The sequence below is a fragment of the Argentina silus genome (genome assembly GCF_951799395.1).
Source record: "Argentina silus genome assembly, chromosome: Y".
NCBI lineage: Eukaryota > Metazoa > Chordata > Actinopteri > Argentiniformes > Argentinidae > Argentina > Argentina silus.
This window is the reverse complement of record NC_139654.1, coordinates 20,872,113-20,944,201: the sequence shown is the minus strand read 5'-3', so window position 1 is coordinate 20,944,201 and position 72,089 is coordinate 20,872,113. Positions and strand designations below refer to the sequence as shown.

At 44.2% G+C, this 72,089-nt stretch overlaps 1 protein-coding gene and 1 pseudogene across 7 annotated transcripts; both read left to right on the top strand.

Annotated features, from left to right (window-relative positions):
• Window positions 1–7,207: 7,207 nt before the first annotated feature.
• LOC310823652 (phosphatidylinositol 3,4,5-trisphosphate 3-phosphatase and dual-specificity protein phosphatase PTEN-like) lies at window positions 7,208–8,124 on the top strand (annotated as a pseudogene). Its single transcript has one exon. The product of its transcript is annotated as a phosphatidylinositol 3,4,5-trisphosphate 3-phosphatase and dual-specificity protein phosphatase PTEN-like (transcript).
• A 4,528-nt stretch (window positions 8,125–12,652) lies between these two features.
• On the top strand, window positions 12,653–63,281 carry LOC310824268 (CSC1-like protein 2). 6 transcript variants are annotated; one of them, XM_083697120.1, is made up of 23 exons: window positions 12,653–12,711; window positions 30,170–30,390; window positions 30,808–30,887; window positions 35,883–35,973; window positions 36,067–36,104; window positions 36,277–36,419; window positions 37,204–37,255; window positions 38,969–39,077; window positions 39,271–39,341; window positions 46,176–46,256; window positions 46,380–46,503; window positions 46,637–46,770; window positions 46,892–47,029; window positions 47,285–47,438; window positions 47,571–47,677; window positions 49,936–50,022; window positions 50,166–50,231; window positions 56,613–56,775; window positions 56,934–57,039; window positions 57,258–57,425; window positions 59,046–59,161; window positions 61,197–61,268; window positions 61,429–63,281. In XM_083697120.1, exons 2-23 carry the CDS (start codon window positions 30,193–30,195, stop codon window positions 61,606–61,608), a joined length of 2,478 nt encoding a protein of 825 aa, XP_083553246.1. In that variant the 5' UTR covers window positions 12,653–12,711; window positions 30,170–30,192; the 3' UTR covers window positions 61,609–63,281. The 6 variants fall into 6 exon arrangements, with proteins under 6 accessions (XP_083553246.1, XP_083553245.1, XP_083553244.1 ...); XM_083697119.1 differs by lacking the exon at window positions 12,653–12,711 and adding an exon at window positions 17,507–17,586 and having other exon boundaries at window positions 61,432–63,281; XM_083697118.1 differs by lacking the exon at window positions 12,653–12,711 and adding an exon at window positions 17,507–17,586.
• The last annotated feature ends 8,808 nt before the right edge of the window (window positions 63,282–72,089 follow it).

Genomic DNA, 72,089 nt, shown 5'->3' with positions numbered 1-72,089 from the left:
AGGGGGCAGGTGGTTGCCCGCTTGGATGTGACCAGCTTTCGAACATCATCAGGGGAGAGGAGGAGAAATCTGATAAACCAGAGACTGGGTGTTGCGCAGTGGGTTTGGGAGGAGAGGTAGCATTGTTAGTGAGAGGTAGAGGGAAGGAGCTTCCTTCTTTTCAAAATAGGTGACAGTCATCTGCAGACAGAGAGGAGGGAGGAGGGGGAGGAGGAGGGTTGAGGAGTGAGGAAAATGTGGAGAACAGTTTCCTTGGGTCAGAGACAGAGGATTTAATTTTGGAATTGTAGTATAAGGCTTTAGCAGCTGATGCAGATGAGGTGTAGTTGAGGAGGAGAGAGAGATAAGGGTCTAGATCATCAGGAAGGCCAGATTTTCTCCATTTCCTCTCACCTGCCCGGAGCCCTATTCTACAAGCTTGCAGGGTTTCAGACAGCCAGGGAGTGTGTGGAGTGGATGGTGCCGGCCTTGAGATCTGTGGACAGAGAGAGTCGAAGGATGAGGAAAGAAAGGACAGGACGGTGGAGGAAGCTGCATCAGTGGATAGAAGAGAGAAGGATTCAACAGAGGGTAGGGCGGATAAGGCAGAGGAAGAAGGAGTGGTGAGTGAGAGGGTGCGCAGGCTGCAATCAACTCATGACAGGTTAGCAAGCCAGACATAACCGGCGCAGAATCGCTATTGGTTTGGCACCAAACCAATAGCCGCACAGAAAAGACCCTTTGTACGAACAAAACACTGAATGGACCAAAGAAACTAACATGGGAAAAAAACAGTGGCAGTCGCTGGACTAAAACCTGTGGCCAGAGATTGGTATTAGTTGCACAGTTCACAATAATCAGCACAATAATCAACACATCAGTCTTTTAGTTAGGCTACCTGTGAGCGGCAGTTCTCTGGGCGAAATTGCCTTGTTGATGCCAGAGATCAGAGGAGAATGGCCAGACTGGTTCGAGATAATAGAAAAGCAACAGTAACTCAAATAACCACTCGTTACAACCAAGGTATGCAGAAGACCATCTCTGAATGCACAACACATCGAACCTTGAAGCAGATGAGCTACAAAAGGGGGTCCAACCCAGTACTAGCAAGGTGTACCTAATAAAGTGGCCAGTGAGTGTCCATTACAATAACCAAGGAATTGACGACAGGCAAGGTGCAATATCTTTTGGATGTCATGCCAGGCATGCTCATTTAACTGTAAATCGGTGTTCCGGGCTGTTATAGGGGGGTATTGATCACCATTCACAATGGAAGATCAGACGATCACTGTCTTTGTATCAGCCACATTTAAATACATTTAAATCACATGGCTGGTGCCACCAAATCCGTCTACACAACCATCATCAATTACACGTTTCTGAGCAGTAAAACTTTGTTCACATCCCTCCTACTTGCTAGTAAATTAGCACTGTGGACAACACAGACTCCCGCCTATCATAGAAACACCTACTCTAAACAAAGACTTTTGAAAATGAACACTGACCTTGCTGTGTACAAATACTTGAACACTTACTACAAAGCATACAGTATGGGCAGAATGACTCAGTGTGTCATGAAGGCTGGTAGAGGTAGAAATCAGAGAACAAGCTCATTGTAATGTTGTGAATGGAATAAGGAATGGTATCAAACACGCAATTAGCCCATCCTCCGATTTCTGCCTCCGCCAGCCTACCCTGATGAAGGCAGACAAATAAAACAAATGTTTACTATAGACTGAACAGTCTAGTCCCGGAGTGATGTCACCTGTGAGTAAACTTGGGATCATACAAACACCAACGACTCCAAGTTTGGTTATACATCACAGTTGTTAGATCTTGCTGTGTAGAAGAAAGAGTCTGGACCACGTATATCAGGGAGAGTCTTGGCTTTTATTTCGTATGACAGGAACAAGTACAGTCGACATGTACGTACATCCTCACTTGCTCTGCAGCTAGACTTCTCTAATTCTGTTCTTGGGAGCTGTCCCTTATATCAGTAAATTGTATCACAGGAATGTACACACCCAGGGGTTACATCTGACTCCTTCTAAGGCAATGACAGATCTCCATTCGTCAAAGACTTGGATGTACAACACACATCTCAGTCTTGTGATGTACAACACACGTCTCAGTCTTGTCAGTTGACCCTGGGGTGCAGCTTCTGCTTTGTCTGCTGATAGACACTTCCCCATGAAACAGAACAAAATGTACAATAACAACCTCCTCAGTACCTTTCCACCCTACTAAACCTTCCCTGAACGTATAATCTATTTAACTCTGCATTGTGTTCTTTTAATACAAATATAACATGACATCATAAAAAATAGTTCTGTACCATTATTCTGGGGCAATACCATTTCATAATAATAATAATTAGAATATAAGAACAATTACAAACCCTTCTGGGGCAATACTGTAGTATATTTTGCTCTGACCAGAAGAAGGCCTGGTGGGTCAGGCCCTTGGAATGTTGCAGCATGCAGTTGACCTCTGTAGATTGGGGGGATGGTAAAGGAGGGATAGTGGTGGGGGTAGTCTTAATTAGTTAAGGCTGTGAACGGCACCATAAGGTATAGCCTTATTTGGTGAAAACCGTAAACATCACCATCGTATAGGTTGAAAATGTTTAGGGCAACGTGGACCTGGGAATTCCATGCCCAAATCTGGAAGACAAAGCAGGCTGTTTTGTATAAAAGACTGAACGGCTGGACTAGATAGGGGGGGACATTATTGACTGGACAGGAGCCCCCACATCTGGCCGTGGTATGTAATGATGAAGTTATGATTAATTAAAGACTAAGACTAGATTAAACTGACTCATCCGGACCTCTGCAGCTTCCTTTCTTCATCTAAGTATATTTACTACAAATTGGCGTCACGAACAGGATTTGGCCAACCGATAGCCGTGCAGAAGAACAGGCCACAAGCTGGGTGTGTGCCTCAAAAAGATAAGTATCAAGTTGACTGTGGGCTATCGACCAAAATTTAAAAAGAACCAGGTAGATGAATAGAAGGTGGTTGCATGTCTGCTAAATTTAAACAAAGTATAGAGTGTCTGTGAATGTTATGTTGACCTAACTGTTGGAGATTCGACTCTTCAATGTAACCCTAAAAAACTCGGTAATTAGTTTGAATCATTTGGAGTTACGTCACTTAACATTCCGAAACTGGTCTGATCAGCTGGTTGTCGTGATCACTTAAATTTAGGAAGACACTAACAGACGTAGTGACTCGATGGGTGCTGTGTGGGACGCCGTGCAGTATTCCGTCTGAGGTTGACTACATCTGAGTTTTATAGTAGTGACTCGATGGGTACTGTATGGGACGCTGTCAGTATTCCGTCTGAGGTTGGCTACTATTGAGTTTTTTTGTTATAGTAGTGACTTGATGAGTCTGAGGTATAGGCTACATTGGATATAGTAGTGACTTGATGAGTACTATATGGGACGCTGTTAGTATTTCGTCTGAGGTACCGGCTACTATTGAGTTTTTAAATATCTGCAGATAAATAGAGTTAAATTTCAGGCTACATTTGAGTTTTGTGGTAACAGGTTTGAGTTGCATCTTGGAGCGGAGGCGCACAGCTTTTCTCACTGCTGTCTCCCCTGCTCCCTTTCTGCTCACTTGTTCTAAAAATAGAATGGCTTAAATTTGAGAGAGAGAAATTTGAATTGAACAATATGATTGGGTGTGCACAGTGCAAGCTGTAAATATCTCATCTAAAAGACCTTCCCTCTCTGTTCTTTCTTTCTCTCTCTCTCTCTTTCTCATTGGGGATTTCTATTCCGTGAGTGCGGGGATCTGGTTGTTGCGATTCGACCTCTTGTCTCAGCGGGCGGGGAACCTCGAGTGCGCAAACGCTCGACAGCCTCTGTTCGTCTGACTGATTTGAGGTTGAGCGGCTTCAAGCCAGAAAACGAAGCATAAACCATATAGTGCCTCTCTGAGATTCCCTCTTTCTCTCTGTTCTTTCTCTATAGAATATGCATATTGTGAAAAGTGTAAATTTATTGTTCATTAAAAATAAGTGTAAATTTATTGGTCGGTTGGGTGCGGTCTTAATGCTGTAGAGTATAGCCGATACTATACGCCCTATATGGACATGCTTACGTGGATTTTGGTGCCAGGCGGTGCATGTCAATGAAATTTACGATGTGTTTTTATGGGCCTGTTGCCAACATTTCAAGTGCACGTTGAGATGTTGGAAACTGTTTAAACATTGGGAAAAAGTAACGTTCCATTTTATGAAGTTTATTTTTCTTATCTCTGATCTTATTTTAGTTTAGTATCTTCAGTATGTTTTGTTTTGAATGTTTAATTATTTTAAGAGAACTAATCAAATTAATGTTTTGTTTCGAGCAAAACAGGAGAGGGACAGAGGTTCTGAGAGAGAGAGCGCCAGATAGCAGTAAAAAGACCAATTTGTGAGAGACATCAGAACAGCTCGTCTCATATAGCCTACGTCAAAGTAAGACTGCTATTATTTGGTTGATGTTTGAAGTTCGCTATATGGACTTGTTGATTGACCATTTGATTGTCTGATTAATTGATCGATTGATTCTTGGTTAATTGGTTAGGTGATTAGTTGGTTAATTTGGTGATCTGTTAAAAGGTTAATTGATTGGTTGATTGATTACTGATTTGATTAATTTGATTATTAATTGATTGATTGATTAAATGTTGATTTGATTGATTTCATTATTAATTGATTGGTTGATTAATTACTGATTTGATTAATTGGTTGATTGATTGATGATTTGATTGGATGATTGATTTGATTGAGTAGTCGATTTGTTAATTGGGTAATAGGGTAATTGGTCAATCAGTTGTTTGATTATATGGTTAAATTGGTTAATTGGCTGCTCCATTGGAGATAACTGACAATTGTGATCAAGGATTGGTTAATTGAATTGAATTAGTGATTGATTATTTGTGATTGATTTGTAATGAATCAATAAATAAATTCATTGATTGTGAAAATAATATAATTAACCATTGAGTGATTGTTTGGCTAGTTGCTTAATTAAGATAAGGCGATCCTCTCGTTCTCTCTCTCTCTCTCTCATTGATCAGTCACTTCCACTAACAGATAATGGTAGTGAATTATAGTGCACAGAATAATCATGCTGACATTGATGGAACATGTATAATACAGGCAATCTAATCTGTTTCTAATTTTTGCGTGCTTCGACTTGAACAATACTATGTGTGCATCACCTGTGAAATGATATAAAGCTTTTGCATGACTGCGATATAATCATATCACAATTTAAACTGAATATTCTAATTGTAGCGTGGATGGTGGTTTGTTTAGTATTTACAGGAGGATTGATTTGGCTAGCATTAACAGGACAAACATCCTTGTGAGGGACGTCTGAGTCTGAAAGGTGTATGATTGTGGGGTGTGGAACTGACTTGCTGACAGGCATAGCAGCAAAGGCATCTCGGTGTCTTTGCTGAACCTTTTTTATTTTAATTTGTTATTTTTGGCACGGAGGTGGTTAGAGCAGTTGTCTCGGGCGCACCTTCACAAACCTGAGTTACTTGGGTCAGTGGAGTCCCCTCAAGGGAGTGCTTAAATATCCCGCCGCCAAAATGCCGAAGACTAGGGTTGAGATTAGAAAGTAAGCTTCTGGATAGGAAGATAGCCAGAGCAAGAACGTTTCACACTGGTATGGTGACTGAATGAGTTGATTAAAGACATATTTTATTTTAGATAAATGATTAATATAGAATCAACAAAATAAATAACCAACCATTCAGCCAAGAAGTTGAACTGTAAACAAAGGAAGTGCCTATTGGAAAAGTGTCTTCAGCTAAGTCAACGGTTGAAGGAACAACAATTATGGGTGCGGCTTCAGCTAAGACGTCTACTCCAGTGCAAATGGTTGAAAAGAGCAACCCATTGGTAAAAGGAATAAGAGATAAAGCAGTGGATAAGAGCCTGGAAGAGGAAACCAGGAGATTAGTGAAGGAGACGAATACTCCTTTCTCACACAAAACCCCAACTGTGGCTCCACCACCATATGAGGGAAGGGCTACGCCCACCAGAAGCTATCCACAACTACCAATCCTCAACACAGAAGGAAGATACCTCATGGAAGATGAAGATAAACAAATACTCAAGACAGGAGAAGCTAGAACCACGATTGTTATCTACATGGACCACGTAGCCCATCAGGTGGAGTTACACTGCAAAGAAGAACAAACTTTGAAAGAGCAAGACCAAGAGACGCTCAGAAAACTTAATCAGGTGCAGTTGAGCAAGAGAAAACAGAATAAGAAAAGAACACAGGCTGTGGTTCTGCAAAACCTGCCTCAACCACAGACACAACCTCAATCGACAGCAGTAATACAGGTTGCTCCTCAGCCTCCATACCCACAACCTCAGAAATGGAGAAAGGGGGGTCAAGGATATACTAGACAAGGAGGTTACAATCCAGGACCCCAGCAAGTTGCAAAACCATGTTACTATTGCGGAAAAAATGGACATATGGTCCGGGAATGTTACAAAAGAGCCCGCGAATGCGGCAGAGAAGCCTACAAGGGACGTTATCCAACTCCAATGAATACATCCCAGGGACAAATGCAATGGCCACAGCAACAACAATCACAGGGACCGGTGAACCCGAACAGGGGCCCGGAATGGGGGTTTTAGGGGTGCCCAGAGAATCTGAAAGGGGGTGTCAACTGGTAGTGTCTAAGCAGACAAAGAAGGATCCAAAAAACAAAGTTACAACTACAGAGAAGTCTGCAACCGAGAAAGGAAGAGACTGAATGTACCAACACCAGCAACATTTCATTCCTTCATCTCTCCCCTAGCTCTCATGCACACAGACACAACCGTACATCACATCACCTTGTGCCTCTTAAACCTGCTATCTTATTTCAACTGTAGATTGAGTTCTCAGCTGTAACAGGCAAACCAGCCAAAGAAAAAACACATAGTTAGATAGAAACTAAACTTTTACACAGATTTTACTACTAAGTATATTTTGAAGACATAGAGACGCTATACACTCCAATAAAGTTAAGACGACACCTATCATGACCTCCATCACCCAGTCGTCTGACCCTGAGATCCCAGACAACCACAAAGAGAGCTAGCTAGCATTAGCTAGTGGTGACACCAACGGGATTGCGAGGGAGAAACATATTGGCAGCGTTTCGTACAAAGACAACAATACTCTCTCTTAAGCTCAATACCTTAAGGACTCCTGTCACAGATATGGCTGCAATAATAAAGGAAATTGTCAGCCGAAACAAAAGGAGATACCAGGAAGATGGGTTTGACTTGGACTTGACCTATATTTATCCAAATATAATTGCTATGGGCTTTCCTGCAGAAAGACTTGAGAGTGTCTACAGAAACAATATAGACGATGTAGTACGGTTTCTGGACTCAAAACACAAAAATCATTATAAGATATATAATCTTTGCGCCAAGCGACATTACGACACCGCAAAGTTTAACTGCAGAGTTGCACAGTACCCCTTTGAAGACCACAACCAGCCTCAGCTGGAGCTAATCAAGCCATTCTGTGAAGACCTGGACCAGTGGCTAAGCGAGGATGACCATCATGTGGCGGCCATCCACTGCAAGGCAGGGAAGAGCCTCACCGGTGTCATGATCTGCACTTATCTCCTCCACCGAGGGAAGTTCCTGGAGGCATAGGAAGCACTCGACTTCTACGGGGAAGTGCGGACAAGAGACAAGAAGGGAGTCACAATCCCAAGCCAGCGACGCTATGTCTACTACTACAGCTACTTTCTGAAGAACCAGCTAGAATACAAGCCCATCGCTCTGCTCTTCCACAAAATGGTGTTTGAGACGCTCCCCATGTTTAGTGGAGGCACCTGCAGGGACAGTACTGTTAAAAACAGGAGTGACCCGATTCCTCAGGGCTTCAAGAAGGGAATTGGCATTGGGATCCGCAGTTTGTGGTTTATCAACTAAAAATCAAGATCCATACGTCCAACACAGTGCACACAAGGCGAGGGGACAAGCATATGTACTTTGAGTTCCCCCAGCCACTGCCTGTCTGTGGAGACATCAATGTGGAGTTCTTCCACAAGCAGAACAAGATGATGAAAAAGGACACAAAGCCTCTCAGAAGAAGTTGCAATATTGCCAGGAATGTGTAGTTTATTTTTGGACAATCCATAGCACACTGGACACTGTTGTGGCGACGAAGTTCCAACTTGGAAAAGGCGACGATTGCTAGCAGCACTGAAATAGTTTACGATAGTTAGCTACAATAGCTCTGACGAATCATTTGGGGAGTAACAAGTGTTGCCATTCAGAACTTTGACTTTAAGTTTAGTGATAGTTAATGTTTCAAAGTTAAATCTAACCTTTTTTAAGTAAGCTATATGTTGCTCATCTTGAGACATAGAAAGACGATACTTTGCGAAACTTAGCTAAACATATTTTGATTCACTTTTAGCTGAATCCGCTCAGGAGCACGACTGAGATGGGGTAAGGAAACAGCCCATCACCAACCTACCAGGATGACAGAACCAAGACTTGAGAATTCCCATCACCTGAAAACTTCAGATACCACATTAGGTGGGAACGGAACAATTTTTGAGCATCCCCCAACCAACTGGAGCAGACAGACCAGGTGCAGTTCTTTTGGTGACACACGAAGTGGAGTTAAAGGAGACAATTACTCCCAAAGACTTGACCATGTTGCAAGAGGAAGCAAGTGCACTAGATAAGAACTTTTGGCTTGCCAGAGGAGCGAGTTAGGATGCTACAGGCCTCTGGAGGAACAATGAGGGTTTGATAGTAGCACCTCCTAACTAGCTAGGACTGTTGATACATGACGCTCATGGGCTTGCCCATGTAGCGAGGGGGGAAGTGAGAAGGAGAATTACAAAAGAATACGGATTTTGGGCACCATACCTACTAGAACAAATTGACCATGTCATAGGTAGATGCACAATCTGTTTGAAAAACAATATTAGAAGAGGAGTATTAACTCCTCCAGGACATATCCCAACACCAAATGGGCCAATGAAAGAACTAGTCCTCGACTACATGGATATGATTCGCCCTGTAGGAGGCAAAAAGATATTGTTGTTGTCGATAGATTTGTTCAGTACTAGAATTCCTCACAGATACAGTTACTGAGGAAATAGAGGAATTGGAGACAACAACAAAGGAACCGGAAGTGGAAATGTCAATGGAGCTAACAACTTATAAAACACGATCAGAAAAATAGCAAAGAAGAAGAGTTGACGAGTCCTAAGCCAGAGCCAGAATCTGTAACCGCGTATACAACTAACAGACAAGTGCAAACAACTTTAGAGTTTGAACCTACAGTGATAGAACAAGAATATACCACAGAGCCAGAGCCTGTCGACAAAGCTGAGATAGTGACCCCATTAGTTCAAGAAGAAATTGTTTCCACCATGAATGAACCTACAATGTTTATGGTTGGACATGAAATTGGACCAACTCAGACAATGGAGATTAAAACTCAGAAGATGATGGAAACTACCACAATGGAGTCAGATGTAACACAAGAACTCACTATTGAGAAAAACCTCACAATTGATGAACAGATAACCAGGGAGGATATGGAAAAGAGGAGAAAGAAAGGGAGGTGAAACAAGTGAAAGAGAGGATGGAGGTGATGAAATGGGCAGAGGAGGAGAGAGAGAGAAACAGGAGTGAGAAGGAGAAAGAAAAGGATTTTGAATGGATGAGAAAGGAGTTGGAGGCGATGAAGAGAGTCGAAGAGATGGAGAGGAATTAAATAAGAATAAAATAAGGATAGCACAGAATTCCATTCAAGATCCACTGATGATACAAGCAAGAAGGAACCTCTGGTATCAATGGATGAAATACACTGGGGAGACTCTGTGGGGGGACATGCAGCGTTCGGCCTGTAGAGGGAGCTACAGGACCGTGGCCGGGGTTGTGTCGGCGAGACTTTTGTTGCACACCTGCTGCGAATTAAGTCTCGCCGGCGAATGTTTAAGATGGGTGTGCTTCTGCCATTTCAGTAAGGGAGCTAAGCTGGAGAAGCAGGCGGCGAGAGCAGAGGAGAGCTGAGAGCCAGTGGAAAGAATCGGCAACTGGAAAGTTGCCGAGTGGTTGGGAGGGCTGAAAAGCCAGAGAGACTTGTGAGAACTTTTGATGAATAAACGGGAAAGTTGTTCCCTTACCCCAAACGCTGCGTCTGCCTCTGTGTACAACCGGACATTGTTACAGACTCATAGCAAAAAAGACTGTTATATGTGCTCCAAAGCAAAAGAAAGCTCGTTAATAATCATGAATACCAAATTCAATTGGAAAAACTGTGGGGAGCTAAAAGCAGACTGGCTGAAGAGAATGAAGGGCTCTGATATTGCAGGAACAACATTGGGGATAAAGCCATTTCAAGCAATTGCCTTTGCCCCACTCTGCGAAGCAGAGTGCTTGCAGTTCCTTGGATCCAGAGAATACTATGACAACACTATAATGAAGGACAGAAGAGTATTGGACTCGGAGGCACTTGTGAAGACGTTGGGAGCCAAATGTGGTACTCTAGATGTACGAATAGATAGGAAATTAAAGACAATATCCCCTGGAACAGAGTTAACACTTGTGGGAAAATTTGAATGCTTTGAAAAAGTGGGAACTGTCGAAGTGGGCGTACTAGACAAAGAACTTTGTGAAAGTATATGGGATCTTTCGAACCTATCTATACTAGGAATGAGCACAAATGATGGAGAATGTGTGCCTTCAAAAATAGGAAAGACAGCGAAAATATCAGCAATCCTAAAGAAGGGGAGAAAAGCTGGAATTCCTCCTAGCGTTTGCCCATACCACTATGCCACTCAAGCTGTAGCAGATCAATATTGGCTCTGTGATGGAGAACATCTACTGAACACCCTGCAGATAGGATGGAATGGGAGATGTGCTCGGGTGCAGGCGATCCAGCCTATCATTGTCATCCCAACAAAGGACTTGGAAGTCCAAGAACAATCTAAATCTACGAGATCTCGGAGGGAATACAAGGAGGACAGACACTTAGACAGTTTGGGAATTCCTAGAGGTATACCCAGTGAATACAAGGCTATAAATTCCGTAGCAATGGGATTCACATCTTTTTTTCTTCCTTCAGCTGGAATAAATGTCAATACTGACTGGATAAACTATATCTATTATAACCAGCAAAGATTCATAAACTACACGCATGCAATGAATACTCAGGCACTTCAAATGGCAGTTATGAAGGGAAGAAGAGAAGACCGTAAAGATTCAGGAATGCCTGATGACTATGATAGTCCTGACTTATATCCAAAACCTGGGTATCTGGATGACGATGACAGCGATGAGGAAGATGGAAGGGATTCTGAAGATTACGTTGAACGATCCGAAGGCAAATCCTCATTTTGGATGAGGTGAAGTTCGAAGTTAGAGGCTTCGTGTTCAGCAAATCTCTGTCTTTCTCTATCTTTCTATTCTCTGTCTGTTACACAAACGAGGCAGTGGTAAAGACTGTCCTCATATGGGGGGTTATGTGCTAGTAACCTCTGACCCCCAGGTAAAGGTAAATCAAGCAACGAAGACCTGAAGAGAAGTATTTTCGTCATTCATTTATTACTCTGAAGTATTTTTATCATTCTTTGTTATTCTTTGAAGTATTGTTATCACTCTTTATTATTCTTTGTTGAACGTATATGGGACCATGTATGTATCATAGAATAGTCTATACTTATGTATGTTTATGTCCATAGCAATTTATTTTAATCATATAAGCAAGGCTTGACTTAATGTACGCATAGGCTTTTAATAGGACATTGAATAGACTGTCTATTGTTTAGAAACTGTTATTTGATAATTTCCACGGCTTAAGTTCACAATAATTTTTGTGGTTTACTTGTTATTTTTATATCCCTTTGAACCATGTTACACACAACTACATGCAGTATGGTTAGAGTAAGCGTTATACAATTTCTCTGTGTTGGGACTTTAATAAGTCCCAAAGGGGGGAATATGTAGTATATTTTGCTCTGACCAGAAGAAGGCCTGGTGGGTCAGGCCCTTGGAATGTTGCAGCATGCAGTTGACCTCTGTAGATTGGGGGGATGGTAAAGGAGGGATAGTGGTGGGGGTAGTCTTAATTAGTTAAGGCTGTGAACGGCACCATAAGGTATAGCCTTATTTGGTGAAAACCGTAAACATCACCATCGTATAGGTTGAAAATGTTTAGGGCAACGTGGACCTGGGAATTCCATGCCCAAATCTGGAAGACAAAGCAGGCTGTTTTGTATAAAAGACTGAACGGCTGGACTAGATAGGGGGGGACATAATTGACTGGACAGGAGCCCCCACATCTGGCCGTGGTATGTAATGATGAAGTTATGATTAATTAAAGACGATTAAACTGACTCATCCGGACCTCTGCAGCTTCCTTTCTTCATCTAAGTATATTTACTACAATACTACTACAAAATATTATATGGTTGTGATTGATATATATTTGTTCAGATGATAAGCATTTTTTTGTGGTTTCATGACCCCTATTTACCATGTTTAAATGCAAAATAAAGTTTAATTTGGGTGGTCTTATTTTGAATAAATCCTCATTTACATAGACCGGAAGTAGACGGGCGGAGTTCCACTATTGGAGCTCAGAGAACACAGATCAGATCTCTTAGTCGTGTTTTTGGCACAGCGCACACAGCAAGAGAGTCAGTGTGGATAAAAACATAATCCAAGGCTTTTGTTATCAGGTAAGCTTTCGGATCGTGTCCTGCATGAGATATACTCGCTTTTCTGGAAGAACATACATTCTCTTACTGAGTTGTATCTCACTAGTTAGTAACCATCGCTGCTGTACAGTCGTGAATCACCATCATCGCGGCTAGAAAGCTAGCTGCGATTGTAGCCAAAACCGTCTCTGTCGTAGCTAGCTTATTTATAACATACCCAGCTAGCAAGTTCATAGTAAAACATCAGCGTACTAAATTGACAGTTAGCTAGCTTGCCGTTAGAATCGCTACATAGCCAACGTAATCTGACTATCCTATAAACAAGCATCTCCTAATGTCTAGCTAGCTCCTGTCCATTGTGGTGTAGCTAGCTAGCTGTAAGGCTATATTTTTGGCAAATCATGTTCCAACGTTTGTCAGCTCAGTCAAGCCAATGTCAGGGAGCTACAGTTTGAATGCGTAGTCATGCCATCGATGACCCGAATTATCTTGTAGCTAATGAAATGTATTAGGAATACAGGCCAGTGTGCTGAAGATAATCCGTAACTTGATTAGTGTTGATGGCTAATAACAAACAGATGATCTACTAGACAAGAGTTTGCTAGTCTCAGAAATATGCTGTCATTACTCTGTCATCTCTGGCCTAATGACAAGAGTATGAGCACTGAATTGATTCCTATGCAACTCAGAGCCTATAAAAACAAATATTAATTCCAAAATTACATGAACTATTATCCTTACATTAAGATGGACACAATTCAACTTATTGAGTGATTTGTTGATGACATTTTTGCATTTTAGCTCATTTTAAGAGTGCCATAGCAAAGGGTCTGAATACTTATGTACATGAGGTATTTCTCTATTTCAATTTTAATACATTTACTGAAATTTCCAAAAATCTGTTTTTGCTTTGTCATTCTGGGGTATTGTGTGTGGATTGATGGAATTTTTTTTTTATAAATTTAATCCATTTTAAATTGAGTCTATAACACAACAAAATGTGGAAAAAGTGAAGGGGTCTGAATACTTTCCGAAGGCACTGTACATGTTCATGTTAGAGCTATTTATTCATGAAACTCACCTGTTTCTCTCCAGCACATTAATTAGAGATACAGCCTTTCTTTAAACAGAACTGCTATTTTCGATGTATGTTCTGCTTTCATAGTGTCATAACAGTTGATAAAGAATATTGTATCACAGGAATGTGCTCAATGTTTCCCTCGCCCCAATGCTTTTTTACATCAATTCTATACACCATTGTGTTCTAGTAGACAGCTGTGGAAATTGTGGGCCCATTTAGAGATTTCCACCAGGAGGTTATTAATCTGCCCTTTTTATTTTTTTTGCTTAGTCAAAAAAGTAAACAGAGGGTTGGTTACACAGAAGTGTTAACACAATGGAGAGCCCCTTTATGGTGGGATTTCCACTTTACAATATTAAGTTACTTGATCACTGTTTTACAGTTTCTTAGGGGTTTATGGTGCTGCATCCACTTATGTTTACTTAGGCATAACATGCATGGTGTGAAAGTTAAATGTCCATGTTGTGTAGCTGAAGCTAGTTTAGAAAGTATTAGCAATCAGACACAGAAGCAGAGAAACAGGGGAACAGGTACTTTAGTAGCCATCTGTACATCTCAACAACCACAATGCATTGCGCATAGCAGATATAGATATTTAGATATACACTCACCGGCCACTTTATTAGGTACACCTTGCTAGTACCGGTTGGACCCTCTTTTGCCTTCAGAACTGCCTTAATTCTTTGTGGCATAGATTCAACAAGGTGCTGGAAACATTCCTCAGAGATTTTGGTCCGTATTGACATGATAGCATCACGCAGTTGCTGCAGATTTGTCGGCTGCACATCCATGATGCGAATCTCCCGTTCCACCACATCCCAAAGGTGCTCTATTGGATTGAGATCTGGTGACTGTGGAGGCCATTGGAGTACAGTGAACTCATTGTCATGTTCAAGAAACCAGTTTGAGATGATGTGAGCTTTGTGACATGGCGCGTTATCCTGCTGGAAGTAGCCATCAGAAGATGGGTACACTGTGGTCATAAAGGGATGGACATGGTCAGCAACAATACTCAGGTAGGCTGCAGTGTTTAAACGATGGTACCAAGGGGCCTAAAATGTGCCAAGAAAATATCCCCCACACCATTACACCACCACCACCAGCCTGAACCGTTTATACAAGGCAGGATGGATCCATGCCTTCATGTTGTTTATGCCAAATTCTGACCCTACCATCTGAATGTTGCATCAGAAATCGAGAGTCATCAGACCAGGCAACTATTTTCCAATCTTCTATTGTCCAATTTTGTATATCTACACTCACCGGCCACTTTATTAGGTACACCTGTTCAACTGCTCGGTAACACAAATATCTAATCAGCCCATCACATGGCAGCAACTCAATGCATTTAGGCATGTAGACATGGTCAAGACGACCTGCTGAAGTTCAAACCGAGCATCAGAATGGGGAAGAAAGGTGATTTAAGTGACTTTGAACGTGGCATGGTTGTTGGTGCCAGACGGGCTGGTCTGAGTATTTCAGAAACTGCTGATCTACTGGGATTTTCATGCACAACCATCTCTAGGGTATACAGAGAATGGTCCAAAAAAGAGAAAATATCCATTGAGCGGCAGTTCTCTGGGCGAAAATGCCTTGTTGATGCCAGAGGTCAGAGGAGAATGGCCAGACTGGTTCGAGATGATAAGGCAACAGTAACTCAATGGTTGGTGGTGGTGTAATGGTGGGGGATATTTTCTTGGCACACTTTGGGCCCCTTAGTACCAATTGAGCATCGTTTAAACGCCACAGCCTACCCGAGTATTGTTGCTGACCATGTCCATCCCTTTATGACCACAGTGTACCCATCTTCTGATGGCAACTTCCAGCAGGATAATGTGCCATGTCACAAAGCTCACATCATCTCAAACTGGTTTCTTGAACATGACAATGAGTTCACTGTACTCCAATGGCCTCCACAGTCACCGGATCTCAATCCAATAGAGCACCTTTGGGATGTGGTGGAACGGGAGATTCGCGTCATGGATGTGCAGCCGACAAATCTGCACCAACTGCGTGATGCCATCATGTCAATATGGACCAAAATCTTTGAGGAATGTTTCCAGCACCTTGTTGAATTTATACCACAAAGAATTAAGGCAGTTCTGAAGGCAAAGGGGGTCCAACCCGGTACTAGCAAGGTGTACCTAATAAAGTGGCCGGTGAGTGTATAGATGTATACATTCCTTATGTTAGAGAGCGCCCCCTAGGATGTAATTACAGCAGGTAAACCACACTAATGCATTATACAATCATCCAATGTAATAATGAATGCAATAGAATGAATGAATAAAGGTATGGACACAACAGTCCACATTTTCTTCTTTTTATTTTCATGGGCCGGGTAGCACAGTGTCCACTGTTGCTTGTTCTACTCCTATCTTTTGTGAAAATGTACTTATTTAACAGAGATTATGCTTAGGCTACCTGAATAGACATCACTGGTTGCTATTTGCCAGACAAAGTCCTGGAAAGCAGCATGTTATTTTGCTCTCTCAGGACAGTGAAGCACTCTGACGTGTTGACAGAACTCTGGGCGTTTTGGTCTCGTTTTAACCCAACCTAGTCTGATTTCAACCAGCTCCTCATCTCATCAGAACTCTGGCTGGTTTTGTTCGGGATTGTGTTTAGGTTTTATATTGCCATGTTTGGTAGTAGAGGATGGATCACTGACTCCTTTGAGACCAGTATCCTCTGATTGCCGGTAGATTGAGCGGCACCGTGACATCATCATAATCCTATGCTACTCGAGGTTTAGGCCTAGGCTTTGTGCAGTATCAGTGTTAATAACTGACTTTTGTCTTTCTTATCTAAGGAATTTCATTTAAAGCCAACTCATGGCAACTAAATGTGGTCATACAGGACACCTGTATTGTTGTACTCATAAAAAAATAAAAAGCTCCCTATTTGCTCCCGTAAAGATGCATTTTCATGCAATGCGGTTATATAACCAGTGGGGAGCGATTGTCGTTGGGTGCGTAGTTGGAGTGTATCTACAGCGTAGGATTAGAAAGAACAGATGAAGAAGAAACCTTGACAAACACTCAAGCAAACGGTAAGACAGAACTGTGGTGGGTACTGAGGTGGTGAGTATTGAGGGGATACCTTGAGAGTTGCAGAGTGACGAGACGGACCATGACATGCACAGATGTAAGGCCTAGGAATTGGATTCGCTTAGGCAGCCGAGCCGGACATGGGTCCATGTCACAGCAAGTGGCCGAACCGGACACTCTTATTGTGGGAGATTCTGCTATCAGAGACATACGCGGTAAGACGATTAAAACTTATATCACTCAGAAAGTAACCAAAATACTATCTGATAAACCAAAAGCTACTCAAGTCATTATGCATGTAGGATTCAATGATATTTGCACAGAGCAATCGGACCTGCTAAAGCAGGATTTCACTGAACTTTTAAACACAGACAAATCAAAAGTTGAATCATTCATCAGTGGACCCCTACCAACAGTTGATAGGGGAATTAATAAGTTCAGCTACTTGGACTGAATACATGGCATTCCAGAACCTGTAGTGTAAAAGGACTGAACTTCATTGACAACTTCAATCTGTTCTGGGGGTGCAAATATGTTTTCAAAACAGATGGCCTCTACCCAAATAGGCCTGGTGTAAAACTGTTAATGGACATTTTTCTTTTTGCCCTTCACCACCCATCTGCCCCACGCCCTGATGCACACCAGTTCGGCACACTGCTGACCAAACCCTCACAGGTCAGACCACAGCCCTTGGATCTACCACATTTCTCCAGGCCATCGTCTCCCCTCCATGTCACCAGATGGAGGGGAGAAATGGAGCAACTGGTAAATGGCGGCACTAAACTCACCCCCCAATCTCAGTCTCTTCTCCAATTTGTCCTAGCTAGCCCACAACCTTCACCACCCCCAAGGCCTTAGCCTCTGCCACGACACAAGCCCCCCCCCCCCCCCCCCCCACAACATTACCCCCCCCTTTTCACCACCCCCAAGGCCTCAGCCTCCATCATACAGCGTAGAAATAACGCTACCATCCTACGAAGCAGAGAGACACAAGACTGTGCCAAAGACTGTGTTTCAGCAGCAGTGCTGATATCAAGACCAGCAAAGATAACTGAGATCCCCAGGGCTCCAGCTGTAACATTATGGTACCCAGAAATGTTCTCATAATCAGCTGGACCCAAGTGAAAAATATGCTGCCTTGCTATTCCAAGTAAGAAAGCCTACGTCAGTGCTTGGCACCTTCTCCATTCCTGTTGTAACGAGTAGTAGAGTCAACAGAGTGAATTCCACTCACACTGCAAAGTTGTCAAATTTCATAACTATTCCATACACTACTAACTATGATACTATGCAGATGCAGATACTATATATATACCCATTCATGTTAGAATTACCACTAGGCTGAAGCAGATTTCTAATAATAGAAAAAGTAATAATTCTAACCTGTTAGCAGTCCCCCCCACACCAGCCATCAAAAACCATTAAGGCAGCATTGTTTAACGTAAGGTCTCTATCAAATAAATCTCAATTACCTTATTACACAGCACAACCTGGACCTATTACTCCTCACAGAGACTTGGCTTGATATGGACAACAGGGCAGCAGTACTGTTGGAATCAGCCCCACCAAACATCAACTTTATTGATGCACCCAGAGAAATTAAGAAAGGGGGAGGAGTTGCTATAATCTTTTCTGACCACTTTCAGTGCAAACAGGTGAACTTAGGAAATTTCTCTTCCTTTTGAAGATCTAGATCAGTAAATGACATCCTTGCTATAGGTCTTCTGAATTTAATAGCCACTTTTGGATTATGCCAACATGTATCTGGGACTACTCATTCTGGGCCACACACTAGATCTATTTATCACAAGAGGTTTTAAAGCTTCATTTATTACGGCCATTGATGTTGCCATGTCGGACCACTTTTGCATTTTTCTTGAACTGAATCTCTCCCTGGTCATTCTCAGTAAGTCTCAACTTACTAAGAAACGGTATATCGGTGAAAATACTGGCACTCAATTTCTATGAATTGTCATCTACTCCCAGTCTCACATCTGCCCCAGTAAATGAGCTTCTACATGATTTTGTCACAAAAACTATATTAAATGACATCACTCCTGTCAAAATCAAATTAATCTCTGGTAAAGAAAGAGCTCCTTGGAGATATACTGGTTCAGTGACAATGTTTAAAAAAGAGTGTCGCAGAGCAGAAAAAACAAACTTGATTTTCATTTTGAGCTGTACAAAGAGAAACTGCACCTTTTTAACATTGAATTGAATTGAGCCAGAAAGTCCTTCTTTTCTGATATCATTAACAGGGATGTTAATAATACACACAGTCTTTTTGCTACTGTTGCTAGACTAACCAAACTGACGACTCAATTAGCGCCAAACCTTTCCACTGAACAATGTCATGAATTTGGGACCCCCCCCTACCAGCTGCGACCATCCCGCACCTAAGCCCTTTTTGAGCCAAGAAAAACCCTGATATTAATGGTTTAACTGAAACATGAGACATCTTTGCTTATGCTGTTGAAACCTTAAAGACCTCCTCCAGTCAAAGTTGAACATTTTAAGATGAAAAACCATGTTCTAAATATAAGTATATACAGTGCCTATAGAAAGTCATCATACCCTGTGAAATCTTTACCTTTTGTCACATTACACCCTGGAAATTTAAATAAATCAAATCTAACTTTTTTGAGCTGTATGAACACATTATAACCCTCATCATCAAAGTGAAAATAAAAAAAATAAAAATTCTGGACATGTAGTGGTTTGCGGGATCTGAAGAATCTCGAGGATCACCAGTTCAAAGTTGCAACAATCTCCGTGTTTATTTTGCACTCTACCATTCAACAACAACTCATTCACACTTCCTATTTACTTACATAATTTGTCCAACCCTCACCACGCTAAGGCACCTGGGTAATGTAGTGAATTCGTCTACGCTCAACCAGTAGGTGTCTAGTCACCACACAGGTCCCCCCCAGAATTCACAAACACTGACTTCCCATAACGCGCCGGGGCTCGGATGACCCGTCCAAAGCGGCTACTGGACTCCCGAACCTGGGATGGAGAGCCTGGCCCGGAATCACTAGGATTTCTCTTCGTGCCCGTACCAGCAGGAGGGCGGCCACGGCGTGGTGGACGAGCCACCTCCACTTCGCGTTCCCCATCCAGATGAGCTGGCTTCAGGCGGTCCACCGAGATATGCTCCCTATTCCCCCCTATGTCAATGACAAAGGTCTTGTCGCCTGTCTCCACGACTCTGTAGGGGCCATCGTAAGGCGGCTGTAGAGGGCTCCTATGTGCATCGTGGCGGATGAACACATATCTCGCTGACTGGAGATCATGAGGGACATGGACGCGTGGCAGGCTGTGATTTGAAGTGGGAGTCGGCTTAAAGGCACTTGCCCTGTCCCAGAGATCACGCAGTTGCTCTGGTGCCGACCAGGGAACGGTAACCGAAGGAAAAAAATCACCCGGCACTCTAAGGGCCTGGCCATAGACGAGCTCCGCCGAAGAAGAGAGGAGGTCCTCCTTAGGTGCAGTACGAAGTCCCAGCATCACCCAGGGTAGCCTGTCGATCCAGCTATTGCCCTGGAGGTCCACTTTCAGCGCTGCCTTCATGGAACGATGAAAGCGCTCACACAGGCCATTGGCCTGGGGATGGTATGCTGTAGTCCGATGGAGTGAAATACCCAACTGCTGAGTGATAGAGGTCCACAGCTGTGAGGTGAATTGTGGCCCCCGGTCTGAGGAGAGGTCAGCGGGAACCCCGAACCGGGCAATCCAAACCCCAATGAATCCACGGGCCACCTCAGCTGTCGTTGTTCCTGACAGTGGAACCACCTCCGGCCACCGTGTCGTTCTGTCCACCATCGTTAGGAGATGGGTGAACCCTCCGGAGGGAGGAAGAGGTCCAACCAAGTCCACGTTGACGTGGTCAAAACGCCGTTCCGGGACTGTGAACTTCTCCAATGGCGCCTTCACATGCCGATGGATTTTTGTGCGCTGGCATGCAATGCATGTGTTGACCCAGCCGCGAATGTCCTTCTTCATGCCAGGCCAGACAAATTTCCCTGTCACTAGACGCTGCGATGGCTTCCGGCCCGGGTGTGACAGGCCATGTACGACCTCAAAAACCGTCCGTCTCCACATCTTGGGTACCAGAGGACGGGACTGGCCAGTAGACACAAAGCAGCGTCGTACCCTTATCATCAAAAGGGACATCCACCAACCGAAGCCCTGTAGTCGCCGTCCTCCAGGCCTGAATGTCAGGGTCAGCGGCTTGGTCCACAGCCATGCGGGCATAATCGACGCCGAGGTGGACAGCGCTGGTGAAGGTGCGAGAAAGGCAGTCGGCCACGGTGTTCTGTTTCCCTGCTATATGTTGTATGTCTGTGGTGAACTCAGAAACGTAGGACAGATGACGCTGTTGCCTGGCCGACCATGGTTCCGACACCTTAGCCATGACGAAAGTTAAAGGCTTGTGGTCCACGAAAGCAGTGAATGGTCGAGCCTCTAGGAGGAAACGGAAATGTCTGACTGCCAGGTAGAGGGCGAGTAGCTCACGGTCAAACGTGCTGTACTTTTGCTCACTAGCACGGAGCTGCCGGCTAAAAAAAGCAAGTGGCTGCCAAACCCCGTCAATTCGCTGCTCCAACACCGCACCAACTGCGCGGTCCGAGGCATCAGATGTCACAGCAATGGGGGCATCCGGCACAGGATGTGCTAGCATGGTTGCGTTCGCCAGCGCGTCCTTGATGGCAGAGAATGATCCCGACATTTCACTAGACCAGTCAACAATGTGCTTGGGAGGTTTGTCCTTAAGGACCCCATACAGGGGGCGCATGAGGTGGGCTGCTCGTGGAATGAAGCGATGATAAAAATGTACCATCCCCAGGAACTCCTGTAGGGCCTTCACCGTTGTGGGGCGTGGGAACTGCCGCACCGCCTCCACCTTTAAGGGCAATGGGGTTGCCCCGGTAGAAGTGATGTGATGGCCGAGAAAATCAATGGAGGGCACCCCAAACTGGCATTTCGCTGGATTGACAATCAAGCCGTGCTGCCGCAAATGAGTAAAGAGGAGGCGGAGGTGTGACAGGTGGTCTGCCTCGGATGTACTGGCCACCAGGATATCATCCAGGTAAACAAAAAGAAAAGGCAAATCACGCAGCACTGAGTCCATCAACCGCTGAAAAGTTTGGGCGGCGTTCTTCAAACCGAAAGGCATTCGTAAATACTCAAAAAGGCCAAACGGCGTGATGACTGCCGTTTTGGGGATGTCGCCAGGATGGACTGGCACCTGGTGATACCCCCGAATGAGATCCACCTTTGAAAAAATAACTGTTCCCGCCAGGTGGGCTGAAAAATCCTGAATATAGGGAACAGGATACCGGTCCGGTGTAGTGGCATCATTGAGCCGCCGGTAATCACCACACGGGCGCCATCCTCCATTGGCCTTGGGCACCAGGTGCAAAGGCGAGGCCCAGGGACTGTCCGACCGACGAATGATGCCAAGTCTCTCCATGGAGCTGAACTCCTCCTTGGCGATCGCCAACTTGTGTGGGTCCAGCCGGCGGGCTCGAGCATGTACCGGTGGACCGCTGGTTGGTATGAAGTGAGTCACGTTGTGTCTTATGGAGCTCGCTGAAAACGTCGGCGTTGTGATGTCTGAAAATTCCAGCAGGAGTCGGGCGATATCATCAGCCGGTGAAAGGGCAGCGGCCAGCCTTGTTGATGTAGCGGTGCTGTGCTCACAAGCCAGTGAGCAGAAGGTCTCAGCGTTGACCAGCTGACGGTTACCCACATCCACCAGCAGCCCATTAGCGCAGAGGAAATCAGCACCCAGGAGAGGGGTGGACACCTTCGCCAACACAAAGTCCCAAGAGAAACGTTGTCCAGCAAAGCACAGTGTTAAGGGCCGTGTGCCAAACGTGGGGATGGGGGTGCCATTCGCCGCTTCAAGGTTGGGTCCCACTTTGGCTGTTCGAATATCCAAGGCTGATGCAGGCAGAATGCTGACCTGAGCTCCAGTGTCACAAAGAAATCTACGGCCGGAATTAGAGTCAGTAATGAACAGCAAACTGCTGGATGGGCCGACACTCAGTGCTGCTAATGGGTGGCGGCCAATGCGTTTCCCGACCAGCTACATGGTGGGAGGCACTTCTTTGCTCTGTCACCAAACTTGCCATGATAGAAACAGAGACTTGACTTCCCACGGCGAGCCACAGCGCTGGCGGAGACGGTGTGTGTGTGCGGTTGATGCATGCCTTCCACACCGGTAGTGCTGGTGTTGGTAAAGGGCGTGACCGAAAAAGTCTTCCTCCCAGCTGAAAAAATAACATCAGCCTCCTTGGCCAACTCACGAAGGTCTACCTTCACAGAACTGGTTAAATGCAAACGAATCTGGTCTGGGAGTTGCTGCAGAAATAGCTCCCTAAAAAGGAAACATGGTTGGTGATTGCCAAGCAGAGCCAGCATATGGTCCATTAACTCTGAGGGCTTTGAGTCTCCAAGCCCAGGGAGAGACAGGAGCTGCCGAGCTCGTTCTGGTTCTGTCAATCCAAAAACTCCCTTCAGGTGTCCTTTAAGAGTGGTATATTTGTCCCTGGCTGGTGGGTTTTCTATCAGGTTTATCACCCGCGCAGCAGTTGAACCCTTCAGAGACGCTACCACATAGTAATATTTCGTGTCCTCTGAAGTTATATCCCTGATGGCAAACTGGGCTTCAGCCTGCACAAACCAAGCGCTAACATTGTGCTCCCAAAACTCAGGCAACTTGAGAGCAACTGCATTCGCCATGTTCAAAAAAGCTTTGAAAAACGTCCAAAAAACTCACGTCAGGGTCACCAATTGTAGTGGTTTGCGGGATCTGAAGAATCTCGAGGATCACCAGTTCAAAGTTGCAACAATCTCCATGTTTATTTTGCACTTGTTATGGAAATCTTTCAGTGAACAACAATTAACGATGTTTGGTCTCAGTTGAGAGTTTTAATGCATATAGAAAGTATTATACAACGTTGGTCAGCTGGATCAGCATTCCTTCACCAACAGTGTGGATTCAGATACTGATGCTGTGAATGAGGAGAAGACCATCCTTAACTCCAATGCTCATACGTCATAGGTCTAGGGGTAAACATATCTTGCACCTATTTGCTAATAAAGAAGCTGGGAAAGAAGCGTAGGCGTTGTGAGCCACTATCTCTAACCTCAGCCTGCAGTTAGGAGTGTTCCAAGGTCACATAACATCTTTGATGCAAGGAGAAGGAGCAGTCGGTTTTGGTTCTTCCTCAGTCACATAATTAAAAATAACAAAGTACATTGGGTCACAGAAAGGTCAATACATTTCAGTATAAAACTAAAACAAAATAGTACAAATATATTTTTTGCCATTACACACTCTACCATTCAACAACAACTCATTCACACTTCCTATTTACTGACATAATTTGTCCAACCCTCACCACGCTAAGGCACCTGGGTAATGTCGTGAATTCGTCTACGCTCAACCAGTAGGTGTCTAGTCACCACAGACAATTATTAAAAATGAATTAGTGAAATACCTGGTTTGGTTAAGTGATCAGCCCCTTAGAGTATACCATTATAAACTTGCTCAGGTGCAACCAATCAACTTCCAGATCAAACACCAGGCTAATTGCCTTCCACCTGACATCAATTGTAGTGGTTTTGATTACTTCAGAATAAAACCAGCTGTTTCTTGAGGATTCAACTACTAGTGCATGGTTCTGCAAAGAATTCACCGGTTGGAAAAGTACTTTCGAAAGGCCTCCGGGATAAAGTTGTAGGAAGGCACAAGTTAGGTGAAGGCTACAAAAAGATTTCGAAGGCTTTAGCTATCCCTCTGAGTACCGTTCAGAGCATCATTAAGAAGTGGAAGGCGTATGGCACCACCAACACCTTGCCTAGATCAGGCCGTCCGTCCAAACTGGATGACCGAGCCAGGAGGACATTGATCAGAGAAGCTACCAAGAGGCCAAAGGCAACTTTGAAGGACTTACAAGTCTTTATGGCTGGGAATGGTCTGTCTGTGCATGTGACAACAATCTCACAAGCTTTACACAAAGCTGGCCTGTATGGCAGGGTAGCAAGAAAGAAGCCTTTTCTGAAAAAGTGCCACAGTCAGTCTCGTTTGTGCTATGCAAAAACACACCTGGAAGATTCTGTTGTCATGTGGAAAAAGGTTTTATAGTCAGACGAGACTAAGATTGAACTTTTTGGACTGAACTCCAAGCGCTATTGGCGAAAACCAAACACAGCGCACCACCCAAAATACACCATACCTACTGTGAAGCATGGTGGTGGCAACATTATGTTGTGGGGATGTTTCTATTCAGTACACCCAAATTATTGAGGACAACCTGTGTCCCTCTGCTAGACGGCTGAAAATGGGCAGGTCATTCACCTTCCAACACGACAACGATCCTAAACATACCGCCAAAAGAGCAACGCAGTGGCTTAAGGATAGAAAGGTGAATGTCCTTGAGTGGCCAAGTCAGAGCCCTGACTTAAATCCGATAGAAAACCTGTGGATGGATTTGAAGAGAGCAGTCCATCGCCGCTCACCACGGAATTTGACTGAACTCGAACAATTCTGCAAGGAAGAATGGGCAAATATTCTCCAATCTAGGTGTGCAAAGCTAGTAGAGACATATCCAAACAGATTGATGGCTGTAATTGCAGCAAAAGGTGGCTCTACAAAGTATTAAATCAGGGGACTGATGACTTTTCCAACCCTGTTATTCTTGTTTTTCATTTTTTATAAATGTTCAGAACTGTCGCCTTTTTTTTCATTAGTTTGATGTTGTATGGCTAAATTTGTACATAAAGCTGGAAAAAGTTATTTTTTTTAATGGGTTTTGATTTCAGGCTGTACGACAAATATAGTAACTATTTCAAAGGGGTATGATGACTTTCTATAGGCATTGTAAATATCCAATGTTTTGTCCCAAATAAGCAATTTTGTATAAAAAAAATAAATAAAAAAAAGATATTTAGAACCAAAGTCAAGATCTGAGATATGTCACTTGTTCCATATTTTAACAATCAGCTAAGGTGATTGTTACAACGCAGTCAATTTCTATGAAGACAACCAAATGGTTTTGTGAAAGGCATTGATCAAAGCCCACGTTTACGTTGTCAAAATGCATTTTCAATAGGGTAACAGGAAATATATTGATTAGGAAGCGATATTGCTATTAGCGATATTACGTTGCCCTATTCTTTGAAAAAATTATACAACAACAAATCTGTCCTGTTTGTGTCACTCTCCGTGCAGAACCAGGGAGAACGATATGTGGCCATTCTTTATGCGCAGCTCACTGAAAATAGCCAAAGGGACATGTTTATCTCGTTATCTACACAGCCATCCTAAGCATTCATTTTCCGGTCATTGTAGGTGTAGTTATCAGTTATTGATCGCAGTAATTGCTGCTTTTTTATTAAGAGAAGTCCAAATGTTTTCTACCTCAACCAGCAAGTTCACCTGACCAGGGCACACATAGAAGCGCCAATAACGCATGATAACAAGTGCAAACAAGCACAACGTAATGTAAAGCAATAATGAGGAAAAGATGTGTAAATATACGTATACCAGATACAAATTATTTGTTGATAATATTGCGCCTTTAAGCACTGGCATCAGTGTTTGTTCATCTACGCTTATTCTCCTCCTAGGCCTTCTGTTCCAATACTTAAACAACAAATTATGTTTGGGTCAGCTCAATGTTCTAATTAGTTGGCAGTCTATTTGTAATTTAGAAATTAACAGGCAGGATAACAGAGGAGGGAAGATAAAAGTTTATTCATCTAGTCTACATCAACACTGTTGGAGCTACTCTGGTTACATCAACGCTGTTGGAGCTGCTCTGTGGCTGTTGTCCATTGTTCCACTTAGCCTGGGTGTTGTCCAGATAGATTTACCAGTATGTTGTAGAATCTATAAGATTTGCCTCCTCATTTGAGGGACCACTCAAGGACTGACTTCGACTGTCACTAAAGTGTTGGTCTTATTATTCTCCCTTTCTGGTTTGGAGATTCTCCTTGGCCAGTTGAACTTGAGTTTTCTGAGTAGCCTAAATTGAGTTTCAAAAAGGGATCGTGAGTTTCTTCCTCATTGCCTTCATCCCCTTATGTTTGTTTGCATTATGAATGTTTGCCAGACCTGTGGTACCATAGCAACCAGCATCAGGTAGGTGGATAGATGGCACAATGTTTTCATGTCATTTAGTGGAATAGGGGTGGTGTGGCTGATACTACTTCTGTAGCGGTTTGCTGACATTGACACAGTTTTCTACTGTTTGTGTGAAGGTTGCCGACTGATTTGAGAGTTGTGCTCTTATGTCTAGAAGCCCTTCACTGTTCAAAGTTTCAAACCAATTCCCTACATGAGTCTGAACATGCATGGTATTTGTCATTGTTTTTATGCTCTCCTATTCTACGATGCTAGATGAAGCTGTCTGTCCAATGGATAGAGACCTGGTAATGGGTCCAGCAGTGTAGTTAAAGGGCACAGTGGGTATGTTGTCTCCTCTCTAGGTTGACTGGTCTGTTTGAACCCTCTGCCCTCTCAGTCTATTGTTCAGCTACACATCATCCTCTCTCTCTGGTGATGTCAGCATTCCAAGGAGAGTATATATGAGTTTGTGTTAGAGCGGATGAGCAGCAGTGTTAATGTTGGTCTTAGTGGGTCGAAGGGCAGATGCACAGAACTCAGAAGGCATTTACATGAACACCAGACTGCCTGTTAGTCTCCCCAGAGCATAGCTTTTGAGAGTTCCTTTTAGTCTGTTATAGAAAGCATTGCCTCCTAAAGGTTTTACCTGCTCAAAGTTACCACTTTTTGGATGATATCAGCAATTTTTTTTAATCTTTTCTGGTGGTGCTCTGCCAGGCCTGTACTGCAGCCATCTGCAGTTGTTGTTTGTTTTGAGGTCTTTTTGCCTAAAAATATTATCAGGAAATGAAATGCATGTTCAATTGGATTTAAATCTGAAGACCTTTTGATAATGAAGCGCCATCCAATTAATTTGGAGGCATTTGCTTGTACTCAAGCAGACAAGATGTTTCTGTAGACTTCAGAATACATTCTGCTGCTGCTGTCAGCAGTTGCAATAATCTATTAAGACAAGTGAGCTCGTTCTAGTGGCAGCTGTACATGCCCAAACCATAACACCCCATGCACCATGTTTCACAGATGAGGTGGTATGCTATACATTTTGGGCAGATCAATTTTTCTCCAAACTTTTCACTTGCAGTCACTGGTACATGGTAATATTCATTGTATATGTCCACAAGACCTTTTTCCAGACCTCTGCAGACTTTTTAGGTACTTTTAAGCAAACTGTAACCCCGCCATCCTTTTTGAGGATAACTAGTGGTTTGCGCCTTGCAGTGAAGCGTCTGTAGTTCGGCTGGTGACGTAATCTGCTGACGATAGTCTCTGACACACTCACGCCTACCTCCTGGAGCGCGTTCCTGATCTGTGGGACAGTTGTTTTGGGGTTTTTCTTAATTGTGAGCATTATTTGGTCATCCACTGTGGACGTCTTCCTTGGCCTACCAACCCGTTTTCCATTGCTGAGCTCACCAGCCTAGAATCAATACTAGACATTGACATCTCTCTTTTGCCTGCATAAATGATGTGACGGAACACACCTGACTTACCAGAAACACCTGTCAAGCCAATTGTCCCATTGGTTTTGGTGCCCTGAAATAGGGGGGTATGTATAACATTCCACATCATGAAGACCATGGAAAGACTGGTACTAGCACACATGAGGCCCCTGGTGAAGACTTCCTTGGACTCCCTGCAGTCTGCTATTGTGGGATGTGTCAGTGGAGGCCAGGAGACTGAGTACAGAGTACTGGTGGACAATTTTGTTGAGTGGTGTGAGCAGAGCCAGCTGCGACTCTATCAGCAAGACAAAGGAGATGGTGGTGGACTTTAGGAGGACTAGTGTCCCCCTGTCTCCTCTTTCCATTCGGAGAGAGGACGTGGAGGTGGTCCAGAGCTACAAGTACCTGGGGGTGCACCTGGACAATAAACTGGACTGGACTGGTAACACAGATGTCCTGTGCAAGAGGGGCCAGAGCCGGCTCTTTTTCCTGAGGAGGCTCAGGTCCTTTGGCGTGTGCAGGACTCTGCTAAACATGTTCTACCAGTTAGTGGTGGCCAGCGCAGTGCTGTACGCAGTGGTATGTTGGGGGGGAAGCATCAAGGAAGGTGACACCAAGAGGCTGAACAAGCTTGGGAAAGCTGGCTCTGTCCTCGGTGTCACCCTAGACACTGTGCAGGAGGTGGCCAATAGGAGGATGTGGACCAAACTCCTAGCCATCATGGACAATCCCTCCCATCCCCTACATAACACTGTGGCAGAGCAGAGAAGCTCCTTTAGCAACAGATTATTACAACCACGTTGCACGAAGGACCGCTATAGGAGATCTTTTCTGCCTGCTGTAATAAGACTGTGGGGGGGGCAGTGCTTAGTTGAGCAGTCTTATGGCCTGGGGGTAGAAACTGTTCCAGAACCTGTTGGTCCGGGACTGGATGCTCCGGTACCTTTTGCCAGAAGGCAGCAGAGAGAACAGGGCGTGGCTGGGGTCTCAGATGATCTTCCCAACCATCCTGAATGGCTGGTAGCTTGCGGCCCGTGATTTACTGGGCCGTTTTCACCACCCTCTGAATAGCCTTACGGTCGCGGGCGGTGTAGCTGCCGTACCAGATGGTGATACATCAGGATCAGGATACTCTCTGTGGTGCATCTGTAAAAGTTTGTAAAGCTCTGTGGGGTCCATACTGAATTTCCTCAGCCGCCTGAGGAATCACAGCGTGGGTGTGGTGTGACCATGTTCAGTCCTCAGTGATGTGGACACCAAGGACTTGAAGTTGCAGACTCTCTCCACTGCAGCCCCGCCGATGTGGATGGGGCTTCCTCCTGAAGTCCATGATCAGCTCGGTTTTGGTCAGCTTGGTTTTGCTGATGTTCAGGGAGAGGTTGTTGTCCTGGCACCAGTCCACCAGGACTCTTACTTCATCCCTGTAGGCTGACTCATAGTTTTTCGGTATCAAGCCAACCACAGTGGTGTCATCAGCAAACTTTATGATGGAGTTGGAGCTGTGCGTGGCCACGCATTTGTGGGTGAACAAGGAGTAAAAGGGGGCTGAGCACCCAGCCCTGGGGAGCCCCTGTGTTGAGAGTCAGAGTGGATGAGGTGATAGGGGTCTGCCCGTCAGGAAGTCCAGGATCCAGTTACATAGGGAGGTGTTGAGACCCAGGTCCTTGAGCTTGGTGACGAGCTTGGAGGGGACAATGGTGTTGAATGCTGGGCTCTTGTTGACACGTGTATTCAAAGGTAATGTTATTTAATTTCCTGTTTGCAGGTGTTAAAGATGCTACAGTGAGCATGAACAGTGTGCTGTTCCTGATGATGGGCCTGTGGGGGGCCCAGGCATGTTCCAACTGCCCCACCCAGCAGTCCAACACCTCTGTGGACACCTCCAGGGACTACTGCTACACGGCCCGCATCCGCAGCACTGTGCTGCAGGGCCTGCCCTTCGGAGGGGTGCCCACTGTCCTCGCCCTTGACTTCATGTGCTTCCTGGTGAGTGACCGCCTCAGTCAAATAAAGGGTCAGGGGTCATAGCTGAGGTGGCCAGAACCGTAATATGGCACTGCTGTCACTGCTGTGAAGTACTACATCAATGCCTATCTTTTGTTTTATGCACCACGTCAGATTCATCTTTTGTCATGATGTGCCCAGTTGACTATCCTGTTTTTCCTTTGTACAGATGCAACTGTAGGCTACTTCGAAAACTGCTTCACTGGTTTATTGCAGGCTTGTCCTAAGTGTGTATGACACATTACATAAACCAGGCCCTCATGAAAGGGCCTGGAAACCTCTAGGCTATTTAAATAAACACCCTGCTGTCCTTGGTGTACAGTCTACTACTATCTCTGTGTACCTGAGGACATCTCCCTGTAAGTGACGTCCTGCCTGTGTTTGTTTTACCCCTCCTAGGTGTTGCTGTTTATGTTTTCCATCTTACGGAAGGTAGCATGGGACTATGGGCGCTTGGCACTGGTGACTGATGCAGACAGGTAACTCCACATGACAACACACATTGATGAGACAGATTGCTGAGACTACCACTGTCATGAAGACGGGTGAACAGCAGAGGAAGACCACTGTCAGCACTGACCAGAAACTCTGGTTTCTCTGGTTTCTGGGGCTGTGCCACTCCCACATAACTTGGTCACCTTTGCAACCTAATGGGTTTTGTATAGATTCATAGATTCAATAGATTCAATGTTTGGTCTACAACTGCTGTTTTTCAGAGTCATGAGCCATGGTCTCAAATGGAGGATCTAGGAAATGTCATCACTTTTCTTATAGTTTCTCCCCCCATGTCAAGTGAAATACAGTGCCCTGAGTAAGTAATGGGAAAGTGAAGTATTTTTTTATTCTTTTGGCTCTACACTCCAACAGTTTGTATTTGAAGTCAAATTACTGTGAGGTTAAAGTAGACATTCACTTTTATTTTATGGTGTTTGTGTACATATTGGTTTCACCATTCAGAAATTACACCACTTTTTATGCATAGTCCCCCTAATTCAGCGTACCCAAAAGTAATGGGTCAAATGTCCAAATTAAGCAGTCATGTTTAGTATTTGGTGGACAATCCTTTGCATGCAATAACTGCCTACCTCCTAGAGGGTGTTCCTGATCTGTGGGACAGTTTTTGGGGGGGTTTCTGAATTATGGTGAGCATTCACTTTTGTCATCCACTGTGGAAGTCTTCCTTTGCCTACCAGCCCCTTTGCGATTGCTGAGCTCACCAGTGCTTTTTCTTTTTAATGATGTTCAAAACTGTTGATTTTGGCAAGCCTATGGTTTTGGCTATGTTTTTGATTTGTTTTTTAGGGGGATTTTTCATCCAAATAATGGCTTCCTTGACTTTCATTGACACCTCTTTAGTCCTCATGTTGACAGACACCAATAGCAAACTCCAAAGGCCTAGAATCAATATGTAGGAAATCACTTTTTTCACACGAAATAAAAAATGTGAGACTGACACCAGTGTCATCAATTGGGATAAATCAAATGAGAAAATGTATTATCGTTCATTGAATACTCAATCAATGTTCTAAAAATAAATACAGCATTAATAATCAACAGAAAGGAAAAACTTGCAAGGAGAGAGCAACAACATACCCCAGGTTAAAATAGAATACTTGTTTACTCCCAAAGACTCTCTGACAAAAACTTGTTATATACTGAAAAGACCTTCTAAAACATGTGTGTGGAAAGGACGGATATCTAATTCACAGAACTTAGTCCTGTGACACTTGTGTCTCGCCCCGGGGCCACAGTGTCTAAATTCCCCACCATCTTATGTTCTCAAAACATGGCTTCTGACGCACAAGGCTCTACTTAATAGCACATTACACAGCTTGTATCAGTTGTCCGTGAGCACCCCCCCCAAGGGACATAACTGTGAGAGTGTAAGAAGTAGTATGAATGGAAGTTCAATAAGAGGTCAAGACAGACATCTATTCACAGGACCAATTCCTGTGATACAGATTCCTTCAAATACTACACATTGACGTGACGGAACACACCTTACTTACCAGAAACACCTGTCAAGCCAATTGTCCCATTACTTTTGGGTATCCTAAAATAGGGGGACTATGCATTAAAAGTGTTATTTTTATACAGAATTTCTGAATGGTGAAGCCAATATGTTCACAAATACCATCAAATAAAAGATGAGAATATAATCTCTACTTTAACCTCATAGTTGGAGTGTAGAGCCAAAAGAACAGAAAATGCTTCATTTACATTTACATTTTTGACATTTAGCAGACGTTTTTATCCAAAGCGACTTACAACAAGTACATTTGTCTAAGTGAATCATCTATAAATCAGTCATCATAAGAAAAAAAAATGTCCATGCTCGGACCAGGGGCCATTGGCAGTCACAATGCTAGAAGAAGGAATGATTACTTTTTTTATTTTTTATTATTATTTACAGTAGAGGAACTGTACAGGGCGGTCGTGGGGGGTGAAGAGGTCTTTAGGAGAGACAGTCAAGATGTAGCCTTAAGAGACGGGTCTTTAGTCTACGGCTTCACTGTCCCATTACTTACGCAGGGCACTATGTGCTTTTGCTGTTAGTGCAGTGGTAGTAGTTCCCTCACACTTTTGCTGTTAAAGAATAATTGGTTGTCTAATATTTACAGCCTGTTCTTTCCAAATGCCCACACGAGTATGTGTGGATGGTGGAATAGCCAGGGTTGTGAATTTTCCTAACCTAGATTCTCTGTGAGCAGCCAGCAATGGTGCCTGTCCTAATGACTGATTCAACTCCTTCCTTTGACTCCTGAGGACAATGTCTGACGGGAGGGGAGGGGGACTACACACTGCTTCAGGTCTCTCTCTGAAGCCCAGAAAAGACATGATGGGATGCTCCATCACTTTAGTCTACCGGAGGCAAAGCAGTATCGCTCTCCTTTCAGCCTATAACCCTTAGCCTATCAGATGTTGCTGCTTTAGTACAGCTGGGTTTCTGAGAAAGAGAGAGGGTGGAGGAGCAGGCCGGGAGCTGATTTTGTAACAAACAGAGAAAATGTAGACCTTAGTCTCATGACAGTCTGACTCAGGATCAGTGTTTTGACTTTTACTACTAACTTCTGGTAAATTGAAAATGTGGTAGCCTACTCAGCTGTATTAAGTTAAGCTACATCTTAACAGTCCCTCCTAAACATTGCAGCCGCCATCAGGGCCCTGAATTGGCCATAGCTCAACTGTTTTGGCCACAACCTCAATCTGGCGGTGACAGTGTCCAAATGTAGTGTCCAGGCAACGGATAGAGCGTGCCCTCAGTCTGCCATGCCATTACTGCAGTCTTCTCTCACAGCTGACCCCGAAAGAGAGAGCTCAAAAAGAAGCAAGCGGAATTAGGACTCCCAGACTATAGTCTCAAAACGGTAGCTAAATCAATATTTTATAGACAAATAATAGCCTATAGGACATGAGACACGTTATATTATTATAAATACAGCGTGTGATGCTTCTTATTAAGCTATCATGTTATGCTATCCAACAGTGTCAAATTTAAGTGATTGTTTCGGCTAAATGTCATATGGTATAGCAGTCAACTACATAAATAATTCAGTTTTTAGATTAAATATATCTGTCGATTAAATATATGGAGCAAAGATGGCTCCCGCCAGCCCTGCAACGTTATTTTGTTATTTTTCATGGTAATACCGGTCAAATTTGAGGACGGTATAATGAAAAAATGTATACCGCACAACCCTAGTGTTGTTGTATACCTTTTACAGTGTTGACAAATTCTCTCATAATGCTCACCCACTGTTTTGTGCTTCTGAAAATACTAATCCATCTGTGTAACCCCAGCCAAATACCCTCTTTTCCTAAACTGAGCTCATCGTGACTGTGGTTAAGGTTAATTTGATCAGTTCCCTCTCCAGACCAAGCTGATCCTCCTGTTTCTGTTTTCCTTTTTGATCTGAAGACTGGATAAGCGATACAGCCGTCTGGACGAACGGAATAGTATGTCCGCCTACCATAGTCCAACTGCTCGTTTCTCTTTCCACTCTCCTTTTCCACTCCCAGCATTAACTCTCTTCCTTTCTACCTAGGCTGGTGTTGGTTTGCCTCTTTCTCTCTCTTTGGTGGTGTGGGTTATTTCTCTCCTTCCAGGCTTTTCGCAGTGCCAGGCTGCTGCTGTTTTCTCTCCTCATTGTTCTGTTTGGCCTCTGCTGCTGCATGTCCCTGTCTCTCTCATTGGGCTAATCAGATCTGTGTGTGCGTGCATGCGCGCTAATCTGTGTGTTGACCTCTTTGACAAACATGCCCTTCCTGTCGTGTGTGAGCGCATCACATGAGGCGATAGTACAGTAATGCACACCTGTGGTTGTGTGTAGTCTGTGAATGTTTCTACTAGAGACCTACCCCCAGCTCTCTGAGGTCTCTGGATGAGTGACAGTGAGTTATAGCCATGGATTATTCTCCCCTCATTCCATTTGATCTCTAGGTGATGTCCTCTAATTAAGTTTTATGGTTTGAATCCAGCAGAGCACGTGCCCTACCTCTTAGTTGAGCCCGAAAAGAAACCTGCATCTGATCATTTAATGAAGTAGATAAGATAAGAGAGCTTAGATAAGAGACCTTTTGATCTTTAGCTTTGTCAGACTGTGATTGAGAACTTATGTATGTACCAGTGCAGGGCTCCAGAGTGCGACCATTTGACTTGACTTTGCTGTGCGAGGTCGCACCAGGTGCGAGCTGCGAATACTATCTGAGACTGCTCATTTGCCTGCATAATTTTTTTATAACGCAACATGATATTCATTCAGCTCTCTCATTGACATTTCATTCTAATATCAACCTAATAGCCTATGAGTGATGCTACGCATACAATTATACAAGCCACGTTTTTAATCGTGGCGATTTCAAAACTGTTCTGGTAGTTTTCGCCTGCTTAAGTGAAAGCCATAGGCCCACATGAAAACAAATATTGTCTACTGATAAATTAATTGCTACATTGATGTTGGGAAAGGAAAACTACAGACCAATCTCATGCTAGGCTTTCTGCCTCTTTGAAAAACTAGGAACTAAAATGATTTTGCCTAAATTATGATATCAAATAGACTGTGAGGATACGGAATAAAGCACTGCCATTCACAAGCAACCGCCAAAGTGGTAGGTGATCACTGCAAGATTTATCCGCATTTAGCGCTTGACAGGTGTTAATTTCAGACCCTGCAAGTTGTGTTAGGATATTGTATCTCGGATGCATATGTATACAGAGCATTTTAAGATTTAAATCAATGTCATACACTTCAACCCAAACCCTGTCTCCATATTCCCTAGTGTGGACACAGGGCATTGTGAACCTCTCCAGCCCATTTCAGGGCAACTCTGTGTGACCCCTGTGCTAACTCTGTTAATACAATGATAATTGTCTTACTGCAGTGATACCAACACCATCCCAAACTACTTATCAGAAATTCAGTGTGTTTGTGGGAGTCCTAAGCAAATTTTATCTCTTAATGTTATATGTGCAGTGTGGCCTCAGCCATGACGTCAGAGACGCCTGAGTGCTACGAGCGCCTGACCTCTGTCTCCAGCTCAGTGGACATTGAACAGAAAGACACTGTAAGTACTTCCTGGGGTGAACCTGAGTCAGGGGTGCGTTGGGACAACTGAGTGACAACTGAAAGTCTTTACATGATTCTCTCTCTCTCTCAGGGCTTTTGTTCCTGGTTAACAGCCATCTTTCGCATAAAGTGAGTCTCCCTAGTCCAAGCCAACTTGTATCGGATTCGAACTCATTGGCACTAACTGGTCAAGTGACACGTCATACTGACACGTCGTATGTTGGGGCCATGTCTTACTGTTAGTTTTTCTGTTATTGTGATAATGGGGGTCAATCTCTGACTGTTAGTCTGCTCTCTACAGGGATGAGGAGATCAGGGAGAAGTGTGGGGAGGATGCTGTGCACTACCTGTCCTTTCAGCGCCACATCATTGGCTTGCTGGTGGTGGTGGGTGTGCTCTCTGTGGGCATCGTCCTGCCTGTCAACTTCTCAGGAAATCTATTGGGTGAGTAGGGATGAGGCAGGACTAATCAGAATGACTTTTACTATAGTGACAGTGATGTCTGTCCAAAGCATGTTACTTCAGAGGTATTCCAGATCATTGGGTTTTAGGACTTTGCAGTTGTTAATCAGTTGCAGTTAATGTATTTTGAAGCCTCTGGGGTAATATAATTTGATGAAAATCTCTAAGAATAAAAAATAAAAAAAGGACATTTATTCGGATCGAATCTGTTTAACTGGACAAATCATTATTAATTACTATCAGTAATGCTTGGTAGAGTGGCAAAAAATCCTGGCCACATGTGACTGAAAGCCTTTTCCAAGTCCTGCTCCTATACCCTATCTGTATCACATGGGTCTGCTCAGCTTCTTATTGAAGCATGTGTTTCATTAACCCAATTGAATACGCGTGGAGAGGAAAATCAGCACTTCATTTGATAATCCTTTGTCTCGCCTTTGCATCAAAAGCTTGTCTTCAAGATTCAAAACAGTCAAAGAGTATATGCATTGTTCGATGGTAGAATCGAAAATGTCACCGTTGTTCCATGGGTATCAAGCCAGAGTGGCCCCACAAAGGCGGGGTGCTGCCTATTTTCCCAGCGTATAGGAGACCACCTCCTCAACAAGAGGCCCAAGTGCTTCCACCCACCACAGCATAGCGTGACCTGTTCCAGTTTCATTCAGTAATCAAACATGTCTCCCCTCTGCTCTATGTTTTGCTTGTGGACACACCTTCCCAAGAAGTTAAATGACTCTTTCTCCCCCCCCACCCCACCACCTTCCCACAGAAAATAATGCCTACAGTTTTGGGCGAACCACTATAGCCAATTTAGATGCCAAGTGAGTAATTCAAAATGTTCCATGTTTTTCATTTTGCATTACACTTTAAGACAGAATCTCACTGTGGTACAGTCATGAGAAAAAATTAGGACACCCTATGAAAACCTTTGTCTTCTTCAACATATTCAAACATATGGACATTTGATATTCATTTGAACAATATTGAAAAATTGAGGTAATATAACTAAACAAATACAACTGAAACAAATTATTTAAAAAATGATTGGTAAAATGTAATTAATAGAAATGCAATCTTCTTGTGAGGAAAAAGTTAGGACACCCCCACATTTAGTTCCACTTAAAATGCCTACAATTATAATAAAGAGCACCACATCAGGTGCAAATGATTAGAACAGCGTTACAGAGGATTTTGGAGGAGCCTGTCCTATTTAAACCTCAGATATTTAGTTTGGTTTGCTCTTGATTGTTGAAGTGAGTTGCATCACCATGGCGAGATCAAAAGAGCTCTCTGAGGCCTTCAGAAGAAAAATTGTAGATGCATATGAGTCTGGGAAGGGATATAAAAAGATCTCCAAACTATTCGAAATTGGCCATTCCACTGTCCGGAAAATAATTTACAAGTGGAGAACATTTAAAACCACCACCAACATGGCCAGGTCAGGCCGCCCAAGCAAGTTCAGCCTAAGAGCTGACCGAAAGATGCTTAAAGAAGTCTCCAACAATCCCAGAATGTCATCACGAGACCTACAGGTATCTCTTGCCACAATTGATGTCAAAGTACATGCATCCACCATAAGAAAGAGACTGAACAAGTTTGCATTACATGGGAGGTGTGCAAGGAGGAAACCCCTGCTGTCAAAAAAAAACATCAGGGCAAGACTAAAGTTTGCCAGAGAACACCGAGAGAAAGACCAGAACTTCTGGAACAATGTGCTTTGGACAGATGAATCCAAAGTTGAACTATTTGGGCACAGTAAGAGTAGACATGTTTGGCGCAAAACCAAGACAGCATTTGAGAACAAGAACCTCATACCAACTGTGAAGCATGGGGGTGGAAATGTCATGGTTTGGGGCTGCTTTTCTGCAGCAGGGCCTGGTCAGCTCACCATCATAGAATCCACTATGAATTTTGTATTGTATCAGAGGGTGCTTGAGGAAAATGTGAGACCATCTGTTCGAAAGTTGAAGCTGAAGCAGATGTGGACCATGCAACATGACAATGACCCAAAACATTCCAGTAAATCTACCAAGGAATGGCTCAAGAAAAATAAATTGAGAGTTCTGGAATGGTCAAGTCAAAGCCCGGATCTTAATCTTATTGAGATGCTGTGGATTGATTTGAAACTGGCTGTGCATGCAAGACACCCCTCGAACATCACACAGCTGAAAGAATTCTGCAAGGAGGAGTGGGAAAAACTTTCTCCCAATTGATGTCAGAGACCTGTAGACAGTTATAAGAAACGTCTAATTGAGGTTATTTCAGCCAAGGGGGGCAATACTAGCTATTAGGGCATAGGGTGTCCTAACTTTTTCCTCAGTAGGAATTGGCATTATTGTTAATTTTTCGTTAAATAAATGATTACAAAGTTACATTTTCATAGTTTTTTGTTCAATTACATCCCCTTTATCTATAGACATTGTTAGAAAGAAGATAACATATTGATATGTCCATATTTTTAAGAGAATAACTTAATATTTTGGGGGGTGTCCTAACTTTTTCTCATGACTGTATCTCTGTTGCAATTTCCCCAGAAATACCCTGCTGTGGCTGCACACCACCTTTGCTTTTCTCTACCTGTTACTGACGGTGTACAGCATGAGACGACACACCTCCAAGATGCACTATAAAGAAGATGACCTGGTGGGTGGCCCTGACCTGATGGCTGACACACACAGACAACCTGCCTCCCTTTCAAGTCTTATACAGTGCCGCTCCACCCTGCCACCACCATATCAATCCTCTCCTGTTTTTTGACTGTAAGATGGTCTTTATTTTCAGAGGGGTATATTTGTGGATCAGTGTGAAAAATCTATATGCTCCTTCTCTACTTTAGGTGAAACGCACTTTATTTGTCAACGGGATCTCGAAATATGCGGAGGAGAAACACATAAAGCAACACTTTGAGTAAGTGCGTTTTCAGCATGTATCACCATTGAAGTCGTAAGTTCACATTTCCACACCTCCATATTTGTGTACATGTTGGTTTCACCATTCTGAAATTACACCACTTCGTATGCATTTCCCCCCTATTTTAGGGTACCCAAAAGTACGGACAGACAGGCGGACACGGACGGACAGACACACACACACCGTCTGTCTGTGTCTGTCCGTCTGTAATTCATTCCTATGCAAATCAGAGACCCTATAAAAACAAAGATATTAATTATAAAATAAAATTATATTAACTACCTTGCATTAAGATGGACTCAATTCAACTTATTGAGTGATTTGTTTGACATTTTTGCATTTTAGCTAATTTTAAGAGTGCCATAGCAAAGGGTCTGAATACTTATGAAGATGAGGTATTTCTGTATTTTAATTTTAATACATTTCCTGAAATGTCACAATACCTCAGAATGACAAAGCGAAACCAGGTTTTTAGAAATTGTTGCTAATTTATTAAAAATAAACAACTGATAGCACCTTTACATAAGTATTCAGACTTTTTGCTATGACACTCGAAATTGAGCTCAATTGATTGGACGTGATTTGGAAAGGCACACACCTGTCTAAATAAGGTCCCACAGTCCATGTCAGAGCAAAAGCTAAGCCCTGAGGTCGAAGGAATTGTCTGTAGACCTCCGAGACAGGATTGTGTAGAGGCACAGATCTGGGGAAAATGTCTGCAGCATTGAAGGTCCCCAAGAAGTCAGTGGCCTCCATCATTCTAAAATGAAAGATGTTTGGAACCACCAAGACTCTTCCTAGAGCTGTCCGCCCGGCCAAACTGAGCAATAGGGGGAGAAGGGCCATGGTCAGGGAGTTGACCAAGAACCCAATGGTCACTCTGACAGAGCTCCAGAGTTCCTCTGTGGAGATGGGAGAACCTTCCGTCTCTGCAGCTCTCCACCAATCAGGACTTTATGGTTGAGTAGCCAGAAGGAAGCCACTCCTCAGTAAAAAGCAGATGATAGCCCGCTTGGAGTTTGCCAAAAGTCACCTAAAGGACTCTCAGACCATGAGAAACAAAAGTCTCTGGTCTGATGAAACCAAGATTGAACTCTTTGGCCTGAATGCCAAGTGTCACGTCTGGAGGAAACCAGGTACCGCTCATCACCTGGCCAATACCATCCCTACGCTGAAGCATGGTGGTGACTGGGAGACGAGTCAGGATCGAGGGAAAGATGAGCAAAGTACAGAGAGATCCTTGATGAAAACCTGCTCCAGAGTGCTCAGGACCTCAGACTGGGGCGAAGGTTCACCTTTCAACAGGACAATGACCCAAAGGACACAGCCAAGACAACGCAGGAGTGGCTTCGGGACAAGTCTTTGAATGTCCTTGAGTGGCCCAGCCAGAGCCCGGACTTGAACCCGATCGAACATCTCTGGAGAGACCTGAAAATAGCTGTGCAGCGACGCTCCCCATCCAACCTGACAGAGCTTGAGAGGATCTGCAGAGAAGAATGGGAGAAACTCCCAAAATACAGGTTTACCCAAAAAGACTCGGCTGTAATCGCTGCCAAAGGTGCTTCAACAAAGTACTGAGTAAAGGGTCTGAATACTCATGTAAATGTGATTTCAGTTTTTTTTTTTAAATAAGCAAACATTTCTAAAAACCTGTTTTGGCTTTGTCATTATTGGGTATTGTGTGTAGATTGATCAGGAAAAAAATGAATTTAATCCATTTTAAAATAAGGCTGTAACATCAAATAATGCAGAAAAAGTGAAGGCGGTCTCAATACTTTCCAAATGCACTATACATACATACATACAGGTAGGTCCATATATATTTGGACAATTTGTTATTTTAGCTGTTTACCAAAACATATTCAAGTTACAGTTATATAATGAATATGGGCTTAAAGTGCAGACTCTCAGCTTTAATTTGAGGGTATTCACATCCAAATTGGAGGAAGGGTTTAGGAATTACAACTCTTTTATATGTAGCCCCCTCTTTTTCAAGGGACCAAAAGTATTTGGACAATTGACTCAAGCTGTTTCATGGACAGGCGTGGGCTATTCCTTTGTTATTTATTCATGAATTAAGCAGGTAAAAGGTCTGAGTTGATTCCAAGTGTGGCATTTGTATTTGGAAGCTGTTGCTGTGAATGCACAACATGCGGTCAAAGGAGCTCTCAATGCAAGTGAAACAGGCCATCCTTACGCTGCAAAAAAAAAAAAAAAATCCATCAGAGAGGTAGCGGCAACATAAGAACGCACTGGTGAGCTCGGCAACACAAAAAGGCCTGAATGTCCACGGAAGACAACAGTGGTGGATAATCGTAGGATCCTTCACATGGTAAAGAAAAACCCCTTCACAACATCCATCCAAGTGAAGAACACTCTCCAGGAGGTAGGCGTATCATTATTCAAGTCTACCATAAAGAGAAGACTTCACAAGAGCAAAGACAGAGGGTTCACCACAAGGTGCAAACCATTCACAAGCCTCAAGAATAGAAAGGCCAGATTAGACTTGCCAAAAAACATCTGAAAAAGCCAGCCCTGTTCTGGAACAGCATTCTTTGGACAGATGAAACTAAGATCAATCTGTACCAGAATGAAGGGAAGAAAAAAGTATGGAGAAGGCTTGGAACTGCTCATGATCCGAAGCATACCACATCATCTATAAAACACGGTGGAGGCAATGTGATGGCATGGGCATGCATGGCTTCCAATGGCACTGGGTCACTAGTGTTTATTGATGATAAGACAGAAGCAGCCGGATAAATTCTGAAGTGTTTATGGATATACTGTCTGCTCAGATTCAGCCAAATTCAGCAAAGTTGATTGGACGGTGCTTCACAGTACAGATGGATAAATTCTGAAGTGTTTATGGATATACTGTCTGCTCAGATTCATAATGACCCTAAACATACTGCAAAAGCAACCCAGGAGTTTTTTAAAGCAAAGAAGTGGAATTTTCTGCAATGGCTGAGTCAATCACCTGATCGAGCATGCATTTCACTTGCTGAAGACAAAACTAAAGGCAGGAAGACCCATGGACAACAACTGAAGACAGCTGCAGTAAAGGCCTGGCAAAGCATTACAAAGGAGGAAACCCAGCAATTGGTGATGTCCATGGGTTCCAGACTTCTGGCTGTCATTGCCTGCAAAGGATTCTCGCCAAAGTATTAAAAATGAACATTTTATTTATGATTTGTTAATTTGTCCAATTACATTTGAGCCCCTGAAAATTGGGGGACTGTGTATAAAAATCGTTGCAATTCCTTGAATTAAAGCTTAAAAGTCTGCCCTTCAATTGCATCTCGATTGTTTCATTTCAAATCCATTGTGGTGGCGTACAGAGCCAAAATTATGAAAATTGTGTCACTGTCCAAATATTTCCGGACCTAACTGTACATACATACATACATACATGCACTCACGGAGCACTTTATTAGGAACACGATACTAATACTGGGTAGGGCCTCCCTTTGCTTTCAAAACAGCCTCAATTCTTCGTGGCATTGATTCCACAAGATGTTGGAAACATTCCTTTGAGATTCTGGTCCATGGTGACATGATTGCATCACGCAATTCCTTAAGGTGCACTTTCAAGCTGTGAATCTCCCGTTCTACCACATCCCAAAGGTGTTCGATTGGACAGGCCCAAAGTGTGCCAAGAAAACATTCCCCACACCATTACACCACCTCCACCATGAGCAAGGTGTACAGATGTTCCTAATAAAGTGTTCGGTGAGTGTATATACATACGTACATACACTACATGGCCAAAAGTATGTGGACATCCGAACATCACACCGATATGTGCTTGTTGAACATCTCATTCCAAAACCATGGGCAGTAATATGGACATGGTCCCCCCTTTGCTGCTATAATAGCCTCCATCCTTCTGGGAAGGCTTTCCACTCGTTTTTGGAACATGGCTGCGGGGATTCACTCCCATTCAGCCACAAGAGCATTAGTCGGGCACTGATGTTGGGCGAGGCTCGCAGTCGGCGCTCCAATTTATCCCAAAGTTGTTCAGTGGGGTTGAGGTCAGGGCTCTGTGCAGGCCAGTCAAGTTCTTCCACACCAGACTCATTATGGACCTCGCTTTGTGCATGCCGGCATTGTCATGCTGAAACAGGAAAGGGCCTTCCCCAAACTGTTGCCACAAAGTTGGAAGCATACAATTCTCTCGAATGTCATTGTATGCTGTAGCATTAAGATGTCCCATCACTGGAACTAAGGGGCCTAGCCCAAACCATGAAAAACATCCCCAGACCATTATTCCTCCTCCACCAAACTTTACAGTTGGCATTATGCATTTGTACAGGTAGCGTTCTCCTGGCATCCACCAAACCCAGATTCATCCGTCAGACTGCCAAATAGTGAAGCGTGATTCGTCACTCCAGAGAATGCATTTCCACTGCTCCAGAGTCTAATGGCGGTGTGCTTTACACCAGCCGACGTTTGGCATTGCGCATGGTGATGTTGGGCTTGTGTGCGGCTGCTCTGCCATGGAAACCCATTTCATGAAGCTCCCAACGAACAGTTCTTGTGCTGACGTTGCTTCCAGAGGCAGTTTGGAACTCGGCTGTGAGTGTTGCAACCGAGGACAGACTATTTGTACGCGCTTCAGCACTCGGCGGTCCCGTTCTGTGAGCTTGTGTGGCCTACCGCTTCGCGGCTGAGCTGTTGTTGCTCCTCGACGTTTCCACTTCACAATAACAGCACTTACAGTTGACCGGGGAAGCTCTAGCAGGGCAAAAATTGTACTAACTGACTTGTTGGAAACAGTGCCACGTTGAATGTCACTGAGCTCTTCAGTACGACCCATTCTAATGCCAGTGTTTGTCTATGGAGATTGCATGGCTGTATGCTTGCTTTTATGCACCTGTTAGCAATGGGTGTGGTTGAAATAGCCAAACCCACTAATTGGAAGGGGTGTCCACATACTTTTGGCTATGTAATGTACATGCATGCATGTACACATACAGAGAGATACATACATACATATATACATCCATACAGAGAGATACAGTGCCTTCGGAAAGTATTCAGACCCCTTCACTTTTTCCACATTTTGTTGTGTTATTGACTCAGTTTAAAATGGATTAAATTAAAAGAATTTGCCATCAATCCACACACAATACCCCAGAATGACAAAGCGAAAACATTTTTTTTTTGAAATTTTAGCTCATTTTAAGAGTGCCATAGCAAAGGGTCTGTCATTCTGGGGTATTGTGTGTGGATTGATGGCAAATTCTTTAATCCATTTTAAATTGAGTCTATAACACAACAAAATGTGGAAAAAGTGAAAGGGTCTGAATACTTTCTGAAGGCACTGTACATACAGAGAGAGAGATATATAGATATATACGTACGTATGTATATACAGAGAGCGATACATACGTACGCATCAAACCATGCAAGCTAGATGGGGTAAGAGCATATCTGCACCCTTCCTAGTGACCAATGGGGTCCGACAAGGTGGAATACTGTCACCTGTTCTCTTCAATTTGTATTTGGATGATCTTTCTAAAAAGTTAAGAGTGTAAGACTGGGGATAGTCTTATTTAACCATATGATGTACGCTGATGACTTAGTTGTCCTGTCTCCTTTTCGTGCTGTCTTACAGCAACTGCTCAGAGTCTCCTCAAGTTATCGTGTGCAGTACCATATCAAATTTAACACTCGAAGGAGGATCAGAAGAAAAATTTACCCTAATTCTTTATGGCAGACCAAGCGTTAAATCTGGTGAACAAAGTAAGATATTTGTGTCATATCATCAGGAATGATTTATGTTATGTGTTGCAAACTGTATGCATGCCAATATGCTGGCACTTCATATGTGTACAGCTGTTTTTTACAGCCAACTGCACTCCACTCAAAACAGCCCACCTGTGGTGCAGTTATAGTAAAGTGAAAATGAAAAAGCTTCAGGTGGCATTTAATGATGCATTCAGAATCTTGTTGAAGCTCCCAAGATGGGCAAGTGCAAGTGCACGTCGTTTGTGACTAGTAATGTTCCCACCTTTCATGCTGTGTTGAGGAATTTCATGTATAAATGTATGTGTCGGCTAATTGATTCAAAAAGTGTAATCATAATGGCTCTAACTGAGCTTACACAAAGTGACAAGGTATTCCTCTAGTCTTTGGAAACATTGGAACAAATGTCTGTATGTGTTTTGATCACTGTGGATTTGTGAAATGCCATGATCTCATACATATTTCTGTACTGTTGTCCTCATGTTGTATTTTATTATTTTTCTTTTCTTTCTCTGAAATAAAGTTAAATAAAAAAAGTAAATAAATACAGAGAGATACATACATACATACATACATAAATTAATAAATGCACGCAACTGCTGATGGCCCTTGTTCTCATCAAAGGTTTTTCCTTCCATGACTGATGTATAGTTGATTCACTTACTTACAAATGTACTTATTGTAAGTCGCTTTGGATAAAAGCATCTGCTAAATGACTTAAATGTAGAGAGAGAGCGAGAGACTGACTGACTATTAGAGAGAGAGACGCTTATCTGAGATGTCATCATGACATACTGATGTCATTTTGAAAAAGTGAAAACGACAGATGTACTCTATGGAAATTGCTTGATTACTATCGAGGGCTAAACCACTTCACTGTTTACACTTGCAATGAGTGCTGTGACACATAATACAGGGAGACTCCTGAGGTACTTTGTAAACCCATGATCTAGTGTACTGCTGTTGCAAAGGATGAATTGAAGCAGAAATAAAAAGCTTGTGCAAATATATTCCATGTACATGTTCATTTAATTTTTCACTCTGAATCTTTCCTTTTGCTCCTCCTTCTCTTCTGTCTTTTAGACAGGCCTATGAAAACTGCTGTGTGTTGGAAGCTCGTATCTGTTACAATGTGGCCAAGCTGATGTACCTGAATTCAGAAAGGTAAAGACATGCAATTTACCTGTGTGTGTGTGTCCTGCTGTTTGTTGTACCGTGCCTGTTGATCAGGTTTCAAGTGAATCAAGTGTTGTGTGTTTACCCAGTGGGCATGGTTGCTGTCTGTAGGAAGAAGACTGAGCGCAGTAAGAAGTTCTTCAGTGACCTGGAGTCCAAGGAACACATCTCCACCATGATCAACCCCAAGCCCTGTGGACACCTGTGCTGCTGTGTCATCAAGGGCTGTGAGCAGGTGAGACTCTCACTGTAACGCACCATAGCACTACTTTAAGAGAAAGGGTCATGGTTTGAGTTGGAGGCAGACGTTCGCTGGCTGTAGTGTGTTGTGTAGAGATCTTGACTTGCCTCATCTGTCCTGCCTGCAGGAAAAGGCTGTGAGTTACTACACTAAGCTGGAGGCCAAACTGAAGGAGGAGTACAAGAAAGAGAGAGAGAAGGTCAACAGTAAACCCTTAGGAATGGCCTTTGTCACATTCCAGAACGAGGCTATGACTGCTATGTGAGTGTGTGTGTGTCTCAGAAAGAAAGAGTGAGACTAGAGAGTGTGCTATTGGAATGCGTTAGAATTTCATTGTTTTGGTGCATCAGTGACCAGTAAAATGCTGTATTTCCCCCTTCAGAATCCTGAAGGACTTTAACGCGTGTAAGTGTCAGGGCTGTGAGTGTCAGCAGGAGCCCAAGTCTTCTTCAGTCAGCTCCAGCCTTCACACATACAACTGGACCGTCAGCTATGCCCCTGACCCACAGAACGTGTACTGGTAAGAACACGTTCACATTTGTTCATAGTGTAGAGGTTAGATAGTCGAATACTTTTTGACTGATGCATGTAGGTCTCACCTCTCAAAGTATTGTGGTGTAGTTTTCAACCCACTTTAGAGAATCTATCCTGTTGATAAACTAATTTGAGTGCTTGTATCAGCTTGCAGTCCAGCTGAGACCGTAGCTGTTGGCCCTTATTCTGTGTCAGTCTCCCTCCTCTTTGTGAAGGATCACTGGCTGTCCTTTCCTCACAGGGAGCATCTGTCTGTGGGAGGATTCTCCTGGTGGCTTCGCTGTTTCATCATCAACTGCATCCTCTTCCTCCTGCTCTTCTTCCTCACCACGCCAGCCATCATCATCTCCACCATGGACAAGTTCAATGTCACCAAGCCAGTAGAGTACCTAAATGTGAGTGCTCTGCTTGCCTTACCCTCACAACAGCTCTGGAGGTGGACTGCCTGTACTAATCTGTACCTTAACTTTTCATCTGTAATATCCCACCACTCTCCCCTGCCCCTTGCCTCTGCTCCTGTCCTCCAGAACCCTATCATCACCCAGTTTTTCCCCACCCTCCTGTTGTGGGCCTTCTCCGCCCTCCTCCCCACCATTGTCTACTACTCCGCCTTCTTCGAGGCCCACTGGACACGGTACAACAAACACTTACAATGTTTAGTGTAGAGGCAGTACTACGTCGCTCACTAAGCACTCGATGTGCACTCAAACCCTGTTCTTTGGAATTCTCAATGCCTAATATTAGATTGTTATCTGCTACCGAACACCCAGCACAGCCATACAGAGAGTTAATACAGTGCATTCGGAAAGTATTCAGACCCCTTCACTTTTTCCACATTTTGTTATATGTTACGTTCCACGTAGGTTTGTCTGTGTTCTGTTTTCCCTCTTCCTTTATAAGGCGACATCACCACTCCCATTTGCTGCACCTGCTGCCAATCGTCCTAATCACCTACCATCCCAGTCCGGCCCCAATCAACTCCCTTCATTTTAGTATTTAAGCTGTGTGTTTCATGCCAGTCGCTCTCTTCATGAGCTCATGCTATTTGTGACATTTTGATGTTGTTAGCCCCACCGACACTTGTTTCCCCCCTACCTTGATTGTGTGTGTAGTAGTAGTTGTGTGTATGGTCCAGGCCCTGGGGCAGGTAAGACAGAGGCCTCTATACTCTCACACGTAGGTGGAACTATTGTCTAGATACACTAGGAAAGGGGTGGTTGCCAACCATGTACATTTTGATGTCCTTGGTTAGAGTAGTTTAGGTAGTCAGATAGGCAGTATTTTCAGTTGTGGATTTTTAGTTAGGGTCAGTTAGTAGCCTCTCCTAACTCTCCTAGATTTTTGTTACTTTCTTTTCTTTGGCAACATCCGTGTCCCCTTGGCCTGTGGGCTGCTAGTGTTGTGTGTGTCCGTTGTGTTGTGTGTACACTTGCCCGTACACCCCCCCCCTTATTTACAATATACCACTATTTGAATTCACTTCATCCTTGTCTGGTCTCCTTTATTTTACACCAACGCGCTCAAGATACCTGCTTTCAGTTGGTTAAACCTGTTACGTACTTCCCTTTTTACCCTAGACACAACATGTTACAGCCTTATTCTAAAATGGATTCAATTAATTTTTTCCCTCATCAATCTACACACAATACCCCATAATGACAAAGCCAAAACAGGTTTTTAGAAATGTTTGCTCATTTATTAAAAATAAAAAACTGAAATATCACATTTACATAAGTATTCAGACCCTTGACTCAGTACTTTGTTGAAGCACCTTTGGCAGCGATTACAGCCTTGAGTCTTCTTGGGTATGACGCTACAAGCTTGGCACATCTGTATTTGGGGAGTTTCTCCCATTCTTCTCTGCAGATCCTCTCAAGCTCTGTCAGGTTGGATGGGGAGCATCGGTGCACAGCTATTTTTAGGTTTCAGAGATGTTCGATCGGGTTCAAGTCCGGGCTCTGGCTGGGCCACTCAAGGACATTCATAAACTTGTCCTGAAGCCACTCCTGCGTTGTCTTGGCTGTGTGCTTAGGGTCGTTGTCCTGTTGGAAGTTGAACCTTCGTCTGAGGTCCTGAGCGCTCTGGAGCAGGTTTTCATCAAGGATCTCTCTGTACTTTGCTCCATTCATCTTTCCCTCGATCCTGAGTCCCTGCCGCTGAAAAACATCCCCACAGCATGATGCTGCCACCACCGGCTTCACCGTAGGGATGGTATTGGCCAGGTGATGAGCGGTGCCTGGTTTCCTCCAGACGTGACGCTTGGCATTCAGGCCAAAGAGTTCAGTCTTGGTTTCATCAGACCAGAGAATCTTGTTTCTCATGGTCTGAGAGTCCTTGGTCTGAGAGACCTTCAATACTGCAGAATTTTTTTTTGTACCCTTCCCCAGATCTGTGCCTCGACACAATCCTGTCTCGGAGGTCTACGGAAAATTCCTTAGACGTCATGGCCTGGTTTTTCTCTGACATGCACTGTCAACTGTGGGACCTTATATAGACAGGTGTGTGCCATTCCAAATCATGTTCAATCAATTGAATTTACCACAGGTGGACTCCAATCAAGTCATGGAAACATCTCAAGCATGATCAATGGAAACAGGATGCACCTGAGCTCAATTTCAAGTGTCATCACAAAGGGTCTTACTAATGTAAATGTGATATTTCAATTTTTTATTTTTAATAAATTAGCAAACATTTCTAAAAACCTGTTTTCGCTTTGCCATTATGGGGTATTGTGTGTAGATTGATGAGGAAAAAAATGAATTCAATCCATTTTAGAATAAGGCTGTAACATAACAACATGTGGAAAAAGTGAAGGGGTCTGAATACTTTCTGAATTCACTGTATATCCTGTTTTCCATGTGGTAAATCAGTTTATGACTCTTTTCTCTACAGGTCAGTAGAAAACCGGACCACCATGCATAAATGCTACACTTTCCTCATCTTCATGGTCCTGTTGCTGCCCTCTCTGGGGCTGAGCAGGTACTACATGTCTTCATTCAGGTTCCTGTTCACCAGAGAACAGAAAGACCTCTCAAAACATATGTTTTAATTTAGATTAAAAACGTGATGGATTGCTTTATCTGCAGTGTCAAATGAAACATGTATGTTTTTTTGCTTTGCAGTTTGGACGTTTTCTTCCGTTGGCTTTTTGACAAAAGATTCCTGGCAGATGCCACAGTGAGATTTGAGTAAGAAGCATTGCTTCAATCAATCAATACCATCTTGTTAACCTATTATCACACCAACACTCAAAACAGACTCATTCATTTGGATGAATGAAACCTAGCACCTGGGCAAAGTATTTTTGGATGTGTGATCTTTCTAAAAGATTAGACTATATCAGTTTCAGAAGACACAAGCATTAAGCTTAAAATGTATTGAATTGGAAATCTTATGTAAGTGTTGAACATTGTACAGCTACAGTGCCTATAGAAAGTCATCATACCCTTTGAAATCTTTACCTTTTGTCACATTACACCCTGGAAATTAAAATAAATCAAATCTAACTTTTTTGAGCTGTATGTACAGATTATAACCCTCATCATCAAAGTGAAAATATTTTTTTTTTAAATTCTGGACAATTATTAAAAATGAATTTGTGAAATACCTGGTTTGGTTAAGTGATCAGCCCCTTAGAGTATACTGTAGTGACCTACAAGGGAGGAGAGAGAGAGACATTCACCAGGGCATCTGTGCCTTTAAGAGAGTGGGCGGGAGTTATATGTTGGGGGTTCCGGGTAACGTCTTGCCCCGCTCAGTGTTGTTGTCAGTTGTATTTTTATGTGGAGAGTAAACAGACTCGACTTGCCTTCGCCTCCTTGTCTCATTGTTTACCGCACCTCCACATTGGTGACCCTGACGTGATATGTCGACATCCGAAGATGGCAACAACTACCCTGCAATGCCTGGACCGAGCGGGGCGGAAGAAGCGGCAAATGCTAACATCTACGCCGCGACCATCAAGTTGCCTGACTTTTGGCAGCGCAACCCACGGCCGTGGTTTCAGCACATTGAAGCCCAGTTCCAGCTACGAGGTATAACGCAAGATGTGACGAGGTACTTCCATGTGGTGGCGGCGTTGGATGCCTCGACGACGGCCAGAGCGATGGCACTGCTAGAGGCTCCACCGGCTGTCGACAAGTACGCCACGCTCAAAGCTTTCCTATTGAGACTTTTCGAACTGTCAGAAATGGAGAAGGCAGAGACCGCCTGCTGTCCCTCAACGGCCTAGGGGATAGCAGGCCGTCCGAATTAATGGAGAAAATGCTGGCTGTGCTGGGCTCGGCTGATCCCTCATTCCTTCTTACTCACATTTTCCTGCGGCAGCTCCCAGCGCCGGTACGCACTGCGCTAGCCAGCTCCTCCCTCTCCTCCTCCAAGGACTACCGTGAGCTGGCTGCGGAGGCAGACAGGATTTTCCTTGCCAACCGGCAGCAGTTTGTTCACGCGCTGCTCCCTACCCTGGGCGCTTCGACCCCGCCCCCCCCTTCGGAGGACACCATGGGCACCGCAGCCGCGACGACGGGTTGTGTTATTACCATGCCAGGTTTGGAGCTAAGGCTAAGCAGTGTCGCCAACCATGCAGTTTCGCGGTGCCGGGAAACGCCAGGGCCGGCACTCATTAGCAGCTATGGGTGCTGGCCGTGACTGCAGGCTGTTTGTCACCGACTCCATCTCCGGCCGGCGTCTGTTGGTCGACTCTGGCGCCCAGCGCAGCATCCTGCCAGCTCTGCCCGTGGACACCATGGCTGGCGGACACGGCCCACAGATGGACGCCGCCAATGGCACGCCTATACGTACCTACGGCACCAGGTATGTGGAGGTGTGTTTCGGTGGGCGGCGTTTCGGCTGGGACTTTGTTATGGCCGCTGTGTCTACGCCGATCCTGGGCGCGGACTTCCTCTGTGTCTTCAGGTTGCTGGTGGATGTTACGAACTGCCGCCTGATCGATGCTGTGGCCTTTGCTACATACCCCTGCACGCTTGGAGGGGTTGGCGGGCTCTGCCTGTCAAACACATTCGCCACCGGGGATCAGTATCAGCGCCTACTGGCCGAGTTCCCTGTCCTCACCACACCCACGTTCTCGTCGGCAGTGGCTAAGCACGGCGTAGAGCACCACATCACCACCGTCGGCCCTCCAGTCTACGCTCGTGCTCGGCGCCTCGACTCTGCTAAGCTCGTGATTGCCAGGGAGGAGTTCGCCACCATGGAACGCCTCGGCATCGTGCGCCGCTCGAACAGCCCGTGGGCCTCCCCCCTGCACATGGTGACTAAGGCTGATGGCGGTTGGCGCCCCTGCGGCGATTTCCGTCGCCTGAACAACGCCACGACTGCCGACCGGTATCCCGTCCCGCACATACAGGACTTCTCCGCCCACTTGGCGGGGGCCACCATCTTTTCCAAGGTGGACCTGGTGCGAGGATACCACCAGGTACCGGTCCAACCACTGGACGTCCCCAAGACAGCGGTCATCACGCCCTTTGGCCTGTTTGAGTTCCTGCGGATGCCTTTCGGCCTTAAAGGGGCGGCGCAGACGTTTCAGCGCCTGATGGACTCTGTGCTGCGGGACATGCCGTTCTTGTTTGTCTATTTGGATGACATTCTGGTGGCCAGCGCGTGTGCAGAGGAGCACCTGACACACCTCCGGCTGCTGTTCGAGCGGCTTAGCGAGCACGGCCTCATCGTCAACCCGGCCAAGTGTCAGTTTGGCCTGTCGTCCATTACCTTCCTCGGACACCACGTCACTCCACAGGGAGCGGTCCCCCTTCCCGCCAGGGTGGACGCCGTCGCCAGTTTCCCACGCCCCCGCACTGTGAAGTCCCTGCAGGAGTTCCTGGGCATGGTGAACTTTTACAACAGGTTCATTCCCCATGCGGCTCACCTCATGCGGCCCTTGTACGAGGCCCTGCGGGGAAAAGGGCCCAAGGATGACGTGGACTGGTCCCCGGGGAGGGACGGAGCTTTCGACGCGGCCAAGGCTGCGCTGGCCACCGCGGCGCTGCTGGCGCCCCCATCTCCCACGGCCCCGGTCGCCCTCACGACAGACGCATCAGACTACGCAGTGGGAGCGGTGTGTGAGCAGTGGGTGAGTGGGGCCTGGCAGCCCCTGGCTTTCTTCAGTAAGCAGCTTCGCGACAACGAGAGGAAGTACAGCACCTTCGACAGGGAGCTCCTGGGTCTCTTCCTCGCCACCCGACACTTCAGGTTCCTGTTGGAGGGCCGCCGGTTCACCGCCTTCGTGGACCACAAGCCGCTGACATTCGCCATGGCCAAAACCGCGGAGCCGTGGTCTGGTCGACAGCAGCGTCAGCTCTCTGCCATCTCCGAGTTCACCACGGACATCCAGCATGTGTCGGGCAAGGACAACTCTGTCGCCGACTGCCTTTCCCGGTCAGTCGTGGGGTCCATGCACTTGGGACTGGATTACGTTGCCATGGCCGCTGACCAGGCCACGGACTCGGACATTCAAGCCTACCGGACGGCCCCCACTGGGCTGCGGCTGGAGGACATGGTGTTTGATGACGCCAAAGCCACGCTAGTCTGCGACGTCTCCACGGGCCAACCGCGCCCCATGGTGCCTGCTGGCTGGCGGCGCCGTGTTTTCGACACCATCCACCGCCTTTCCCACCCGGGCGTGAAAGCCTCCACTAGGTTGGTGGGGGCCAAGTTCGTCTGGCCGGGCCTCAGAAGGGACGTTAGGACATGGGCTGACTCCTGCGTGGCGTGCCAGCGTGCCAAGGTACAACGCCATATCAAGGCCCCTTTGGCACCGTTTCTGGTGCCGGAGAGGCGGTTCGACCATGTCAACGTGGACCTGGTGGGCCCCCTGCCCCCCTCCCTCGGGTTCACTCACCTCCTCACCATGGTGGACAGAACCACCAGGTGGCCGGAAGCCGTTCCCCTGTCGTCTATTACATCAGCAGAGGTGGCCCGGGCGTTCATCGCGTGCTGGGTTGCCCGGTTCGGCACGCCGGCTGACCTCACCTCCGACAGGGGCCCACAGTTCACATCAGAGCTTTGGACTGCGGTGGCTGAGGGCCTGGGGGTGAAGCTCCACCGCACTACAGCGTACAGCCCGCAGGGCAACGGACTTTGTGAGAGGTTCCATCGCTCCATGAAGGCTGCTCTGCGGGCCAGCCTTACGGACAGCAACTGGGCCGACCGCCTCCCGTGGGTCATGCTCGGTCTTCGTTCTGCTCCCAAGGAGGACCTCCAGACCTCATCCGCCGAGCTGGTGTACGGCCAGCCACTGCGAGTTCCGGGGGAGTTCCTCCCGGAGGCCGCATCCCCCTGGTCTGCCGACACTCATCGGGCAGTGTCCCGGGGCGTCGCTGATGCCTTTGTCCCCATCCCAACATCTCGCCACTGCGTCCCCCAGTCCTACGTGCCCAAGGACCTGCTGTCGGCCAGATACGTCTTCATCCACCATGACAGCCATCGGACTCCATTACAGCCCCCATACGATGGACCCTTCCGCGTCCTGGAGGCGGGAGCTAAGAACTTTGTTGTGGACATGGGGGGTAAGCCAGAGCGGGTCACAGTGGACCGTCTCAAGCCTGCTCATCTGGACATTGACGAGCCGGTTCAGCTGGCCCTACCCCCGCGGCGGGGACGCCCCCCTGCCCCGGCCCCTGCCCGGGCTCTAAAGCCGCCCAGGGCCCTTGACCCCCCTCCTGCTAAACGCAGCCGTTTTGGCCGCTTGATACGGCCACCGCCACGTTGACTGTTTTCTATGTTAATTGTTCATTGATTGACTGCGTTTTGTTATGGTGAATTCTGGGGGGGCCTGTGTAGTGACCTACAAGGGAGGAGAGAGAGAGACATTCACCAGGGCATCTGTGCCTTTAAGAGAGTGGGCGGGAGTTATATGTTGGGGGTTCCGGGTAACGTCTTGCCCCGCTCAGTGTTGTTGTCAGTTGTATTTTTATGTGGAGAGTAAACAGACTCGACTTGCCTTCGCCTCCTTGTCTCATTGTTTACCGCACCTCCACAATACCATTATAAACTTGCTCAGGTGCAACCAATCAACTTCCAGATCAAACACCAGGCTAATTGCCCCCCACCTGACATCAATTGTAGTGGTTTTGATTACTTCAGAATAAAACCAGCTGTTTCTTGAGGATTCCACTACTAGAAGTGCATGGTTCTGCAAAGAATTCACCATGGTTGGAAAAGTACTTTCAAAAGGCCTCCGGGATAAAGTTGTAGGAAGGCACAAGTTAGGTGAAGGCTACAAAAAGATTTCGAAGGCTTTAGCTATCCCTCGGAGTACCGTTCAGAGCATCATTAAGAAGTGGAAGGCGTATGGCACCACCAACACCTTGCCTAGATCAGGCCGTCCGTCCAAACTGGATGACCGAGCCAGGAGGACATTGATCAGAGAAGCTACCAAGAGGCTGGGACTGGTCTGTCTGTGCATGTGACAACAATCTCACAAGCTTTACACAAAGCTGGCCTGTATGGCAGGGTAGCAAGAAAGAAGCCTTTTCTGAAAAAGTGCCACACTCAGTCTCGTTTGTGCTATGCAAAAACACACCTGGAAGATTCTGTTGCCATGTGGAAAAAGGTTTTATGGTCAGACGAGACTAAGATTGAACTTTTTGTACTGAACTCCAAGCACTATGTTTGGCGAAAACCAAACACAGCACACCACCCAAAACACACCATACCTACTGTGAAGCATGGTGGTGGCAACATTATGTTGTGGGGATGTTTCTCTTCAGCGGGGACTGGGCAATTGGTCAGGATTGAAGGGAAAATGGATGCTGCCAAGTACACCCAAATTATTGAGGACAACCTGCGTCCCTCTGCTAGACAGCTGAAGATGGGCAGGTCATTCACCTTCCAACACGACAACGATCCTAAACATACCGCCAAAAGAACAACGCAGTGGCTTAAGGATAGAAAGGTGAATGTCCTTGAGTGGCCAAGTCAGAGCCCTGACTTAAATCCGATAGAAAATCTGTGGATGGACTTGAAGAGAGCAGTCCATTGCCGCTCACCACGGAATTTGACTGAACTCCAACAATTCTGCAAGGAACAATGGGCAAATATTCTCCAATCTAGGTGTGCAAAGCTAGTAGAGACATATCCAAACTGATTGATTGGCTGTAATTGCAGCAAAAGGTGGCTCTACAAAGTATTAAATCGGGGGACTGATGACTTTTCTAACCCTGTTATTCTTGTTTTTCATTTTTTATAAATTTTCAGAACTGTCGCCTTTTGTTTTCATTAGTTTGATGTTGTATGGCTAAATTTGTACATAATTTTTTTTTAATGGGTTTTGATTTCAGGCTGTACGACAAATATAGTCACTATTTCAAAGGGGTATGATGACTTTCTATAGGCACTGTATGTCACTTAAATACTTCCAGTGTCTCAACCTTTAAACCTGTGGTCCTTTTAGGTGGCCACGTTTTGGCCAGTAATCTGTCACTTTTATCTTTCTCTGTTTGTCAGGTTACAATTATCTGCTCTGGCCCGTAACAACTCTTGGCTATTGTTTAGTTCTACTATTGGCCTTTAGGGGAAGCTGTAATGTTGTTGGGGTGACTTCCCCTTTGCTCTAGGTGTGTGTTTCTCCCTGACAACGGGGCTTTCTTCGTGAATTATGTCATCGCCTCAGCGTTCATTGGTAATGCCATGGATCTGCTGAGGATTCCTGGTCTGCTCATGTACATGATCCGGCTCTGTCTGGCGCGCTCTGCTGCTGAGCGCCGAAACGTCAAGAAGGTGAGCAGTGAACACCCACCTCCTGCTGGCTAACTGTACCTCAGTTATGATAAACCACACCACAACAAGGACGCCTACACACACACAACTCTTTTCTTGAATTGATGCTGTTCTGATCTGTTCTAATGTGTATCCTGGAAATGTATGCGTCTCTGCAGCACCAAGCGTATGAGTTCCAGTTTGGGGCTGCCTACGCCTGGATGATGTGTGTCTTCACTGTCGTCATGACCTACAGCATCGTCTGTCCAATCATTGTCCCCTTTGGTGAGCTTTGCTGTTACATGGCTCTTGATGTCAGTTTGCTGATAATGGTCTGCTATAGTTCTGCATGGTGACTGTCTGCTGACATAAAGTTCTAGAGTATATTGTGATGGTACACAGAAGGGCCTGCAGAGAATGGGACCACTGCATGGGGGAGAAGATGGAACAGGATTAGTCCCACTAAGTGTCTCTCTCTCTCCTCCCTCCCTCCCTCCCTCCAGGACTGATGTACATGCTCCTGAAGCACCTAGCAGACAGGTACAACATGTACTATGCCTACCTGCCCTCCAAACTGGACAAGAAGATACACTCTGGGGCTGTCAACCAAGTGGTAGCTGCCCCCATCCTCTGCCTCTTCTGGCTGCTTTTCTTCTCCACTGTGCGCACTGGTGAGAGGGCTCCCCCTACTGGCCATGTGTCCTAACAGCCCTCTGCCTGCTAGACTGATGGATGGATGGAGCTTTTTGTGCTTTTTGTGACATTCAGATGAGCCTAATTATTATTATTGAGACATGCAGATTGCTTGCACTTTGCATTGAAAAAGGCTGTTCTTCCTATCATCATTTCTCTGCCGTTACTGAAGATTGCTCAAAACCGACTAAATATAGGCCAAATATCGTAAAGAGCCATTTTCATTCAAACAAATTGTGTGAAGACTTAGCATTTTTTATAGCTACATTTTCTGGACAAATAACAAAAAAAAAATACATATTTGTTTACAACAAGAGGCCACTAGAAAATGTGGTAGTAACATAAAGCAATGCATAGAAATGTCTGGAAGTTTGAATATGCAGCAGTTTTCATTCAAATCCATCTTTTGCAACTTTGCATGTTAAGTCAATGGGAAAAATGTCTATGCTAATACATGGGACCAAATGGACTGTAAAATCTACTGGAAGCCAACCAACTAACTCATGTTACTCAAGTAATGTAGGCAAAAATTACAGTGACTGCAATTATCAATTTTATCTCCAAGGCTTCCCACCATAACAGTGACCGTATTGGCAGTGGTCCTAAGTGTGCTTAGCTACACAGTCTCAGTTACTTCTTCGCAGTAATCACACGTGCACGCGAACGTGCGCACACACAATTTGCTTTGCACCAACATGAACATACACAGCATCCAGCCAGGTTATGCTGCTAGCTAGAATTAAAGTAGGCCTCGTGCTAGCAACAATGGAGCTAACTAGTGGTCAACTAGGGGGACATACTTCAGTGGAGATTTGCCATAGCCAGCAAATTATATCAATGGAGAGATTACAGCTAGTATTGGCCAAATTTCCCTCAACCCATGAAAATGATATAGCCTCGATCTGCCTAAAACATCCAGTGTGACACTGTTGCAGCCAGCAAAGTAGTCCCAAGCTTTGATCGGCCCTACCTATAACCTGGCCCCTCCTAATCCACACGTTGGGTTGTAAAAGTGCATGCATTTAAGATTTCTTCTGAAAGGTATCTATGCGTAAGATACCACAGGTTTGTCTTTGGGAGGGCTGGGATAAATCATTATTGGAAGTAACAGAGTTAGTTATTCTAATAGTATGTTTTCACAGTGCACTTTTGTGTGTTTTGAGGAATAAAATATAACTTTTACAATTTAGTGGATGATCAGAATGTGCCACAACATGTTACTGGAAAAATCCCTACCAATGTGCAGTGCACTGAACATTCCCATTTGAAATAACTATGCACATAAATTGAGTAAATCAATCAACATCAATCATCATCAGACCTTCCGGTTAAAAAAATAACCTGGACATTTTTAATTTTTTACATTTAATATCCTCTAGCACTGTAGCCCTGTATAGTGACACTGGTCTGACTCAACAATGAAACCAAACTACATCTGACATGTGAAGTTCCACTAGTGCCTTCTAGAGGCTGCACTAACCCCCCCCCCCTCTCGATTTCTTTCCCTTTCTGATACTTTTTGTCTGATCCACATATCATTCTTATGAGTGATGTGCAGTTTTCCTCTGATGTTAATTACCTTCTCTTCTCTTTTCCAGGTTTTTCGGCCCCCACATCCATGTTCACCTTTATAGTTCTGATTATCACCATTATCATCTGCCTCTCCCATGTCTGCTTTGGACATTTTAAATACCTCAGTGCTCACAACTACAAGGTAACCATACAGACTCTTTCTTACTTAGTGGCACAATATACAGTTGGCTGGGGTTTAATCCCTGCACACTGACGCTGCACTTCAAAGCCGCCGGTGCACCGTACACACAGTTAGAAGTGCTGCTGAAAGCCACCACAAGGTGCTGAGAAGAGCTGTGAAGGATACTTGAAAAGAGAATGGTTTGCCTTATCAGATACATATAGAGGCAAAATCAAGTGTATTATAGCAGCTCATGAATTGCAGATCACGCATTCTCTCACAGCGCAGAGAAACAGGGAAATATTTTAGCGCAGTCCAACATGAATAAGCGTGAGTTGGCTTTAATAATGTAACAGAATGATTACAGAATGAAGTTAGGAATTTTCATGCGAGACAGTAGTAAGTATGTTGGGTTTCAGTGGGATTGAGACTGGGTAGAAAAGTAGCCTACAGGGTGCGAATGTCCACATTTTCAGCAAGGGTAGCCTTCTCTCTCATTCACACAATGTAATAATAATAATAATGATGCATTTATTTTGTATAAATGAGGGATTGTTTGAATTGTGCTCGATAAATTGTCACGCCTTTGTTAATCGGGAACGAAAAAGATTACCCTCCCCCATCAATCATACAGTATATCCTAAGATTAAAAGTTCAACTCCTGGCTGGCTCGGGAACTTGTCGTTTCAACAATAAACAATTACAAAAACACATCTCACTCCAGTCACACTGGATTTTAGGTGGCTCTAACCATCCGCCGTGCTGCTCTCTCCATCCTCTCTGGCGAGAGAGCCATAGTCGGATATTTTTGGTGACTAATAGGATACTATTAGAGAGGCTGTGTTGGTGAAAATGACAACCATTATTGACAACTAATATGGCCACGTCTCTCTTCAATGTCTCCCACAGCAGAGTCTTTTTTTTCCGTATAGCCGACTGGAATGGACATTTTATGATAGCGGACATGTATACCCCTTGGCAAATTAATACAAATGCGACCTTCACAAATCATCGATATAGGCTACAGGGTCCATCCAACTGCAGCCATGTAAAAGGGGAAAGGAGGCATGCAGCATCGCGTTATTTCCATTACAGCATATTGGATGATTGTCATTCATATTCCATTCACCCAGCTTGATGTAACATCGATAGGTTCAGGCTATTTACATACCCACCGCGGGCATGATACTAAAATTTACCCACCCTACACCCATCATGAGGCTCATGATTAGGTTCAAGATTAGGGAGGATGGTTATTGTTGTTATGAGCATGGCGTTATTTCTATTACAGCATATTGGATGACTAATTTATATTCCATTCACCCAGCTAGTGCTGTCCTAGGTTGTTATCATTAAGCGTCACAATAGGCTCTGCCAAATCCAAAGCTGATATCTAATCAATGGCAAATGAGGCTAAATCAGCTGGAAGTTTATGCAGTCGATCTGTCGGAAAATTCATACAGTCACCATGCGTTCAACGTTTTTAATGATAACAACCAGACAATGTTTGCATGTCAATGGAATTCGTTAAATGAAGAACTTTACTGTTCTAGGGTAGGAGTGGGAATTCGAATTGTATTTCTCCAGTAGCTAGATAAATTGTTGCGCTTTTGTTTGTTAATGGGAAACGATTATGAATGCCAAATACACTACAAACTGCTTGTGTTAATATTTGGAATGTCACATGCGGCCCTACCCACTGATTTACAAAGCACAATTGTCCAAAATTGTAGACATGAAGACATGCAATATCGTGGAAAGCATTCCATGTCTGACATCATTTTATGAAGTGTCCATGAAGACATGATTTGTTCTGAATTAAGGTTTATCCAAGGACATAATTTCAGGTCATCTCGACAGTCCTTTTCCAAATGCGAGGTGTTCAAACATATCCATCATGCTCAACAATGCCTCCTGGTGGTTGTTTTGGTTGTATGAATGCTTCGAGGACCCTAATTTATTACCATGATGTTTAAGAGTTGTACAAATTCATAAGACCACTCTTCTCTGTAAATGTTCTGCTGCTAAAGACCATTACTTTATCTCTTTGCCACAGATTGATACCCAGGATGTGGATGTGTTGGAGAATGGTCGCCCAGTAAGCTTCTCCCCATCCAACAAGTCAGCAGTAAGTTTAATTTACTGAGTGCTCTCAGTGTCTGGCTGTCATGCACTTTCATTGCTGCACCAAATTATTATAATTTTTAAAAATGGCATTTTTTATTGGAATTAATTGGAACCTGAGTGAATCTAAACCCTCGTCCTTCCCTTCTCCTGCTCTTTTCCAGCAGATGTACATTGCACAGGTGCTGCAGGACCCACATTCAGACGAGGTCGGCTCAAGCAGCGGTGATGATGGCCAGGGGTCCTTGCAGGACGAGGAAATTACCAATGTAAGAAACAGCCTCAATGAGGTGGACTTCCAGTCAGGAGAGGACAGCCTCATTGCCAATGAGGTGCGGCACTGACACTGCCTGCCTGCCTGTCTGAATCAGGGAGAGACTACTGGACGCACTGAATTTGTGAATTAAGCTACAGACTGAATCAACATCTCTACAAGGCATCTCCACTAAAAGACTCACAGGGATGGACTCTACACTCGCACAGGAACACTACTTACTGAAGGACTACATCAACTTCTAAAAGACTCCTCCACCTGCTTCACTACAACTCTACTCCAATGGCTTCATAAAGGAATTCACACTGACGGCACAGCAAGGACACTAACATACTTCAACTGCTTACATAGCACTCTGAGGTTGCACAACATTGCATAAGAACCCACACTTGAACACACTGATATGCACAATGACTATTTTGCCTTGTCATACAGGGGGACTAACTTTCTGTCTATATTTTCTCAACACTATTACACTTGAAGGAGAAGATTGGCGGGGTGTTTTGGCATGTATTTTACTGTCACATAAACTTGAGTTGGGTGTGCTAGAGTTTTAGCATGGTCAGGCATGCCTTGAGCTTCAGAGGGTGGAGGGATTTCCTATAATCCGTTGCCTGCACTCCGAATCTAGCAATCCCGAACCTGGACTAGAGGCTGCAGCTGAATAAGAAGATTATTAGAGAGAAGAGTAGGAGAAGAATTGTCAATTCTGCAATAGACTGCTCTCTCCACCCCTGAAAGTCTCTGCAAGGTTCTATTCCTGTGTAAAGCTGTTGACCACACTCCAAAACTAACACTCACAGTTCGGTTTTGTTTAGCTTTGGACACATTTTGATGTTGTACAACAACTCTGGATCTGTAAAATAGCTTTTTTTAAATGGTATTTATTTTTAGGCATGGTATTTCAAGCTAGTCTCAACTGAAATAGATTTCGATATCCCCCTGAAATGTGGACAAAGTTAGATGGCACTCAAAAACTGTTCAGTGTCTGGGCCACTGTTGGACTGCTGCTCCGATTGGAGCCCAAAGGTGTTGAAGGCACTCCAGTGCCCCGAAAGGACAAGCCCAGAAAGCTCTCCTCTCGAAGCAGGCTCTGCCCTGACAGGCCTGCCTCCATGTTCTCATACAAGCCTCTTTGTTTTGATGTTTATGTCACTGTCAAGAGGTTTCACTGTTTGTTTGAATATATTTCTCCAACTTCAACATGTGCGCCCCATCTAGATAGGCTCAGACTGGTTTAGATATAGGGTTATACTGTACATACTGTATGACTATTTGATGATAACCTGACTTTGAGTGAAACACTTCATTATGTATCATAGAAGTTCAAATGGTCATTGAGCATTGTAACAATTTCCCAATTGCCATTTCTCACTTGGAGTGCTGTATTGGGGTGTCAACATGTGTGGTTGTATAGAAAGGTTATCACAGTTTAGGACACTGCACTAAAATTAGTCATGGTCTTAGTTGCTGATATTTTAATCTTATTGTTCAGGTTGTTGAATAATGCTATCAATTACGACAAAATCTGATCTGTGAAAACTTATCCATTTCTTCAGTTATTATGGTCTAGTCAAGTGTGTTTTTCCAACTATACATTCCATTTACAGAACCACTGACTAGCTTTGTTTCATCCAGCTTTCATTCATCAAGTGATGTCTATTACAGTTGTCATTTAGATATAGTTTCACTTCTGTTCAAGTTTTGGTTTCACTTTATGGTTAAATAAAAAAAGAAAATCCTTTCCTTGAGTTTTTTTTACCGCTAATTTGGGTAGTCACTTGACCATATTGAGCAGCTTTTAATGTGATCTCTGTTAGGCTCATGCAGTAGCCAAGGAAAAGATATACATCGAGCAAGTAACACATCTTATTTTAGTGTAGTGTCTGTAAAATAATGATCTCACTCAGGATTTATCCATTTTTCTTTTATTGTAAGCCATTACATTTGTATCAGGAGTTTCATTTTTATTTTCTGACAAAGACAGTCCTCTGAGTATGGTCCATTTGACACAGACACAGATATTGTAATTATAAGTAAGTAATTCAATGGCAGTTGTAGCAGCCTATAGCTATGAGGCTATAGAACAGTTTTGGATCTTAATGTAAAGGGTCTGTTTTTTAGCTGCTCATAAAACATTGTGGGAAATATGCACTAATTTCACTTTTCCAGATATGATTGGCACTTAACATTAATGAGGATATGCTACATCTCCTCATACATTTTGTGGGTGTGATAGAAACATAATGATGCTGAATTGTGATATGCCTTTGTTTGTTTGATTGTCCCTTTATGGTGTGTAGATAACTGCTGTTTGACGACTCCTTTCTATTTGGTGTTCCCTTAGGCATGACAAGGTGTTTTTTATGATGACCAATTTGAGCTATCATTCCTCATGTGAGTTTCTTTGATACTGTACCTCTCAAATGTATGAAACGGAATGTTTCTAAGAATATTAACCTGCATAGTCTATCTCCTGTTCTGAAGGAGAAAGTAAAGATTTTGTAAATCACCTAACATGCTTATGAATGTAATTAAATTGTTTCCTGTGCCCCCCTAAAAGATACAATTGAAAGCTCAGAGGTAAAAGTACACCACACAAGCTGACGGTTAACATGTTCCAGAATAGCTTAGGTGCTGTACATGTATCTGTGCCTACTAACCGTTGTGAAAGCAAATTGTAGCACAGGCCCACTTCACATTGTACAAATGTGGACCATGAAGTTGACAATTGGTCTATTGACACCAATATTTTGCATGTGTATTTTGTCCAGTGTCATAATCATCAAGCATAAGCCTATGCTAAGATATCGTATCTTTTAACTCCCCCCCCCCCCCCCCCCACAAAAGATTGTTTATAGAAGGTGGAACCGCAAACAGGCCATCTGTGTATAAAGCCGGAATTGTTTGCAGTTAATTTGTACAGTTCACACACATTCAAATTTGAATGTCTTTTTTAGTTGTCTGCCTTTTGCTAGATAGCATAGGAATAATGTCAGAATCGTTTGTTTGCTTGACAATGTCTCATGCTCCCCTATTCTTCTCAAAGGGCTGTCTGTATAACAGATTTATCTGTACATCTCCTCCAGTTCCTTGAACAATAAAATCAATATTTAATCAAACCTTTGATTTGTGATTCCACATTTTAGAATTACACATATTTGTAATATTATTCTTGACAAAACATAGATTGATTATAACCGTGTGCGCGCATGTGCAAATAGCCTGCCCTGACCAATGACTTAGAACTAGGGCTGTCAGTCGATAAAAACAATTAGTTGATCAATTGTTTTCCTATGAATCTGATGTGGAAATTGTTTTCATCTTTTTTTGTACTTTAGAATTAGTTGATTAATCTGTACAGCCCTACTTAAAGCCCATGTTTCTCTGATATTGATTTCATTTGACTGAAGCATCTTGAAATTGTAAAATATAATTCCCTTGGTATTCCTCTGTATTTGTTCATGAAAAAACAAAGAGAACAATACATTGTCTGTTTTACAGGCTTTCTTAGAAAGTAATGACTGATCTGTGCACGAGATTACACATGATATGACCAAAGAACAAGACCTTATTCAATAAGGCTTTTTGTAATGTCTCATGCAGTTATGTTCTCTGACATTAGGCGTCTTAGGCGACGTGGAAAAAGACAAGCAGACAGCTTCTTGTGCCCAGCGTTATTTTATTTTATCATGTGAAGTTCTTCAAGCTGGAAGCGTTGCTTATATGGTAGGGCACAGCCAGGTGCTGACAGACCATCCATAAGTCATTTCACTTTCATCATGGACGAGGCAATAGCAATTATTGTGGTATCCCTTGCAATGTTTTTGAGATGTTTTCTATTGGCATTGATTCCACTTCTGTTTAAACTTTCTGAGGTAAGCTTTCTATAGCGTTCCTCTTTACCCATGCATTCCTCAAATTTGTTTCTGTAGGCTACATACATTTGAAACGTTAAACAAATGATTAACACACCCTTTGATAGCCCCATGTGTGACTAGACTTACTACTTTTTATATTTGGTTGTTGTAGAAGTCTAGTCACAGATTGTAGGCACAAGTCACTGCATCCCCTGTACCTACTCCTAATCTGTGACTACACTTCTACAACATCCAAATGTAAAAAGTAGTCAGTCTAGTCACAAATGGGGCTACCTTTGATAGTGTGTCTAAAATGTTTCTACAATCATGCATAGGCTTCATTCCAGGCCATGATCAAAGGTCAGTTTGAGAGCATATTAAGTCATGCTTTTTGCTATTTAGATCTTTTTGTGGTGACACCAGGGCCGGTTCTAGGAATGCACATATGAGGGGGCAGTCAGAAATGTGAAGGGGGCATTATGCGTACACATCATGTGCCAGCACTTTTTTTTTTATAACAGTGTTTTCTTCACGGCATGGGCTGTTAGCTGTGTGTCCAGCCCTCAACCTGGAGAAGTGGATTGCACTCTGTCAGGCCTCTACCCTAAGACCTGTCCAACTTGGGTGTCCCACCTGAAGACTAAAGCTCCTGCTGGTATAGATCTTAGGGTCACTGAGGCACACAAACCCCCTGACCACAATAAGGTGGCAATCCCTCAGGGGGAAAACTGAAAAATAAAAAGTAAAATAAAATATCCTTCATCCAGATTTTAACAACCAACAACATAACATTTATCTTAACTGGATGGTCTAATTCTCAAATACATTTGAACCTAAAGGAAAGACTTTTCACTATAATCAATATTTACAAAACTGAAAGGTAGTAGTTTTTGGATTTTTATTTATTTATTAGCAACTTAATAACTAAAATCTCCTCCTTTCTCTCCATCTCACTATTTTTTCTCTCCACTCCACTCTACAACTCCACTCTACTCTACAGCACCAGTCTCCTGTTTCTCTTTGCAAAAACTCTCACAAATTCATCCATATCCAAGTTACTTGTTATGGACTTCTCATGGGCCAAGATCACCAAATTTCTCTTTCGCTTGTGTAGCATGGTGCGACGATAGGGGGTTAGGACCCGTGACAATGTGGAGAAGGAACTCTCACACGATGCCGAAGACACACCAATTACCATGGCTGTTACATACAATTTATGTAACTCGGGAAAGGCTTCCTTGTACTCCTGCAGGTGTTTACAGACAGTGGATAGGTCTGTTTCATTTGGACATTTCTTGAGCAACATCTGTTTTGCCACAAGAATTTCATTTTTTAGATCATCTGCCACAGTGCCAGCCAGCACAGCCAGAGGATGCAACAGGGTTGAATCTAGAAATACGCTGGATTTGGGTGCAAGACTAGATATGGCTTTCATCAGCTCAACGTTCTTCTGAGAAAATCTATTCTCCATTTCTGAAATGGCCCTGTCAAGGATGTTGAGCAGACATCTTTTCAGAGACTGAGGGGGGGAAATGGTAGGATCATCCGAGTCTGTATGGCCCACAGATGAGAGCACAACACTTTGACCAAGGCGTTTGCTCATTGTCCTCCTTCTCTTTGGAGGCTGTGAATCATCCCCAGCAGCTGACTGAGATGACTCTCCCCAATTCTCATCTTCACGGATGCTTTTTAGGGACTCCAGTGCTGCACCAACAACCTCAGAAGCACTGCACATATCCACAGACTGAGACTGTAGAATTGCATTTGCTGGTTTCAAGACACCAAGCACCCGCACTAGAAACTTTCCAGTCTCAAAGAAGTGATGCCTCTTAATTTGACATAGCAGGCCTGATGCCTCGGTGCACAGGTCAACAGCAGCACCATCATCCTCTGTCATCTCAGATAGGATACTGAGAATATGGTCTTGATTGTCAACAATGCACCTTGTCACCTCATAGTGGCTTGTCCATCGGATTTCAAGCAGCCTTTTAAGGTTATGTGCATTATATTTCTCAGACACATAGTGGTGCTGAAAAAACTTGTACAGTGAACTTGAGAGGTCGAAAAATCTCTTTGCACATGGTTCACTCTGGATGGCATGCACAACCACTAAGTGCAGCTGGTGGTTGTAGCAGTGGATGTATGGGATATACCTAGAAAGCTTATTTTGGAGCAGAGCTTGTACACCACCTCTTATCCCACTCATCACAGAAGCTCCATCATAACACTGGCTAAGTATGTTGTCAGCACTGTAGCCAGCATCAGAAAGGTGTGTCAGTATCTCAGACGTGATGTACTCTGCATCAAGTTGATGCAAGTCAAGCAACCCAATAAGATGCTCCTCTGGCATGGAATTGCTGACAAATCGAATCATCACAGACACATTTTCCACATTGCACCTGTCCCTGGTCCCATCACTTTTGAGGCAAAACCCTGCAGAATCAGCATTTTCATATTTTTTCCTGACCTCTCCAAGCACCATGTCTGCCAGTGTTTGAATCATTTCGTTTTGGATATCCTTAGATGTGTATTTTGCATTCTTTGGGATACCCTTAACAATGCTTGCTAGCTTCTCATCCTTCTCTATTGTATACTCCATGAGTTTCAGAAAAAGACCTGAAGCAACATCATCACCAGCTGCATCATGTCTCAAAGTTTCTGCAGTCCCACGGAGCCCCAACTCATTCACACAGAGAAACTTAACAGCACTGCCCACACTCTTGACATAATAATGATTTTTTTCAAGTTGGGTTTTACCAACCAACAGGGAGTCAACAGTCCCCCCTGTAGCCTCTCTGCTTTTGTGCTGAGTCCAGGTGGTGGAAGAGTGCACATGGTTGTGGCTGGACATATGCCTATGTAGCCCCTTGTCTCGTTCAAGTGCTGCTTTCCAGTTGTTAAAACCAGTTAGGGTGAAAACAACATCCCTCTCATTAGCAGTGTTGCCATATTTGCGACAGGGGAAACAGAAGCATGCGTCCCGCACAACAGAGTACTCCAGCCATGGTCGTGTGCGGTACCAGGCAGGATTGAATGATCTTAATGTAGCACCAAATGCACGCTTTGGGTAGCTACCCAGTATTGGCTGGGATGGTGCATTGACATTTAAGTCACTAGGTAGCTGAGCAAGGGGTTTTGGGGCAGCACATGTTGAGGGAGGAGGAACAGGAGAAGCAGTGCTTGCTGATGGTACAGGTGGATTTATGCTAGCTGCTGCTTCTGATGCACTGGTACTAGCAGCAGTATCACTGCTACTGCTTTTAGTACATGCAGGAGCAACACTTGTTTTGAACGCTATGAAAAAAGGATGCATCTCGCAGCATTAACTCTCTCTTTGTGAGCTGCTGGAAGCTGGAGTGCAAAGTGAGTACGTTTTGAGAAAACCGCAGTAATTATATCCCTTAGCAGTCTGAAACAAAACTGTGCAGAGCCAGAGGCTGGGGCGGGGCTTCACGTAGGGGTCTGGCAGACACAGCTCATTGTCCTCAGTAGTGATGGGCATTCCGAGTCTTTTCGAGGAGCCGGATCTTTTGGCTCCGTTCACTAAAAAGAGCCGTTCATTTGGCTCTTCGTTCACTTATAGTTCCGGTTTTTCGAAAAAAATGCAGTTTGATTTTCCACTTACGTACTGTGAGTGTCGGACGCATACGACAGTGCTGCCACGGTGTCCGTGACATTTCTATGGTTTTATTTAGTGTAATGTATAGGCCTATGTTTATTGATTAATGTGTTATATTAATTATTAATTACCCACAGTTTAATTAAATACGACTAGATCACTTCATCCTTCAACTATGATCCTAATGTGATATAAAAATGGAAATGCTTTAATGGAAATGCTCCCCTTGCACATATTGCATACTGCAGTTGATGCATCTTTACAGGTGAAAAAGGTCCAAATGATACTTCGTTTTCTATTGTCACTCATGTTATCTTCTTCTTAGCGTCTTTGCTTCACGTGCATCTCGGAGAATATGCAAATTAAGGTGACTTAATTTGGTTCAAATCTAGGGGTAACCTGTAATTCGATACTCATGGACAAATCTCGCCAAAGGGGTATCCTATGTGTAATTCGACACTCATGGCCCTTAGTTCTGATTTGTTCATCGGACATGGACTTGAACGTAATACTTTATTTGGCTTTACAGGAATTTGTTTAGCACTTATTATAGCCTACTGCAATATATGTAATACTAGCCTAATTCCACAGCTCATGTAAGTGACAGATCATGACAAATTTAAGTGTGCTTACAAAACAATAGCATTACACAAATAAATAAATTCTACACCGTTATTATATAACATTTTATATAGCTAATCCAGCCGGCATAGAACGATATAGAATAGACAGTGACAAAAAAAAAATTAATACACAAGAAATACGCTATTATTTGGTACTTGATTTTTTATTTTATTCTTTACAGAATATTCGCATATGATTTACTTGAGAGAAAATAATGTCTTGTCAGCTGTCAGTTTCAAGGCTGAAGTGTCGTATGACGTTGAGTTTCCATAGAGTGTATCAGCAAATTAACGCGTTGAGACTGGTTCAAACGTAGGCACATACGAGGCGAGCTGAGTAACAAAACACTAGTTTTATTGTTTTTTACTTAGTTCACTCAACCATTGAACCTGTTAAAGAGTTGTGCTTGTGCATTTTAACATTATTGTAGCAACCGCAGCGCTCACAACGCCACTGTCTGTCTGGTCACATAATGTTAGCTAACGGGGGGGAAAAGAGCCAAACCAAATGGATCGTTCACCAAAAGGAATCGGTTCCCTACGTTCACCAAAGAGAGCCGTTCAAAAAGAGCCATTCGTTCGCGAACGACCCATCTCTAGTCCTCAGTCTGTTACATGCAGCGGACAGTGTCTAGTCTGTGCTTGTGTGACTTGAGAAACACTCCCACTGGGGAAAAAACAGCAGACTATTCCCCAGTTGACTGCACAAATATATATGGATGTTATATTAACTTTTGTTTTAGTTGTTGTTAATTATTAGTTATCTCACGGGTCGCTTCCTCAAAGTCTTAACCGCTCTGTCTGGAAACCTGACACCACAGTCAGGCTGCTCTTGGCTCATTTGCATACTAACAGTGATTGGATGTTTACGGAGGGCTGAGGGGGCAGGGGAGAGGGGCGATCTCTGCTGACTGCAGGCTGTGTGAAGACACGCTGCACGGAGATGAGAGATGAGGGGAAGCATTTAACTTGTGCTTTTTTCGGCTGATTTTTCACTTCTAAATTTTGGATTTGAGGGGGCAGGCCATTTGTTTGAGGGGGCGTTGCCCCCTCTTGCCCCTGCGTAGAGCCAGCCCCGCTCCTCGAAAAGACTCGGAATGCCCATCACTACTGAGGACAATGAGCTGTGTCTGCCAGACCCCTACGTGAAGCCCCGCCCCAGCCTCTGGCTCTGCACAGTTTTGTTTCAGACTGCTAAGGGATATAATTACTGCGGTTTTCTCAAAACTTGCACTCCAGCTTCCAGCAGCTCACAAAGAGAGAGTTAATGCTGCGAGATGCATCCTTTTTTCATAGCGTTCAAAACAAGTGTTGCTCCTGCATGTACTAAAAGCAGTAGCAGTGATACTGCTGCTAGTACCAGTGCATCAGAAGCAGCAGCTAGCATAAATCCACCTGTACCATCAGCAAGCACTGCTTCTCCTGTTCCTCCTCCCTCAACATGTGCTGCCCCAAAACCCCTTGCTCAGCTACCTAGTGACTTAAATGTCAATGCACCATCCCAGCCAATACTGGGTTGCTACCCAAAGCGTGCATTTGGTGCTACATTAAGATCATTCAATCCTGCCTGGTACCGCACACGACCATGGCTGGAGTACTCTGTTGTGCGGGACGCATGCTTCTGTTTCCCCTGTCGCAAATATGGCAACACTGCTAATGAGAGGGATGTTGTTTTCACCCTAACTGGTTTTAACAACTGGAAAGCAGCACTTGAACGAGACAAGGGGCTACATAGGCATATGTCCAGCCACAACCATGTGCACTCTTCCACCACCTGGACTCAGCACAAAAGCAGAGAGGCTACAGGGGGGACTGTTGACTCCCTGCTGGTTGGTAAAACCCAACTTGAAAAAAATCATTATTATGTCAAGAGTGTGGGCAGTGCTGTTAAGTTTCTCTGTGTGAATGAGTTGGGGCTCCGTGGGACTGCAGAAACTTTGAGACATGATGCAGCTGGTGATGATGTTGCTTCAGGTCTTTTTCTGAAACTCATGGAGTATACAATAGAGAAGGATGAGAAGCTAGCAAGCATTGTTAAGGGTATCCCAAAGAATGCAAAATACACATCTAAGGATATCCAAAACGAAATGATTCAAACACTGGCAGACATGGTGCTTGGAGAGGTCAGGAAAAAATATGAAAATGCTGATTCTGCAGGGTTTTGCCTCAAAAGTGATGGGACCAGGGACAGGTGCAATGTGGAAAATTTGTCTGTGATGATTCGATTTGTCAGCAATTCCATGCCAGAGGAGCATCTTAATGGGTTGCTTGACTTGCATCAACTTGATGCAGAGTACATCACGTCTGAGATACTGACACACCTTTCTGATGCTGGCTACAGTGCTGACAACATACTTAGCCAGTGTTATGATGGAGCTTCTGTGATGAGTGGGATAAGAGGTGGTGTACAAGCTCTGCTCCAAAATAAGCTTTCTAGGTATATCCCATA

Excerpts from the sequence above, each read along its gene's own strand:
- LOC310824268 (XM_083697118.1), top strand. The coding sequence starts at position 17,562 with ATGGAGGGGAGAAATGGAGCAACTG. Across the intron at positions 39,078-39,270 it reads ACTATAAAGAAGATGACCTG|GTGAAACGCACTTTATTTGT; the intron begins GTGGGTGGCCCT and ends TCTCTACTTTAG. Across the intron at positions 50,023-50,165 it reads CCCTCTCTGGGGCTGAGCAG|TTTGGACGTTTTCTTCCGTT; the intron begins GTACTACATGTC and ends TTTGCTTTGCAG.